Raw genomic sequence first — 72089 nt, 5'->3', positions numbered from 1 at the left:
GCACTGACAGGCGGACCCCCCACCCCTGTAACCTCTACAGTGTGTGGTGTATGGTCTGAGCACTGACAGGCGGACCCCCCACCCCTGTAACCTCTGCAGTGTGTGGTGTATGGCTGAGCACTGACAGGCGGACCCCCCACCCCGTAACCTCTGCAGTGTGTGGTGTATGGTCTGAGCACTGACAGGCGGACCCCCCACCCCGTAACCTCTGCAGTGTGTGGTGTATGGTCTGAGCACTGACAGGCGGACCCTCCACTCCTGTAACCTCTGCAGTGTGTGGTCTATAGTGTGAGCACTGACAGGCGGACCCCCCACCTCTGCAACCTCTGCAGTGTGTGGTGTATGGTCTGAGCACTGACAGGCGGACCCCCCACCCCTGTAACCTCTGCAGTGTGTGGTGTATGGTCTGAGCACTGACAGGCGGACCCTCCACTCCTGTAACCTCTGCAGTGTGTGGTCTATAGTGTGAGCACTGACAGGCGGACCCCCCACCTCTGCAACCTCTGCAGTGTGTGGTGTATGGTCTGAGCACTGACAGGCGGACCCCCCACCCCTGTAACCTCTGCAGTGTGTGGTGTATGGTCTGAGCATTGACAGGAGGACCCCCCACCCCTGTAACCTCTGCAGTGTGCGGTGTATGGTATGAGCACTGACAGGCAGACCCCCACCCCTGTAACCTCTGCAGTGTGCGGTGTATGGTATGAGCACTGACAGGCGGACCCCCCACCCCTGTAACTTCTGCAGTGTGCGGTGTATGGTCTGAGCACTGACAGGCGGACCCCCCACCCCTGTAACCTCTGCAGTGTGCGGTGTATGGTCTGAGCACTGACAGGCGGACCCCCCACCCCTGTAACCTCTGCAGTGTGCGGTGTATGGTCTGAGCACTGACAGGCGGACCCTCTGCAGTGTGTGGTGTATGGTCTGAGCACTGACAGGCGGACCCCCCACCCCGTAACCTCTGCAGTGTGCGGTGTATGGTCTGAGCACTGACAGGCGGACCCCCCACCCCGTAACCTCTGCAGTGTGCGGTGTATGGTCTGAGGACTGACAGGCGGACCCCCCACCCCGTAACCTCTGCAGTGTGTGGTGTATGGTGTGAGCACTGACAGGCGGACCCCCCACCCCTGTAACCTCTGCAGTGTGTGGTGTATGGTCTGAGCACTGACAGGCGGACCCCCCACCCCTGTAACCTCTACAGTGTGTGGTGTATGGTCTGAGCACTGACAGGCGGACCCCCCACCCCTGTAACCTCTGCAGTGTGTGGTGTATGGCTGAGCACTGACAGGCGGACCCCCCACCCCGTAACCTCTGCAGTGTGTGGTGTATGGTCTGAGCACTGACAGGCGGACCCCCCACCCCGTAACCTCTGCAGTGTGTGGTGTATGGTCTGAGCACTGACAGGCGGACCCTCCACCCCTGTAACCTCTGCAGTGTGTGGTCTATAGTGTGAGCACTGACAGGCGGACCCCCCACCCCTGTAACCTCTGTAGTGTGTGGTGTATGGTCTGAGCACTGACAGGCGGACCCCCCACCCCTGTAACCTCTGCAGTGTGCGGTGTATGGTCTGAGCACTGACAGGCGGACCCCCCACCCCTGTAACCTCTGCAGTGTGTGGTGTATGGTCTGAGCATTGACAGGAGGACCCCCCACCCCTGTAACCTCTGCAGTGTGCGGTGTATGGTCTGAGCAATGACAGGCGGACCCTCCACCCCTGTAACCTCTGCAGTGTGTGGTCTATAGTGTGAGCACTGACAGGCGGACTCCCCACCCCTGTAACCTCTGCAGTGTGCGGTGTATGGTCTGAGCACTGACAGGCGGACCCTCTGCAGTGTGTGGTGTATGGTCTGAGCACTGACAGGCGGACCCCCCCACCCCGTAACCTCTGCAGTGTGCGGTGTATGGTCTGAGCACTGACAGGCGGACCCCCCACCTCGTAACCTCTGCAGTGTGCGGTGTATGGTCTGAGCACTGACAGGCGGACCCCCCACCCCGTAACCTCTGCAGTGTGTGGTGTATGGTCTGAGCACTGACAGGCGGACCCTCCACTCCTGTAACCTCTGCAGTGTGTGGTCTATAGTGTGAGCACTAACAGGCGGACCCCCCACCCCTGTAACCTCTGCAGTGTGTGGTGTATGGTCTGAGCACTGACAGGCGGACCCCCCACCCCTGTAACCTCTGCAGTGTGCGGTGTATGGTCTGAGCACTGACAGGCGACCCCCCACCCCTGTAACCTCTGCAGTGTGTGGTGTATGGTCTGAGCACTGACAGGCGACCCCCCACCCCTGTAACCTCTGCAGTGTGTGGTGTATAGTGTGAGCACTGACAGGCGGACCCCCCACCCCGTAACCTCTGCAATGTGCGGTGTATGGTCTGAGGACTGACAGGCGGACCCCCCACCCCGTAACCTCTGCAGTGTGTGGTGTATGGTGTGAGCACTGACAGGCGGACCCCCCACCCCTGTAACCTCTGCAGTGTGTGGTGTATGGTCTGAGCACTGACAGGCGGACCCCCCACCCCTGTAACCTCTACAGTGTGTGGTGTATGGTCTGAGCACTGACAGGCGGACCCCCCACCCCTGTAACCTCTGCAGTGTGTGGTGTATGGCTGAGCACTGACAGGCGGACCCCCCACCCCGTAACCTCTGCAGTGTGTGGTGTATGGTCTGAGCACTGACAGGCGGACCCCCCACCCCGTAACCTCTGCAGTGTGTGGTGTATGGTCTGAGCACTGACAGGCGGACCCTCCACTCCTGTAACCTCTGCAGTGTGTGGTCTATAGTGTGAGCACTGACAGGCGGACCCCCCACCTCTGCAACCTCTGCAGTGTGTGGTGTATGGTCTGAGCACTGACAGGCGGACCCCCCACCCCTGTAACCTCTGCAGTGTGTGGTGTATGGTCTGAGCACTGACAGGCGGACCCTCCACTCCTGTAACCTCTGCAGTGTGTGGTCTATAGTGTGAGCACTGACAGGCGGACCCCCCACCTCTGCAACCTCTGCAGTGTGTGGTGTATGGTCTGAGCACTGACAGGCGGACCCCCCACCCCTGTAACCTCTGCAGTGTGTGGTGTATGGTCTGAGCATTGACAGGAGGACCCCCCACCCCTGTAACCTCTGCAGTGTGCGGTGTATGGTATGAGCACTGACAGGCAGACCCCCACCCCTGTAACCTCTGCAGTGTGCGGTGTATGGTATGAGCACTGACAGGCGGACCCCCCACCCCTGTAACTTCTGCAGTGTGCGGTGTATGGTCTGAGCACTGACAGGCGGACCCCCCACCCCTGTAACCTCTGCAGTGTGCGGTGTATGGTCTGAGCACTGACAGGCGGACCCCCCACCCCTGTAACCTCTGCAGTGTGCGGTGTATGGTCTGAGCACTGACAGGCGGACCCTCTGCAGTGTGTGGTGTATGGTCTGAGCACTGACAGGCGGACCCCCCACCCCGTAACCTCTGCAGTGTGCGGTGTATGGTCTGAGCACTGACAGGCGGACCCCCCACCCCGTAACCTCTGCAGTGTGCGGTGTATGGTCTGAGCACTGACAGGCGGACCCCCCACCCCTGTAACCTCTGCAGTGTGTGGTGTATGGTCTGAGCACTGACAGGCGGACCCCCCACCCCGTAACCTCTGCAGTGTGCGGTGTATGGTCTGAGCACTGACAGGCGGACCCCCCACCCCGTAACCTCTGCAGTGTGTGGTGTATGGTCTGAGCACTGACAGGCGGACCCTCCACTCCTGTAACCTCTGCAGTGTGTGGTCTATAGTGTGAGCACTGACATGCGGACCCCCCACCCCTGTAACCTCTGCAGTGTGTGGTGTATGGTCTGAGCACTGACAGGCGGACCCCCCACCCCTGTAACCTCTACAGTGTATGGTGTATGGTCTGAGCACTGACAGGCGGACCCCCCACCCCTGTAACCTCTGCAGTGTGCGGTGTATGGTCTGAGCACTGACAGGCGGACCCCTCACCCCTGTAACCTCTGCAGTGTGCGGCGTATGGTCTGAGCACTGACAGGCGGTCCCCCCACCCCTGTAACCTCTGCAGTGTGTGGTGTATGGCCTGAGCACTGACAGGCGGACCCCCCACCCCTGTAACCTCTGCAGTGTGTGGTGTATGGTCTGAGCACTGACAGGCGGACCCCCCACCCCGTAACCTCTGCAGTGTGCGGTGTATGGTCTGAGCACTGACAGGAGGACCCCCCACCCCTGTAACCTCTGCAGTGTGTGGTCTATAGTGTGAGCACTGACAGGCGGACCCCCCACCCCTGTAACCTCTGCAGTGTGCGGTGTATGGTCTGAGCACTGACAGGAGGACCCTCCACTCCTGTAACCTCTGCAGTGTGTGGTCTATAGTGTGAGCACTGACAGGCGGACCCCCCACCCCTGTAACCTCTGCAGTGTGCGGCGTATGGTCTGAGCACTGACAGGCGGACCCCCCACCCCTGTAACCTCTGCAGTGTGTGGTGTATGGTCTGAGCACTGACAGGCGGACCCCCCACCCCTGTAACCTCTGCAGTGTGTGGTGTATGGTCTGAGCACTGACAGGAGGACCCCCCACCCCTGTAACCTCTGCAGTGTGTGGTGTATGGTCTGAGGACTGACAGGCGGACCCTCCACCCCTGTAACCTCTGCAGTGTGTGGTGTATGGTCTGAGCACTGACAGGCGTACCCCCCACCCCTGTAACCTCTGCAGTGTGTGGTGTATGGTCTGAGCACTGACAGGAGGACCCCCACCCCTGTAACCTCTGCAGTGTGCGGTGTATGGTCTGAGCACTGACAGGAGGACCCCCCACCCCTGTAACCTCTGCAGTGTGCGGTGTATGGTCTGAGCACTGACAGGAGGACCCCCCACCCCTGTAACCTCTGCAGTGTGCGGTGTATGGTCTGAGCATTGACAGGCGGACCCCCCACCCCTGTAACCTCTGCAGTGTGTGGTGTATGGTCTGAGCACTGACAGGCGGACCCTCCACCCCTGTAACCTCTGCAGTGTGTGGTGTATGGTCTGAGCACTGACAGGCAGACCCCCACCCCTGTAACCTCTGCAGTGTGTGGTGTATGGTCTGAGCACTGACAGGCAGACCCCCCCACCCCTGTAACCTCTGCAGTGTGTGGTGTATGGTCTGAGCACTGACAGGCGGACCCTCCACCCCTGTAACCTCTGCAGTGTGTGGTGTATGGTCTGAGCACTGACAGGAGGACCCCCCACCCCTGTAACCTCTGCAGTGTGTGGTGTATGGTCTGAGGACTGGCAGGTGGACCCCCCACCCCTGTAACCTCTGCAGTGTGCGGTGTATGGTCTGAGCACTGACAGGCGGACCCCCCACCCCTGTAACCTCTGCAGTGTGTGGTGTATGGTCTGAGCACTGACAGGCGGACCCCCCACCCCTGTAACCTCTGCAGTGTGTGGTCTATAGTGTGAGCACTGACAGGCGGACCCCCCACCCCTGTAACCTCTGCAGTGTGCGGCGTATGGTCTGAGCACTGACAGGCGGACCCCCCACCCCTGTAACCTCTGCAGTGTGTGGTGTATGGTCTGAGCACTGACAGGCGGACCCCCCACCCCTGTAACCTCTGCAGTGTGTGGTGTATGGTCTGAGCACTGACAGGAGGACCCCCCACCCCTGTAACCTCTGCAGTGTGTGGTGTATGGTCTGAGGACTGACAGGCGGACCCTCCACCCCTGTAACCTCTGCAGTGTGTGGTGTATGGTCTGAGCACTGACAGGCGTACCCCCCACCCCTGTAACCTCTGCAGTGTGTGGTGTATGGTCTGAGCACTGACAGGAGGACCCCCCACCCCTGTAACCTCTGCAGTGTGCGGTGTATGGTCTGAGCACTGACAGGAGGACCCCCCACCCCTGTAACCTCTGCAGTGTGTGGTGTATGGTCTGAGGACTGGCAGGTGGACCCCCCACCCCTGTAACCTCTGCAGTGTGCGGTGTATGGTCTGAGCACTGACAGGCGGACCCCCCACCCCTGTAACCTCTGCAGTGTGTGGTGTATGGTCTGAACACTGACAGGCAGACCCTCCACCCCTGTAACCTCTGCAGTGTGTGGTGTATGGTCTGAGCACTGACAGGCGGACCCCCACCCCTGTAACCTCTGCAGTGTGCGGTGTATGGTCTGAGCACTGACAGGCGGACCCTCCACCCCTGTAACCTCTGCAGTGTGTGGTCTATAGTGTGAGCACTGACAGGCGGACCCCCCACCCCTGTAACCTCTGCAGTGTGTGGTGTATGGTCTGAGCACTGACAGGCAGACCCCCACCCCTGTAACCTCTGCAGTGTGTGGTGTATGGTCTGAGCACTGACAGGCAGACCCCCCACCCCTGTAACCTCTGCAGTGTGTGGTGTATGGTCTGAGCACTGACAGGCGGACCCTCCACCCCAGTAACCTCTGCAGTGTGTGGTGTATGGTCTGAGGACTGACAGGCGGACCCCCCACCCCTGTAACCTCTGCAGTGTGCGGTGTATGGTCTGAGCACTGACAGGCGGACCCTCCACCCCTGTAACCTCTGCAGTGTGTGGTGTATGGTCTGAGCACTGACAGGCGGACCCCCCACCCCTGTAACCTCTGCAGTGTGCGGTGTATGGTCTGAGCACTGACAGGCGGACCCCCCCACCCCTGTAACCTCTGCAGTGTGCGGTGTATGGTCTGAGCACTGACAGGCGGACCCTCCACCCCTGTAACCTCTGCACTGTGTGGTGTATGGTCTGAGCACTGACAGGCGGACCCCCCACCCCTGTAACCTCTGCAGTGTGTGGTGTATGGTCTGAGCACTGACAGGCAGACCCTCCACCCCTGTAACCTCTGCAGTGTGCGGTGTATGGTCTGAGCACTGACAGGCGGACCCCCCACCCCTGTAACCTCTGCAGTGTGCGGTGTATGGTCTGAGCACTGACAGGCGGACCCCCCCCCCTGTAACCTCTGCAGTGTGTGGTGTATGGTCTGAGCACTGACAGGCGGACCCCCCACCCCTGTAACCTCTGCAGTGTGCGGTGTATGGTCTGAGCACTGACAGGCGGACCCCCCACCCCTGTAACCTCTGCAGTGTGTGGTGTATGGTCTGAGCACTGACAGGCGGACCCTCCACCCCTGTAACCTCTGCAGTGTGTGGTCTATAGTGTGAGCACTGACAGGCGGACCCCCCACCCCTGTAACCTCTGCAGTGTGTGGTGTATGGTCTGAGCACTGACAGGCAGACCCCCACCCCTGTAACCTCTGCAGTGTGTGGTGTATGGTCTGAGCACTGACAGGCAGACCCCCCCCACCCCTGTAACCTCTGCAGTGTGTGGTGTATGGTCTGAGCACTGACAGGCGGACCCTCCACCCCTGTAACCTCTGCAGTGTGTGGTGTATGGTCTGAGGACTGACAGGCGGACGACCCACCCCTGTAACCTCTGCAGTGTGTGGTGTATGGTCTGAGCACTGACAGGCGGACCCCCCACCCCTGTAACCTCTGCAGTGTGTGGTCTATAGTGTGAGCACTGACAGGCGGACCCCCCACCCCTGTAACCTCTGCAGTGTGCGGCGTATGGTCTGAGCACTGACAGGCGGACCCCCACCCCTGTAACCTCTGCAGTGTGTGGTGTATGGTCTGAGCACTGACAGGCGGACCCCCCACCCCTGTAACCTCTGCAGTGTGTGGTGTATGGTCTGAGCACTGACAGGAGGACCCCCCACCCCTGTAACCTCTGCAGTGTGTGGTGTATGGTCTGAGGACTGACAGGCGGACCCTCCACCCCTGTAACCTCTGCAGTGTGTGGTGTATGGTCTGAGCACTGACAGGCGTACCCCCCACCCCTGTAACCTCTGCAGTGTGTGGTGTATGGTCTGAGCACTGACAGGAGGACCCCCCACCCCTGTAACCTCTGCAGTGTGCGGTGTATGGTCTGAGCACTGACAGGAGGACCCCCCACCCCTGTAACCTCTGCAGTGTGCGGTGTATGGTCTGAGCACTGACAGGAGGACCCCCCACCCCTGTAACCTCTGCAGTGTGCGGTGTATGGTCTGAGCACTGACAGGAGGACCCCCCACCCCTGTAACCTCTGCAGTGTGCGGTGTATGGTCTGAGCACTGACAGGCGGACCCCCCACCCCTGTAACCTCTGCAGTGTGTGGTGTATGGTCTGAGCACTGACAGGCGGACCCTCCACCCCTGTAACCTCTGCAGTGTGTGGTCTATAGTGTGAGCACTGACAGGCGGACCCCCCACCCCTGTAACCTCTGCAGTGTGTGGTGTATGGTCTGAGCACTGACAGGCAGACCCCCACCCCTGTAACCTCTGCAGTGTGTGGTGTATGGTCTGAGCACTGACAGGCAGACCCCCACCCCTGTAACCTCTGCAGTGTGTGGTGTATGGTCTGAGCACTGACAGGCGGACCCCCCACCCCTGTAACCTCTGCAGTGTGTGGTGTATGGTCTGAGCACTGACAGGCGGACAGTCCACCCCTGTAACCTCTGCAGTGTGTGGTTTATGGTCTGAGGACTGACAGGCGGACGACCCACCCCTGTAACCTCTGCAGTGTGTGGTGTATGGTCTGAGCACTGACAGGCGGACCCCCCACCCCTGTAACCTCTGCAGTGTGCGGTGTATGGTCTGAGGACTGACAGGTGGACCCCCCACCCCTGTAACCTCTGCAGTGTGTGGTGTATGGTCTGAGGACTGACAGGCGGACGACCCACCCCTGTAACCTCTGCAGTGTGTGGTGTATGGTCTGAGCACTGACAGGCAGACCCCCACCCCTGTAACCTCTGCAGTGTGTGGTGTATGGTCTGAGCACTGACAGGCGGACCCCCCACCCCTGTAACCTCTGCAGTGTGCGGTGTATGGTCTGAGCACTGACAGGCGGACCCCCCACCCCTGTAACCTCTGCAGTGTGCGGTGTATGGTCTGAGCACTGACAGGCGGACCCTCCACCCCTGTAACCTCTGCACTGTGTGGTGTATGGTCTGAGCACTGACAGGCGGACCCCCCACCCCTGTAACCTCTGCAGTGTGTGGTGTATGGTCTGAGCACTGACAGGCGGACCCCCACCCCTATAACCTCTGCAGTGTGTGGTGTATGGTCTGAGCACTGACAGGCGGACCCCCCACCCCTGTAATCTCTGCAGTGTGTGGTGTATAGTCTGAGCACTGACAGTCGGACCCCCCACCCCTGTAATCTCTGCAGTGTGCGGTGTATGGTCTGAGCACTGACAGGAGGACCCCCCACCCCTGTAACCTCTGCAGTGTGTGGTGTATGGTCTGAGCACTGACAGGCGGACCCCCCACCCCTGTAACCTCTGCAGTGTGTGGTGTATGGTCTGAGCACTGACAGGAGGACCCCCCACCCCTGTAACCTCTGCAGTGTGTGGTGTATGGTCTGAGCACTGACAGTCGGACCCCCCACCCCTGTAATCTCTGCAGTGTGCGGTGTATGGTCTGAGCACTGACAGGTGGACCCCCACCCCTGTAACCTCTGCAGTGTGCGGTGTATGGTCTGAGCACTGACAGGAGGACCCCCCACCCCTGTAACCTCTGCAGTGTGTGGTGTATGGTCTGAGCACTGACAGGCGGACCCCCCACCCCTGTAACCTCTGCAGTGTGTGGTGTATGGTCTGAGCACTGACAGGCGGACCCCCACCGCTATAACCTCTGCAGTGTGTGGTGTATGGTCTGAGCACTGACAGGCGGACCCCCCACCCCTGTAACCTCTGCAGTGTGTGGTGTATGGTCTGAGCACTGACAGGCGGACCCCCACCCCTGTATCCTCTGCAGTGTGCGGTGTATGGTCTGAGCACTGACAGGTGGACCCCCCACCCCTGTAACCTCTGCAGTGTGTGGTGTATGGTCTGAGCACTGACAGGCAGACCCTCCACCCCTGTAACCTCTGCAGTGTGTGGTGTATGGTCTGAGCACTGACAGGCGGACCCCCCACCCCTGTAACCTCTGCAGTGTGCGGTGTATGGTCTGAGCACTGACAGGTGGACCCCCCACCCCTGTAACCTCTGCAGTGTGTGGTGTATGGTCTGAGCACTGACAGGCAGACCCTCCACCCCTGTAACCTCTGCAGTGTGCGGTGTATGGTCTGAGCATTGACAGGCGGACCCCCCACCCCTGTAACCTCTGCAGTGTGTGGTGTATGGTCTGAGCACTGACAGGCAGACCCTCCACCCCTGTAACCTCTGCAGTGTGTGGTGTATGGTCTGAGCACTGACAGGAGGACCCCCCACCCCTGTAACCTCTGCAGTGTGTGGTGTATGGTCTGAGCACTGACAGGCGTACCCCCCACCCCTGTAACCTCTGCAGTGTGTGGTGTATGGTCTGAGCACTGACAGGAGGACCCCCCACCCCTGTAACCTCTGCAGTGTGCGGTGTATGGTCTGAGCACTGACAGGAGGACCCCCCACCCCTGTAACCTCTGCAGTGTGCGGTGTATGGTCTGAGCACTGACAGGAGGACCCCCCACCCCTGTAACCTCTGCAGTGTGCGGTGTATGGTCTGAGCACTGACAGGAGGACCCCCCACCCCTGTAACCTCTGCAGTGTGCGGTGTATGGTCTGAGCACTGACAGGCGGACCCCCCACCCCTGTAACCTCTGCAGTGTGTGGTGTATGGTCTGAGCACTGACAGGCGGACCCTCCACCCCTGTAACCTCTGCAGTGTGTGGTCTATAGTGTGAGCACTGACAGGCGGACCCCCCACCCCTGTAACCTCTGCAGTGTGTGGTGTATGGTCTGAGCACTGACAGGCAGACCCCCACCCCTGTAACCTCTGCAGTGTGTGGTGTATGGTCTGAGCACTGACAGGCAGACCCCCACCCCTGTAACCTCTGCAGTGTGTGGTGTATGGTCTGAGCACTGACAGGCGGACCCCCCACCCCTGTAACCTCTGCAGTGTGTGGTGTATGGTCTGAGCACTGACAGGCGGACAGTCCACCCCTGTAACCTCTGCAGTGTGTGGTTTATGGTCTGAGGACTGACAGGCGGACGACCCACCCCTGTAACCTCTGCAGTGTGTGGTGTATGGTCTGAGCACTGACAGGCGGACCCCCCACCCCTGTAACCTCTGCAGTGTGCGGTGTATGGTCTGAGGACTGACAGGTGGACCCCCCACCCCTGTAACCTCTGCAGTGTGTGGTGTATGGTCTGAGGACTGACAGGCGGACGACCCACCCCTGTAACCTCTGCAGTGTGTGGTGTATGGTCTGAGCACTGACAGGCAGACCCCCACCCCTGTAACCTCTGCAGTGTGTGGTGTATGGTCTGAGCACTGACAGGCGGACCCCCCACCCCTGTAACCTCTGCAGTGTGCGGTGTATGGTCTGAGCACTGACAGGCGGACCCCCCACCCCTGTAACCTCTGCAGTGTGCGGTGTATGGTCTGAGCACTGACAGGCGGACCCTCCACCCCTGTAACCTCTGCACTGTGTGGTGTATGGTCTGAGCACTGACAGGCGGACCCCCCACCCCTGTAACCTCTGCAGTGTGTGGTGTATGGTCTGAGCACTGACAGGCGGACCCCCACCCCTATAACCTCTGCAGTGTGTGGTGTATGGTCTGAGCACTGACAGGCGGACCCCCCACCCCTGTAATCTCTGCAGTGTGTGGTGTATAGTCTGAGCACTGACAGTCGGACCCCCCACCCCTGTAATCTCTGCAGTGTGCGGTGTATGGTCTGAGCACTGACAGGAGGACCCCCCACCCCTGTAACCTCTGCAGTGTGTGGTGTATGGTCTGAGCACTGACAGGCGGACCCCCCACCCCTGTAACCTCTGCAGTGTGTGGTGTATGGTCTGAGCACTGACAGGAGGACCCCCCACCCCTGTAACCTCTGCAGTGTGTGGTGTATGGTCTGAGCACTGACAGTCGGACCCCCCACCCCTGTAATCTCTGCAGTGTGCGGTGTATGGTCTGAGCACTGACAGGTGGACCCCCACCCCTGTAACCTCTGCAGTGTGCGGTGTATGGTCTGAGCACTGACAGGAGGACCCCCCACCCCTGTAACCTCTGCAGTGTGTGGTGTATGGTCTGAGCACTGACAGGCGGACCCCCCACCCCTGTAACCTCTGCAGTGTGTGGTGTATGGTCTGAGCACTGACAGGCGGACCCCCACCGCTATAACCTCTGCAGTGTGTGGTGTATGGTCTGAGCACTGACAGGCGGACCCCCCACCCCTGTAACCTCTGCAGTGTGTGGTGTATGGTCTGAGCACTGACAGGCGGACCCCCACCCCTGTATCCTCTGCAGTGTGCGGTGTATGGTCTGAGCACTGACAGGTGGACCCCCCACCCCTGTAACCTCTGCAGTGTGTGGTGTATGGTCTGAGCACTGACAGGCAGACCCTCCACCCCTGTAACCTCTGCAGTGTGCGGTGTATGGTCTGAGCACTGACAGGTGGACCCCCCACCCCTGTAACCTCTGCAGTGTGTGGTGTATGGTCTGAGCACTGACAGGCGGACCCCCCACCCCTGTAACCTCTGCAGTGTGCGGTGTATGGTCTGAGCACTGACAGGTGGACCCCCCACCCCTGTAACCTCTGCAGTGTGTGGTGTATGGTCTGAGCACTGACAGGCAGACCCTCCACCCCTGTAACCTCTGCAGTGTGCGGTGTATGGTCTGAGCATTGACAGGCGGACCCCCCACCCCTGTAACCTCTGCAGTGTGTGGTGTATGGTCTGAGCACTGACAGGCAGACCCTCCACCCCTGTAACCTCTGCAGTGTGTGGTGTATGGTCTGAGCACTGACAGGCGGACCCCCCCACCCCTGTAACCTCTGCAGTGTGTGGTGTATGGTCTGAGCACTGACAGGCGGACCCCTCCACCCCTGTAACCTCTGCAGTGTGCGGTGTATGGTCTGAGCATTGACAGGGCGGACCCCCACCCCTGTAACCTCTGCAGTGTGTGGTGTATGGTCTGAGCACTGACAGGCGGACCCCCCACCCCTTTAACCTCTGTAGTGTGTGGTGTATGGTCTGAGCACTGACAGGCGGACCCCCCACCCCTGTAACCTCTGCAGTGTGTGGTGTATGGTCTGAGCACTGACAGGCGGACCCCCCACCCCTGTAACCTCTGCAGTGTGTGGTGTATGGTCTGAGCACTGACAGGCGGACCCTCCACCCCTGTAACCTCTGCAGTGTGCGGTGTATGGTCTGAGCATTGACAGGCGGACGACCCACCCCTGTAACCTCTGCAGTGTGCGGTGTATGGTCTGAGCATTGACAGGAGGACCCCCCACCCCTGTAACCTCTGCAGTGTGTGGTGTATGGTCTGAGCACTGACAGGCGGACCCCCACCCCTGTAACCTCTGCAGTGTGTGGTGTATGGTCTGAGCACTGACAGGCGGACCCCCCACCCCTGTAACCTCTGCAGTGTGGGGTGTATGGTCTGAGCACTGACAGGCAGACCCTCCACCCCTGTAACCTCTGCAGTGTGTGGTGTATGGTGTGAGCACTGACAGGCGGACCCCCCACCCCTGTAACCTCTGCACTGTATGGTGTATGGTCTGAGCACTGACAGGCGGACCCCCCGCCCCTGTAACGTGTGTAGGGTGTACTGACTTTTGTGGTATACATTGTAACATGTATAGAAAAACTGTGGGTTGGATATAACAATCCACCAAAAATCCCCCCACCCAGGCACAGAATTGGGGAATGTTTGTGTGTGACCTCTGACCTGTGACCTCTGACCTGTGACCTCTGATCTATGAAAATACTGAGGAATATTTTTGAACATGTGAATATAAATAAATAGTAAATGAATAAATGAATGAAATCAAATAAATATCGGCCGATGTGTGAATCTGTACACGAGGAAATTGCCCTTTCCTTCTCTTGGCTGCATTGCCGCTTTAAGTCCTAGGTGGGGACCGAGGTGGTACAGTTACCCCTTTAAGAACGCGCGCACTTATAAAGCCAGGCGCGTGCCCGCCACAGGATCCAAGATGGCGGATCTGCTCGGTTCTATTCTGAGCTCCATGGAGCGGCCGCCGCAGGTCGGAGACCAGGAGAGCCGGCGGAAGGCCAGAGGTGGGTCCGCGCGTTCACGCCGTGATCCGCTCCGGGGCCGTGAGGTGCGCGCCGCCGCCGGAGCCACGACACTTCATATTAGTACCGAGAAATCAAACCGGCGAATGTCTGCTCTCCCATAGGTCAGCCCGTGTCTCACTTATAAGGCTAGTGACCAATCAGCGGAGACATCACGTCGCCGTTGTGTTTTGGTTGGCCGAGCCCCTGTGTGGGCGGGCTCTCGTGCAGCTGTTGTGAGCTCGGACTGAGGTTGGCCACTGGCTGAGCTGCGCTTCTTCCTTATAGGAGTTGATTGGTTGTCCTGCTGTGCAGGCTGTGGCGCAGCTGCTATCTGATTGGTGCATGGAGGTCGTGTCCTTTTATCTGATTTGCAGATATAAATGTCAGTTATTTTCTTTGCCCCCGCCTCTTCGCAGGTTCTGTGTTTTTAGTGGCAGCAGCTTCTGTCAGTCAATCTGATTTAAAGAGACAGAACACATTTCAGGGAGGGCAGTGACTGAGTGACCATTGAGCAGAGCTGTGGATTTGTCACAGTGTGACGCTGGCTGAGCGCCACTGAATGGACATTAGTGATCGTGACTGAAGAGCGAGCGCCAAAATCCTCGTCTAGAGAAAGGGAACAGTGGAAGTCCGTGATACTCCGTAACAATACACCATAGTGTGCGCGAGGAGCATGGTCCTCATCACCTTCTGCTGGACCGCGAAACCAGCAGGGAAATAAAGCTCTACCCGCTCCTCCTGTGTAATGTATGAAGGACGGAACCCCCCAAAGATCGAGGACAATGCAAGGACTGCGAATACATAGAAGAAAGAGGGACTCCCATCCACACTGTATAGAGGGGCTGCAATACCCCTGTATTACACACAGAGGAGGGGCTGCGATACCCCCTGTATTACACACAGAGGAGGGGCTGCGATACCCCCTGTATTACACACAGAGGAGGGGCTGCGATACCCCCTGTATTACACACAGAGGAGGGGCTGCGATACCCCCTGTATTACACACAGAGGAGGGGCTGCGATACCCCCTGTATTACACACAGAGGAGGGGCTGCGATACCCCCTGTATTACACACAGAGGAGGGGCTGCGATACCCCCTGTATTACACACAGAGGAGGGGCTGCGATACCCCCTGTATTACACACAGAGGAGGGGCTGCGATACCCCCTGTATTACACACAGAGGAGGGGCTGCGATACCCCCTGTATTACACACAGAGGAGGGGCTGCGATACCCCCTGTATTACACACAGAGGAGGGGCTGCGATACCCCCTGTATTACACACAGAGGAGGGGCTGCGATACCCCCTGTATTACACACAGAGGAGGGGCTGCGATACCCCCTGTATTACACACAGAGGAGGGGCTGCGATACCCCCTGTATTACACACAGAGGAGGGGCTGCGATACCCCCTGTATTACACACAGAGGAGGGGCTGCGATACCCCCTGTATTACACACAGAGGAGGGGCTGCGATACCCCCTGTATTACACACAGAGGAGGGGCTGCGATACCCCCTGTATTACACACAGAGGAGGGGCTGCGATACCCCCTGTATTACACACAGAGGAGGGGCTGCGATACCCCCTGTATTACACACAGAGGAGGGGCTGCGATACCCCCTGTATTACACACAGAGGAGGGGCTGCGATACCCCCTGTATTACACACAGAGGAGGGGCTGCGATACCCCCTGTATTACACACAGAGGAGGGGCTGCGATACCCCCTGTATTACACACAGAGGAGGGGCTGCGATACCCCCTGTATTACACACAGAGGAGGGGCTGCGATACCCCCTGTATTACACACAGAGGAGGGGCTGCGATACCCCCTGTATTACACACAGAGAGGAGGGGCTGCGATACCCCCTGTATTACACACAGAGGAGGGGCTGCGATACCCCCCGTATTACACACAGAGAGGAGGGGCTGCGATACCCCCCGTATTACACACAGAGAGGAGGGGCTGCGATACCCCCCGTATTACACACAGAGAGGAGGGGCTGCGATACCCCCCGTATTACACACAGAGGAGGGGCTGCGATACCCCCCGTATTACACACAGAGGAGGGGCTGCGATACCCCCCGTATTACACACAGAGGAGGGGCTGCGATACCCCCCGTATTACACACAGCCGAGGGGCTGCGATACCCCCCGTATTACACACAGCCGAGGGGCTGCGATACCCCCCGTATTACACACAGCCGAGGGGCTGCGATACCCCCCGTATTACACACAGCCGAGGGGCTGCGATACCCCCCGTATTACACACAGCCGAGGGGCTGCGATACCCCCCGTATTACACACAGCCGAGGGGCTGCGATACCCCCCGTATTACACACAGCCGAGGGGCTGCGATACCCCCCGTATTACACACAGCCGAGGGGCTGCGATACCCCCCGTATTACACACAGCCGAGGGGCTGCGATACCCCCCGTATTACACACAGCCGAGGGGCTGCGATACCCCCCGTATTACACACAGCCGAGGGGCTGCGATACCCCCTGTATTACACACAGCCGAGGGGCTGCGATACCCCCTGTATTACACACAGCCGAGGGGCTGCGATACCCCCTGTATTACACACAGCCGAGGGGCTGCCATCCACCCCGTATTACACACAGAGAGGAGGGGCTGCGATACCCCCCGTATTACACACAGAGAGGAGGGGCTGCGATACCCCCCGTATTACACACAGAGAGGAGGGGCTGTGTCACAAACCACCGGGGGGGGTCACTCAGAAATCCCCCGCGCTGGCTACCAGTACGTCACAATCGGGGGGTAACAAGTGAGGGTCACCCCTCCTTTATACCTCCCGACCGACAGACAGAGCACGTGACGCGCTCTCTAGCGCCCCTCTTATAGTCAGGCCAATTATGGAATTGCCCGACAATAAGCAAGGAGGCTGCTATACTACTTATGCCGATTATTGAAGGGTCCCCAGTGAGAGTAGGGTATATATTCCCCCGACCTCCGCGGGCGGAATATATAAAACCTCCCCGAATCTCACTGGCCTCCCCACAATAATCCTTGGCACAACTCGCTGCCACCAACCGCTTCACGGTAACTATTAGCCGAACACACAGACGTGGGATTCAAGATCGAGATAACAGAACAGCCCAAGATTAATTATATAATTTAATCAGCCTAAAGCACACTAGAAACTACAATATATACAATAGGGAATCTACAGAATATACATAGGTCAGAGTACAGTTACAGATAAAGCATGGTTTACAAACAGGCATACACAGTTCCAGCAGTTACCTTGTGCGTCTGGCCACAGGGGGGCGCCGTGGACCAGGTTTTCAGGAACTCCCACAGATGTTTCCTACACGTGACCCCCAGCGAAAGAACCCTGGAAAATGGCCGAAGTAGGGTTATCAACCTGGGCAAATCCAGGTCCCCTCCTACCTTCGTGACCTCAGAGGGAGCACTGCTCCACCCCTGGCTGGAGTTATGGACAATCCACAACATGGAATATGGGCCATAACTTTGCCTGGGAGCGTCGTAGGCGGACGCCGACGCTCTCATTGTGACAGCTATGAATTTAGCTACAGAACGAGAGGTTTCATGACTTGTCTACTAGTTCCCCATTGGCTGATATCACGCCTGGGGTATTTCCCAAGCTCCCGCTCCCATAAAAAGGGTGTGCCAGCATCGTCCGCATGCGGAGACACCATTTTTATGGTTGCCATATTTATCGGAAATATAGCTTGCGAGATATGAACCATATTTTACTGGAGTCGTTCTGTCTGGATACTTCCAAGCCTTGCTAATTAGATAGCAGCTCCTACCACAGGGTCACGGCAGGGAGTCATCCTGTGTCCATTGTTCCCACATCACCTAATTTCCATATCATAGGAGATGGCCATGGGATGTGACACCTTCACAGATGCTGGACATTGAGGACAAGAAGGGAGGGGGGCACTGCCAGGGAGTGATGAGCGATTATGACTGGACGTCATAATTCATCTTCATATCCCGGGATTTGCCTCACACCTCCCCCCTTTTGAGGGCGCTAGGGGGCAGCACACTCCGGTGTTCCCCCGTGCGCCCGTCCGCGACCTCTCCTTGTCGGGACAGCCCGTCTGCGTTACCGTGGTCACGGCCCCTTTTGTGGCGAATGGTGAAGTTGTATTGCTGGAGCGCAAGGCTCCATCGCAACAATCGCCCATTCGTCCCAGAGACGGTGTGCAACCAGCTGAGGGGATTGTGGTCCGTCTCCACGATGAAGTGGCGCCCGTATAGATAGGGTTGCAGACGCTGCAGGGCCCACACTATGGCCAGGCACTCCTTCTCCATCGTGGAATAGGCCACTTCCCTTGGTAACAGCTTCCTGCTCAGGTACAAGACTGGGTGCTCTTGGCTCGCAGAGTCCACCTGGCTGAGCACCGCACCGAGGCCGAAGTCACTGGCGTCGGTCTGTACTACAAACGGCCGCGTGAAGTCGGCTGCCTGTAGCACGGGCGGGCTGGACAGGGCGTCCTTTAGGGCCTGGAAGGCTGTCTCGCAGTCCATTGTCCAATCGACTGCAGAGGGCAGCTTCTTCTTGGTGAGGTCCGTCAAGGGCTTTGCCAGGCTACTATAGCGTGGAACAAACCTCCTATAGTACCCGGCGGTCCCTAAGAAGGACATCACCTGCTTCTTGGTCCTGGGGGTGGGCCAGGATGCGATGGCCTCCACTTTCTCAGGCTCGGGCTTCAGGGTTCTCCCGCCTACCCGGTGACCGAGGTACTGGACCTCGCTCATGGCCAGCTGACACTTTCCCGGCTTGATGGTCAAACCTGCCCGGTGGATCCGCCTGAGCACCTGTGCTAGATGCTCTAGGTGGTCCTCCCAGGTGGGACTGAAGACGGCAATGTCATCCAGGTACGCGGCCGCGTACCCTTCAAGTCCCTTGAGCAGGGTGTTGACCATCCGCTGGAAAGTGGCAGGGGCATTCCTCATCCCGAATGGCATCACCGTGGACTCGTATAGTCCAAATGGGGTAATAAAGGCAGAGCGTTCCCTGGCCTTGCGAGTCAGGGGGATCTGCCAATATCCCCGGCTCAGGTCCATGATGGTCAGGTACTGAGCCCCGGCCAACTGATCGAGCAGGTCATCGATGCGTGGCATTGGGTACGCATCGGCGACCGTGACAGCATTGAGCCCCCTGTAGTCCACGCAGAACCGAGTGGTTCGGTCCTTCTTAGGGACGAGGACTACAGGCGAGGCCCAAGCGCTGTTGGATGCCTGGATCACCCCCAGCTTCAGCATCTCGTCAATCTCCTGGCGCATGTGTTGCTGCACCTCCAGGGAGACCCGATATGCTGAACGCCGGATCGGGGGATGATCCCCAGTGTCCACGTGATGGACAGCCAAGTCAGTCCTTCCGGGCTGGTTGGTAAACAACCCCCGGAAGGGGAGGAGGGTGGCCCACAGCTGGGACCGTTGGTCCTCCAAGAGCTGGTGGCCAACCTCCACATCCTCAATGGATCCGCCTGCCCTAACCTGGGCTAGCATATCCAAGAGGGTTTCCGCTTCTCCCTCCTCGGGCAGGTTGCACACGGGGAGCGCACATGCCTCCCGCTCATGATGTGCCTTCATCATGTTCACATGGAAGGGCTTCCGCCTTCCACGGGCAGGGTCCAGGGTGACCAGGTACGTCACAGGGTTGAGCTGCTGGTACACGAGGTATGGGCCTTCCCAGGCTGCCTGAAGCTTGTCCTGTGGTACGGGGACCAGTACCCACACCTTTTGACCCACTTGGTAGGTCCTCTCACAAGCGTTCTGGTCGTACCAACGCTTCTGATCGGCCTGGGCTTGAGCCATATTGTCGTGTACCAGTTGCGTCAAGGCCTGCATTTTGTCCCGGAAGCGCATGACATACTCGATAACCGACACTCCAGGGGTGGCCAAATCCCCTTCCCAAGCCTCTTTCACCAGAGCCAGGGGGCCCCGCACACGTCGCCCGTACAGGAGCTCAAACGGTGAGAATCCTGTTGAGGCCTGTGGAACCTCCCGGTAAGCAAATAACAGGTGTGGGAGATACCGCTCCCAGTCACGCCCATGGGAGTCGACCAACATCTTAAGCATCTGCTTTAAGGTGCCATTGAACCGCTCGCACAGGCCATTAGTCTGTGGATGGTACGGGCTGGCCACCAGATGTCGCACCTGGACTTGCTTACAGAGGGCCTCCATCAGCTGGGACATGAATTGGGTCCCCCGGTCAGTGAGCATTTCCTGGGGAAAACCCACTCGGGAGAAAATCTCCAGCAATGCGGTGGCCACCTTGTCAGCCCGAATGGACGACAAGGCCACTGCTTCTGGGTACCGGGTGGCATAGTCCACTACCGTCAGTATGAAGCGTTTCCCGGAGCTGCTGGGGATGGCCAGCGGGCCGACCAGATCCACAGCCACCCTCCTGAAAGGCTCATCGATGATGGGCAGAGATACCAGTGGGGCTTTGGGGCGTGGCCCCGCCTTCCCCACTCTCTGACAGGTTTCACACGAACGGCAGTAGGCAGCCACATCGGCCCCCATTTTTGGCCAGTAGAAATGCTGGTTTAACCTGGCCTTGGTCTTAGCGATCCCTAGGTGTCCGGCCATCGGAATCTCATGTGCGATCCGCAACAACTCCGTCCGGAACGGATAGGGTACCACCAACTGTCGGTCCCTGGGCCACGCCTCCGGTGAACCCTGCTGGACCGTGGCCCGGTACAGCCGTCCTTGGTCCCAGACCACTCGCTCCGGGTCCGAGTCCGAGGGAGGCTGTGCCGCCTGCTCCTTAAGAGCTTTCAGGCTGTCGTCAGCTTCTAACGCTGCCTGAAACCCCTGACTAGATGTGGCCAGAATCGACGAGACTGTCACATCTTCGGTCAGTACCCCGGGACCTGGGTCCTGGCCTCCACCTGACTCGGCTGCCACTTGGTCAGAAGGGGAAGAGCTATCGGACCTCCGGGAGGCCCCTTGGCTTCCAGCACTCCCACTGCGGGTGACAGCGGCCACAGCCGCTGCGCCCGTGGGTCGTGCCTGCTCCTCCTCCGTTCCTGACCAAGTCGCCGGTTCAGGCAGACCTACCTGGCTTCCTGACACCCCGGTTGTGGGGGAACCATGCACCGAGATCTTACCTGGGAGCACTTCCGCTCCTGGACCGGCCCCAATCTCACCTGCCTGTTCCCCTCCTGCAGCAACAGAACCCCGCTGTGAAATCTCTGGGGACCCCACATTTGCTGTGGTAGCCCCCACCCCACACACTGGTCCTCCCCCTGCAGCACCCTGCTCTCTGCTTATCCCTGCAGAGGGCAACAGATCCCAGCTCACAGGCTGATTACTTGTAGAGGCATTGTCACACCTTTCTCTGACCCCCTCCCCTGTCACAGCTGCAGCTGAGTGTGTGTCTATGCAAGCAGAAATATCAGAGTTCACTCCCTCCTCCCTTACATCATTCATAGATAACACATTAACATTGTTAGGAGTCATGTCAGTACGGGCTGAAGGTTCAGCCCTTGGGGGGGGCCCAAACTGGGAGGTTATCTGCCCCAAATCTGTCCCAAGTAGCACGTTTGCAGGGATCCGATCAGTTACCCCCACCTCCCTCACCCCTCGCCCTGCGCCCCAGTCCACATAAATGTCAGCAACAGGCAGCGCCGGGTCAATGCCTCCAATCCCGGAGACAGCGAGGGTTTTTCCCGGGATCAAGTCTTGGGGGGACACCATGTCAGGCCGCACCAGAGTCACCTCCGAGGCGCTGTCTCGCAGTCCTATGGTCACAGACCGGCCGACGGTGACAGGTTGGAAGCTGTCCAGGGACCTACCACCACCCCCACCCACACAATACACCTTGGGCGGCCCTTGGGACGGAGCCGGGGCCTTGGGACGCTGAGGGCACATGGCCTTGAAGTGTCCAGGTAGGTTGCACTGGTGGCACCGTCTTGGTTCTGCCACGGGCCTGGAGAGGGGAGTTGAGGGGGACACCCCCTGCAGTCTAGGGGCAGGTGGGGCAGTCGTAGAATTCATCTTACCCCCTCTCCAGGTGCTGCTGGTGGCTGCTCTCCTGGCCTCAGGAGCCCGATTGTTGGTGTAGTCATCGGCCAGGGCAGCTGTAGCCGTGGATCCCTTTGGCTTCTGGTCTCGGATGAACTGGCGGAGATCCTCAGGGCAGTTCCACAAGAGTTGCTCCGTGATGAACAAGTCCAGGATCTCCGGTCCGGTGGAAAGCTGCAGGCCTTGGGTCCAGTGGTCGGCAGCTCGGGCAAGTGCCCGCCGGTGGTCAGCCCAGGAGTCCTTTGGCCCCTTTTGCAGGGTCCGGAACTTCTTGCGGTAGGACTCCGGAGTGAGGTTGTACTGTTGGATCAGGGCCCGCTTGATGGCGTCGTAGCCCTGATCTGCCTCAGCAGGCAAGTCCCCAAGGATATCCAGGGCCTTACCCCTTAGACGGGGGGTCAGGTATTTGGCCCACTGATCCTTGTCCAGATGGTGCTGCAAGCAAGTCCGTTCAAAAGCAGTCAGGAAAGAGTCCAAGTCTCCATCCTTCTCCAGCACTGGGAAGTCCTCAACACGGACCTTTGGAAGTTTGGTGTCTTGAAGGTCACGTGTGGCTGATGAGGGCCGGAGCTGAGCTAGCTGCAGCTGGTGGTCACGGTCTGCCTGTTGCCGTCGCTCTTCACGTGCTGCTTGCCGCTCCGCAGCCTCACGCGCTGCTTGCCGCTCCGCAGCCTCAGCGTCACGCGCCGCCTGCCGCTCTGCCCTGCGCTCTGCCAGGAGTTCCTTGTAGCCCTCCTGGTCTCCAGCCTGGAGAAGGGCCATAGCCATTTGAAGAAGGCTATCCGAGCCTCCCAGGCTCGGTGGAATGGCACGTGGTGATCTGCGGCCCGCTGCGGAGCCTGGTGATTCACTGTCCATTGCAGAGCGGAGGGCTGGCATCTGGCTCGTTGAGGACCCTTGGGCGAGCTCCTCCTCATTTTGTCCAGCAGTGCCAGGTTGTGCGATGTCCTCTGCAGAGCTGTTCTCTGGCGTCTGGCTCCTGGAGGACTCGTGGACAACCTCCTCATCGTCTCTGGCCTTAGCATCGGCCATTCCTTTGGCTTTGCTCCTGGTGCTCTCAGCCATTCTTGCAGACTTTTGGTCACTGACACAGAACTGACACCTGATGCCTCCACACACCTTACAGTATCTGCACTCTGACACTCTAGTGTTGAGCTAGTCTGAAGACCCCAGCAGCCACAGCTGCTGCAGGCAGTCTTTAGTGTCTGGGAGTATGGGTCTCACACTCACACACACTATTATCTCGATCCCACCGCTATGCCACCAATATGTCACAAACCACCGGGGGGGGTCACTCAGAAATCCCCCGCGCTGGCTACCAGTACGTCACAATCGGGGGGTAACAAGTGGGGGTCACCCCTCCTTTATACCTCCCGACCTACAGACAGAGCACGTGACGCGCTCTCTAGCGCCCCTCTTATAGTCAGGCCAATTATGGAATTGCCCGACAATAAGCAAGGAGGCCGCTATACTACTTATGCCGATTATTGAAGGGTCCCCAGTGAGAGTAGGGTATATATTCCCCCGACCTCCGCGGGCGGAATATATAAAACCTCCCCGAATCTCACTGGCCTCCCCACAATAATCCTTGGCACAACTCGCTGCCACCAACCGCTTCACGGTAACTATTAGCCGAACACACAGACGTGGGATTCAAGATCGAGATAACAGAACAGCCCAAGATTAATTATATAATTTAATCAGCCTAAAGCACACTAGAAACTACAATATATACAATAGGGAATCTACAGAATATACATAGGTCAGAGTACAGTTACAGATAAAGCATGGTTTACAAACAGGCATACACAGTTCCAGCAGTTACCTTGTGCGTCTGGCCACAGGGGGGCGCCGTGGACCAGGTTTTCAGGAACTCCCACAGATGTTTCCTACACGTGACCCCCAGCGAAAGAACCCTGGAAAATGGCCGAAGTAGGGTTATCAACCTGGGCAAATCCAGGTCCCCTCCTACCTTCGTGACCTCAGAGGGAGCACTGCTCCACCCCTGGCTGGAGTTATGGACAATCCACAACATGGAATATGGGCCATAACTTTGCCTGGGAGCGTCGTAGGCGGACGCCGACGCTCTCATTGTGACAGCTATGAATTTAGCTACAGAACGAGAGGTTTCATGACTTGTCTACTAGTTCCCCATTGGCTGATATCACGCCTGGGGTATTTCCCAAGCTCCCGCTCCCATAAAAAGGGTGTGCCAGCATCGTCCGCATGCGGAGACACCATTTTTATGGTTGCCATATTTATCGGAAATATAGCTTGCGAGATATGAACCATATTTTACTGGAGTCGTTCTGTCTGGATACTTCCAAGCCTTGCTAATTAGATAGCAGCTCCTACCACAGGGTCACGGCAGGGAGTCATCCTGTGTCCATTGTTCCCACATCACCTAATTTCCATATCATAGGAGATGGCCATGGGATGTGACACCTTCACAGATGCTGGACATTGAGGACAAGAAGGGAGGGGGGCACTGCCAGGGAGTGATGAGCGATTATGACTGGAAGTCATAATTCATCTTCATATCCCGGGATTTGCCTCACAGGCTGCGATTCCCCCCGTATTACACACAGAGAGGAGGGGCTGCGATTCCCCCCGTATTACACACAGAGAGGAGGGGCTGCGATTCCCCCCGTATTACACACAGAGAGGAGGGGCTGCGATTCCCCCCGTATTACACACAGAGAGGAGGGGCTGCGATTCCCCCCGTATTACACACAGAGAGGAGGGGCTGCGATTCCCCCCGTATTACACACAGAGAGGAGGGGCTGCGATTCCCCCCGTATTACACACAGAGAGGAGGGGCTGCGATTCCCCCCGTATTACACACAGAGAGGAGGGGCTGCGATTCCCCCCGTATTACACACAGAGAGGAGGGGCTGCGATTCCCCCCGTATTACACACAGAGAGGAGGGGCTGCGATTCCCCCCGTATTACACACAGAGAGGAGGGGCTGCGATTCCCCCCGTATTACACACAGAGAGGAGGGGCTGCGATTCCCCCCGTATTACACACAGAGAGGAGGGGCTGCGATTCCCCCCGTATTACACACAGAGAGGAGGGGCTGCGATTCCCCCCGTATTACACACAGAGAGGAGGGGCTGCGATTCCCCCCGTATTACACACAGAGAGGAGGGGCTGCGATTCCCCCCGTATTACACACAGAGAGGAGGGGCTGCGATTCCCCCCGTATTACACACAGAGAGGAGGGGCTGCGATTCCCCCCGTATTACACACAGAGAGGAGGGGCTGCGATTCCCCCCGTATTACACACAGAGAGGAGGGGCTGCGATTCCCCCCGTATTACACACAGAGAGGAGGGGGCTGCGATTCCCCCCGTATTACACACAGAGAGGAGGGGGCTGCGATTCCCCCCGTATTACACACAGAGAGGAGGGGCTGCGATACCCCCCGTATTACACACAGAGAGGAGGGGCTGCGATACCCCCCGTATTACACACAGAGAGGAGGGGCTGCGATACCCCCCGTATTACACACAGAGAGGAGGGGCTGCGATACCCCCCGTATTACACACAGAGAGGAGGGGCTGCGATACCCCCCGTATTACACACAGAGAGGAGGGGCTGCGATACCCCCTGGAAGACACATAGAGGAGGCCTGTGATTGAATTCTGGTATAATATTACAAAGACCCTGACTCCCAGACCGGCAGAGTCTGTGCACTCGGTGCGAGGCCTGGCTAACGATCCAAAGACGGATGTACACGCAGCAAGAGGCGGAGACTCTGTAAATTCTGTGGTCATTTTTTAAACCTTACCATCCAGCGGACAAGCCGCTGTTACTGTCCGTCCTTCAGGAGTGTTGTCTCTGTGGTGCAGTAAGGGTGGTCTCGAGCATTGCTGTTGTGCTCATGCAGCGGGCACAGTGTCACCTGCCCCACTATCTCTGCCTCTGTGTGGCCGGCAGCAGCCCTTACCCCACGGCCGGCACATGTTACATTAGAGGCAGCAAACAGCGGTATAAATAGGCTCATACACGGAGGCGGGAAAACGTCTATCAGATTTACACTGCAGCAGCAAGGACTGTAAGGAAAGAAAGATTCCCGATCTGCCGGTGATGCTAGCCCCCCTCCTGCAGCTAGCCCCCCTCCTGCAGCTAGCCCCCCTCCTGCAGCTAGCCCCCCTCCTGCAGCTAGCCCCCCTCTTGCAGCTAGCCCTACAGGAATTAAGGCCATATATACACGAATAATATAATATTTATTATTTCTCTGGAGAAAGTGAGCGCTGGGGATCAAGTACTAATGGACGGCCGTCGCCATCAGGGCGCGGAAATCATCCGTGTCCACAAACCTAACGGCCAACATATCCAGGGCAAGCAGTCTGGACACATGGCTGTTTAGTGTTTGGGCCTGTGGGTGAGTGGGCCTCGTATTCACACTTGTGTTCCAGGTCCTGGGTATAGACAGCCGGACAGTGCACTGGGACAAGGAACCGGACAGGGTTACGGATTGTGTTGCGAATGTATGCGCCTGCGTCCCAGACAGGGGACTGACCAGCACAGAGGAAGATGGGGTAATGGGCAATGGGGTCACCCGCAGAGAATTGTTGAGGATCCAAGCATTTGGCCCACCTAGTTGGTGGCTTGGATGTCATGTGCCTGAGCACGCTGGTGGTGGTCTGTCCCCTACTGAACTTGCTATAGCTCAAGTTGCAAAGCACAGTTTTCTTGTCTTTTGAGACTGGAGAGCACCTAACCATTGTCCGCCTTCTCCCTTTGGCCCACTCACTGCCTCGTCCTGCTTGCTGTGGTGCTGCAGACCCCTCCCCCTCTGAGCTGCTGTCCTTGCTCTGCATGGCACCTTCCCAGTTGGGTCAGTGACTTAATCATCCACCACCTCGTCTTCCGCTTCCACACTCTGGTCCTCCTGACTTCTAGATATGACTTTTTGGCCACTGTGTCTCTTCATCATCCACCACCTCGTCTTCCGCTTCCACACTCTGGTCCTCCTGACTTCTAGATATGACTTTTTGGCCACTGTAACTCATAATCATCCACCTCTTCAGACCGTAATTGCTGTTCCCCACCATCACCTTCTTAAGACCTTGGCTGCTCTGAAATTATTGGGCATCACAGCACACCACCTCCTCATGTGCCTCTTGAAATGTGCACAGTGAGGCCAGAAGAAGCCATAAATGGAAAGGTAAAGAGCTCCTCAGTGCCCAAGTGTGGGGTGACTTGTCTCCTGGGACTCTCCATGGTGGGAGGCAGGAGGGTCAGGGTGAGGATTATGTGGAGTCTCTACTAGTCAGACTGGACCGTGTGGAAGACGGGGTGGTGCTGGGAAACAGGCGCGGACCATTATCTGCCATCAGCCCACACCCTGCATAGTGGGAGGAAGCGAGGTCTAGAGAAGTGTTTGGTGTCCTCCCGCAGCAGGCACAGTTTGCCCTGGCGCCCGGCCACGGCCTCTGTATGCACCATCAGTGGGACATCCACTTCCGCTTCCCTTATCACAGGCCTCACGCGTTATGTACGTGGCTATTAGCGGTATTATTAGAGAACAGTGTATTATTTAGCTAGAAGCCGGTCCGGCTGTAAGGCCGCAACCCCTGCCTACATGTGTGTAATGCACGATCCCTACTCCAGAATCTCCAGCATTACATGATTGGCAGGCGGACATACGGGGCGAGTCCGAGCCCATCATTGGTGATCACTAATGTCAATTATTTTATATTCAATTGAATCTTTTTTTTTTTTTTTTTTTTTTTTAAATTTTCTTTTAGAACAAGCGGCTCGTCTGAAGAAAATGCAGGAGCACGAAAAGAGGCAGAAAGTGGAGTTCCGAAAAAAGGTGCGAGATGCCCCGCCCTCCCAGGGTGATGCAGAGAGAAGGGACCTGTGACCCCGCCCCCTGCAGGGTGATGCAGAGAGAAGGGGGCTGTGACCCTTCCCCCTGCAGGGTGATACAGAGAGAAGGGAGCTGTGACCTCGCCTCCTGCGCGGAGATATACAGAGAGAAGGGAGCTGTGACCCCGCCTCCTGCAGGGTGATTCAGAGAGAAGAGAGCTGTGACCCCGCACCTGCAGGGTGATGCAGAGAGAAGGGGGGCTGTGACCCTGCCCCCTGCAGGGTGATACAGAGAGAAGGGGGGCTGTGACCCTGCCCCCTGCAGGGTGATACAGAGAGAAGGGGGGCTGTGACCCTGCCCCCTGCAGGGTGATACATAGAGAAGGGGGGCTGTGACCCTGCCCCCTGCAGGGTGATACAGAGAGAAGGGAGCTGTGACCTCGCCTCCTGCAGGGTGATTCAGAGAGAAGAGAGCTGTGACCCCGCACCTGCAGGGTGATGCAGAGAGAAGGGGGGCTGTGACCCTGCCCCCTGCAGGGTGATGCAGAGAGAAGGGGGGCTGTGACCCCGCCCCCTGCAGGGTGATACAGAGAGAAGGGAGCTGTGACCTCGCCTCCTGCGCGGAGATATACAGAGAGAAGGGAGCTGTGACCCCGCCCCCTGCAGGGTGATACAGAGAGAAGGGAGCTGTGACCCCGCCCCCTCCAGGGTGATACAGAGAGAAGGGAGCGGTGACCCCGCCCCCTGCAGGGTGATACAGAGAGAAGGGAGCTGTGACCCCGCCCCCTGCAGGGTGATACAGAGAGAAGGGAGCTGTGACCCCGCCCCCTGCAGGGTGCTAGACCTAGATTGTTGGGTGTTGTTAGCTCCGCCCCCTGACGGGTGACTCTTGTTCTGTAGATGGAGATGGCGGTGTCGGACTTCATTCAGGACAGCTCTCAGACGAAGAAGAAGTTCCAGCCGATGAGTAAGATTGAGCGCAGTATTCTGTGAGTATCGTCGCCCCTTTCTCGCCCCGGCCCTCGTTTCCCGTCCTGACCGCTGTCTCCTCCCGCACAGACACGACGTGGTGGAGGTGGCCGGCCTGACCTCCTTCTCATTCGGCGAGGATGAGGAGAGCAGATACGTGATGATATTTAAGAAGGTGGGTGGTTTCCTAGTGGGGGGTGTCTCCATTGTGGGGGGGGGGGGCCTGGGGGTAGGGTGGTTGTCTCTCCCTGGTGGAGTGTGGCTCCCCTGGTGTTTGTACCTCACGCTCCTCCATTTTTAGGAGTTTGCCCCCTGTGACGAGGAGCTGGAGTCGTACCGCCGCGGGGAGGAGTGGGACCCAGCAAAGGCTGAAGAGAAGCGGAGGATGAAGGTAGCGTGCACTTCCTGCAGCCACCAGCAGAGGTCACTGCAGTCTGCTGAGTATTCTGAGCCATGTGACCTAGAGGCCAATCAGAATACTGCTTTCATTTTGTAGTCACTATGGTGACCAGTCCGCGTCTGCCATCTGTATATATTATATACTCTGCATTTCGGCAGGAGTTGGCGCAGCAAGAGGCCGAGAATGACGCCATGAAGACTCCGTCAAGTGTCAACCCCAACAGCGACTACAAAGACAAATACAGTCACCTGATCGGGAAGGTGGCCGCTAAGGACGCCGCCCACACCCTGCAGGCCAACAAGGCATACGGCTGCGGTAAAGGACGGGTGATATAGAGGGGGTGGGGGGGGAGGGATTTCAGGGGCTGTGACCACTTTTTTCTTCTTTTTTTTCTCTCCTCAGTTCCGGTCGCCAATAAGCGCGACACGCGATCAATCGAGGAAGCCATGAATGAGATCCGCGCCAAGAAACGCTCAAAACTAGACGACGGCGACTCCGCGCCCCAGAAATCCTGAAGCACCCGCATCTCCTCCGCGTATTTGGGGATTTCTTTTTTTTAACGTTTGTATTAATGGCGCCATCACCCGCAGACTATTACACATATGATGGCGCCATCACCCGCGGACTATTACACATGGTGGCGCCACGGGCTCTTATTTAATCTGGTTTTATTCGCCTTTTGGACTTATTTTATCCTTTGTCATGCTGTTATTCTGCAGAGTTTTTTAAAGTAAAAGATTATAAAAGATGGCGGCCGTGATGCGTGGTGACTTCCTGCAGATGTCATGTTCTTCATGAAGAGACGATGTTGTGCATGATCACCGCCCCTCGATGCAGAGGGGTCCGGAGGCGCCGCAGCCCTCGGGAGACTGGTCCGGAGGCGCCGCAGCCCTTGGCAGACTGGTCCGGAGGCGCCGCAGCCCTCGGTAGACTGGTCCGGAGGCGCCGCAGCCCTCGGTAGACTGGTCCGGAGGCGCCGCAGCCCTCGGTAGACTGGTCTGGAGGCGCCGCAGCCCTCGGTAGACTGGTCTGGAGGCGCCGCAGCCCTCGGTAGACTGGTCTGGAGGCGCCGCAGCCCTCGGTAGACTGGTCTGGAGGCGCCGCAGCCCTCGGGAGACTGGTCTGGAGGCGCCGCAGCCCTCGGGAGACTGGTCTGGAGGCGCCGCAGCCCTCGGGAGACTGGTCTGGAGGCGCCGCAGCCCTCGGGAGACTGGTCTGGAGGCGCCGCAGCCCTCGGGAGACTGGTCTGGAGGCGCCGCAGCCCTCGGGAGACTGGTCTGGAGGCGCCGCAGCCCTCGGGAGACTGGTCTGGAGGCGCCGCAGCCCTCGGGAGACTGGTCTGGAGGCGCCGCAGCCCTCGGGAGACTGGTCTGGAGGCGCCGCAGCCCTCGGGAGACTGGTCTGGAGGCGCCGCAGCCCTCGGGAGACTGGTCTGGAGGCGCCGCAGCCCTCGGGAGACTGGTCTGGAGGCGCCGCAGCCCTCGGGAGACTGGTCTGGAGGCGCCGCAGCCCTCGGGAGACTGGTCTGGAGGCGCCGCAGCCCTCGGGAGACTGGTCTGGAGGCGCCGCAGCCCTCGGGAGACTGGTCTGGAGGCGCCGCAGCCCTCGGGAGACTGGTCTGGAGGCGCCGCAGCCCTCGGGAGACTGGTCTGGAGGCGCCGCAGCCCTCGGGAGACTGGTCTGGAGGCGCCGCAGCCCTCGGGAGACTGGTCCGGAGGTGCCGCAGCCCTCGGGCTCAGTTTTTGGGGGTGTAGGCTGCACACGGTAGTATGAGAAATATGCAGCCTGGAGTTGTCACACCCTGTAATCCCGGGTGTAGGATTGGTGGGAGGTTCTCTGGACAATGATGGCCTTTGTGAACAGTGACATGAGGTCAGGGAGACACTTTCTGAATGTTGTTGTAGATGTTTGATGCTTTGGGCTCAGTATGTGGCAACTAATTTCACTTGCAGCACAAGATGCTTCAATGGAGGCCCCCGTGGTGCAGATACTTCTCCAGTGTGGGACAGGAGGGTTTTTCACATGACAACCACAGGCCACGTGTTACTATTACTACTATGAGCAGCCTGTGTGGTGTAAACAGTCTCCAGTGATGGCGGCCGCCTCTCTGGACTCGTCTCCAGTGGTGGTGGCGGCGGCCTCTCTGGACTCGTCTCCAGTGGTGGTGGCGGCGGCCTCTCTGGACTCGTCTCCAGTGGTGGTGGCGGCGGCCTCTCTGGACTCGTCTCCAGTGGTGGTGGCGGCGGCCTCTCTGGACTCGTCTCCAGTGGTGGTGGCGGTGGCCTCTCTGGACTCGTCTCCAGTGGTGGTGGCGGTGGCCTCTCTGGACTCGTCTCCAGTGGTGGTGGCCTCTCTGGACTCGTCTCCAGTGGTGGTGGCCTCTCTGGACTCGTCTCTGGCGGCGGCCTCTCTGGACTCGTCTCTGGCGGCGGCCTCTCTGGACTCGTCTCTGGCGGCGGCCTCTCTGGACTCGTCTCTGGCGGCGGCCTCTCTGGACTCGTCTCTGGCGGCGGCCTCTCTGGACTCGTCTCCGGCCTCTCTGGACTCGTCTCCGGTGAGCACATCTGGACGTCACTGGTCGGTGATTACACTGGATCTGCCGGCAGCGGATCCTGATGATTTGTACATTCAGCAGCAGAATCTTCCTCAGATGACAATAACCGCAGTGATCACAGCCGAGGCTGCAGGTGCCGGGATCCGTGAGGAGCGAGCACTCCCCTCCCCCAATACTCGGAACAAGCAGTTGGAAGCTTGGATGAACGCAACGTGAGCACCTGAGTATAACAGAAGTCTGTGCAGGTCTCAAGCGTTTTTCCTGAAGATTTCCCGGGAGAATGCTGTAGCCCCACATCTGAATTATTATTATTATTATTATATGCTGTACACGAGTCGCGCCTGTCCGAGCATCCACCCGCTTGTGACTAGCGCCCTGGCATGCTGCCGCTCGCTCATCGGCCAGGATTTCTGCACGAGGCTCAGACTCCTGAGATATCCAGAGGTTGAGAAGATTTCCATTTCCAGATCAGTTCGGTGCCTTTCTGTGACTTCCATCATTCATCGCTCCTTCATCTTGCTGTAATTTCATTGAGGAGTGTAATTTAGACAGCCGCGTGCTAGGAGTCTGCTCCTCCCCCTGCAGGGTCAGACAGAGATGAAGCTGTGATCCCACCCCCTGCAGGGTGATACAGAGATGAAGCTGTGATCCCACCCCCTGCAGGGTGAGACAGAGATGAAGCTGTGATCCCACCCCCTGCAGGGTGAGACAGAGATGAAGCTGTGACCCCGCCCCCTGCAGGGTGATAGACGCGAGTTATTACCCTGCCCCCTGCAGGGTGATACAGAGAGAAGGGAGCTGTGACCCTGCCCCCTGCAGGTAATACAAAGGGAAGTGACCTGTGACCCCACCCCCTGCAGGGTGATACAGAGAAAAAGGAGCTGTGACCCCGCCCACTGCAGGGTGATATAGAGAGAAGGGAGCTGTGACCTCACCCCCTGCAGGGCGATAGAGAGCTGACCCCGCCCCCTGCAGGGGGATACAGATGGGAGGGAGCTGTGACCCCTGCCCCCTGCAGGGTGATACAGGGAGAGGGTAGCTGTGACCCTGCCCCCTGCAGGGCGATACAGGGAGAGGGTAGCTGTGACCCCGCCCCCTGCAGGGTGATACAAATAGGAGGGAGTTTCTCTCCCTCTGCAGCTTCAAAGAAACCTGTTCCTCACAATGTTCCCACCTTTTGTCGGTGATTCTGGGTGACAGTCACCGTCCTCCCAGGGTGGAGCAGCCCCCAATATCTTTGGTTCTGCGGGTGTGGATCCTGCGCTCTATACGATGGTCTTCCTCCTGTGGACATCTGCCTCTCCTTACATTTGTTCTTCGCACGCCCCCCTCCATTGCTGTCCGGTGTGATTATGGCGGCCTTTCTGTGCCCGTATTGTGTATATAAGTGATGAGCGAGCTCTAGAATGTGCGATACTCGAGGGGAGAAGGTCGGACGCTGAAATCGAGTAACGAGTATAATGGGAGTCAATGGAGAACTCCAGCATTGTGTCTGCAGACCGTAACAGGGGGGGAAGGCGGGGGCAAGAAAAACTCTGAAAAGGATGGAAACCACCTGGGGAAGACGCCTGGGGGCATCTCTGACTCGCAGGTCGCTGCTGGGAACTAAATAAATAAAAAAAAATAATGATGTGGGATCCCCCCTTTATTTCTGAAACCGGCCAAGATAAAGCAGACAGCTGGAGGCCGGTATTATCAGACGTTGGTCAGTGGCAGCTCTGATGATTGCCCAGCATCTTTATCTGTTCTTTACTGCAATTCAGTCGCCGGACCTGCGTTCGGGGATCGTGGACTATGGCGAAGTCTCTTGGGAAAATTTTGATAATAAATTGATGAGCGAGGGAGGGGGTGGGGTGGGGTGGGGGGGTCTTTATTCAAATAGACTATTTTTTTTTTCCTGTTTTTTTGGGGGGTGGGGGGGGGGGATTACTGGGTTACTAGTGGAGGTGTCTGATAGACTCCTCTCCATTACAACCACTGGGCTTGGTGCCAGCTGATGCTACACAGCTGACATCGACCCCACAAGTATTACCCCAATTTCCACCGCACCAGGGTAATTGGGAACAGCCAGAACTGATGCATCTAACTCTGGGGCTGCTACAAAGCTGCTATTTCTAGGCCGGAAAGGGCCCAATAATCATGGACCTTCCCAGTCTGATTATACCGGCCCCCAGCTGTCTGCTTTACCTCTGCTTCTTATAAAATATAAGGGGAACCTCTACATCATTTTTTTTTATATTATTATTTACTTAGATAAAACCCACATAAGAGCACACAACGATCATATCAATATTTAAAATTACATCGTATTTATGATATAAAATATTTTAACAGATAGAAATAAGGATTATAGACTGTGACATCACCCGGGCTGGGGGCTCAAAGAAAGTGCATCGATACAATAAAGGTGGATACTGTACGGTCCATATAATTACCACAAACAGTGCACAAGTGGCGAGCCATTATACCACACAGGCTTAGGTCTCATCAATAAATAATGTAAAACTAGAAGAAAAATAATAATAAATATGTACAGTATACAAGCTGACATAGCTTTTCTGTATTTAGGTAATTATATGCACCTGTAATTATACAGTGTCCTCCTTTATTGTATCCATACACTGTCACTCCCATCCAGGGAGATGTCACATTCTGTACTATCCCCCTTATTGTATCCATACACTGTCACTCCCATCCGGGGAGATGTCACATTCTGTACTATCCCCCTTTATTGTATCCATACACTGTCACTCCCATCCGGGGAGATGTCACATTCTGTACTATCCTCCTTTATTGTATCTGTACACTGTCACTCCCATCCGGGGAGATGTCACATTCTGTACTATCCCCCTTTATTGTATCCGTACACTGTCACCCCCATCCGGGGAGATGTCACATTCTGTACTATCCTCCTTTATTGTATCTGTACACTGTCACTCCCATCCAGGGAGATGTCACATTCTGTACTATCCCCCTTTATTGTATCCGTACACTGTCACTCCCATCCAGGGAGATGTCACATTCTGTACTATCCTCCTTTATTGTATCTGTACACTGTCACTCCCATCCGGGGAGATGTCACATTCTGTACTATCCCCCTTTATTGTATCCATACACTGTCACTCCCATCCGGGGAGATGTCACATTCTGTACTATCCCCCTTTATTGTATCCATACACTGTCACTCCCATCTGGGGAGATGTCACATTCTGTACTATCCTCCTTTATTGTATCCATACACTGTCACTCCCATCTGGGGTGATGTCACATTCTGTACTATCCTCCTTTATTGTATCTGTACACTGTCACTCCCATCCAGGGAGATGTCACATTCTGTACTATCCTCCTTTATTGTATCTGTACACTGTCACTCCCATCCAGGGAGATGTCACATTCTGTACTATCCCCCTTTATTGTATCCGTACACTGTCACTCCCATCCGGGGAGATGTCACATTCTGTACTATCCCCCTTTATTGTATCCATACACTGTCACTCCCATCTGGGGAGATGTCACATTCTGTACTATCCCCTTTATTGTATCCATACACTGTCACTCCCATCTGGGGAGATGTCACATTCTGTACTATCCTCCTTTATTGTATCCATACACTGTCACTCCCATCCGGGGAGATGTCACATTCTGTACTATCCTCCTTTATTGTATCTGTACACTGTCACTCCCATCCGGGGAGATGTCACATTCTGTACTATCCCCCTTTATTGTATCCATACACTGTCACTCCCATCTGGGGTGATGTCACATTCTGTACTATCCTCCTTTATTGTATCTGTACACTGTCACTCCCATCCAGGGAGATGTCACATTCTGTACTATCCTCCTTTATTGTATCTGTACACTGTCACTCCCATCCAGGGAGATGTCACATTCTGTACTATCCCCCTTTATTGTATCCGTACACTGTCACTCCCATCCGGGGAGATGTCACATTCTGTACTATCCCCCTTTATTGTATCCATACACTGTCACTCCCATCTGGGGAGATGTCACATTCTGTACTATCCTCCTTTATTGTATCTGTACACTGTCACTCCCATCCAGGGAGATGTCACATTCTTTACTATCCCCCTTTATTGTATCTGTACACTGTCACTCCCATCCGGGGTGATGTCACATTCTGTATGATCCCCTGTTACACCTCGTGGCTCTCCTGTTGCAAAGAATGAGGTGGTCCCCCATTCCTTGTCTGCCACGAGCCCTCCTGCTCAGCAGCACCAAAGGTCTGGGAGACTGCCTGAGTTGCTTCCTCGGAGACACAGCAGAAGGGTGACACCTAGTGGTTCTCCTCTTGTAAGGAATGGAGTGGTCTCCCATCCCTTGTCTGCCACGAGCCCTCCTGCTCAGCAGCACAGAGGGTCTGGGAGGTTGCACAGTGTGCAAAGGATGGATGCTCAGGGAGGCAGCAAGACTTCCCTTATCTCTGCACATTGTGAAACCGAGGATCCCGCCTTTATGACCCGGAGGCACGAAGATGAGTATGTGTCCCACGTGACATCTTCTGATTCGCTCACTGATATCACACGGCCCGATAACGAGGCTGGTGGTGTGCTGAATCCTGACTGGCCGGACCAAGACGTCACGAATCCTGATTGGGTCACGTCCATCTCGCGCCCGCCCTTGGGTGGAGCTACACCTCCTTAAAAGCTCCCCCTGCCATCATGGCGGTGCGTGACCGTCCTTCTATGTTTGGATGTCTGGCAGTGTGCTGCCAAGCCACTGTACAGACGTCATTGTCTTTCGTGGGCTTTGCCCTTGCTGCTCAGGCAGCACCTGGTTTGCAGGCCGTGTTCCTGCCTTGCTGCTCCGGCAGTATCTCCTTCAACAGGCCGTGTTCCTGTCCCAGGTGAGCTCCTCAAGTCTCCACTGGGCTCACCTGGTTATTGAAAGCACACGTGCGTGGGCACCTCTGTGCTACCCTCGTGCCATATCCTGTGACTCCCGCTGGCACGCGTGCGTAGGCACCTCTGTGCGTCCCCGTGCAACAGGTACACCGATCGAGAAGCCCCGAGCCATACAACCCTCACGGGTTAGGGCGGACCGGTGTACATAGATCGTCTGTGACATTCCAGACGATCACTAGTAGCAACCCGCTCACTCTTTCCTGACCATAGCAGCGGTCCCTTACACCGCACAGTGGACCTTGACCGGTGGAAGCTGTCCATTCCCCATCTTGGCACGCTTCCCCGGGTCCCCCTCGTAACATTACGGTCGTGCCAAAGGTCTGGCTATGGCGGAAGAGCAGCAGCAGTTGCTGCGTTATGTGCAGCAGTTGGAGTCACGATTGGCAGCAGTGGAGCGGTCTTCCCCCGATAAGGCTGCTCTAGCAACAGTCGCCACCCAGGTGGCTACTCAGGCTGTGGAATTGTGCGGAAGGTCGCCTCGCCTTGCGCTCCCAGAGCGCTTCAGCGGGGACAGCTCTGAGTGCCGTGGTTTCATAAACCAGGTTACCACCTACTTGGAGTTGTCCACGACTGATTACGCTACTGAGAAGGCGAAGGTAGCCTTCGTCCAGTCCCTGCTCACAGGGAAAGCGCTAAAATGGTCCATGCTGTTGTGGGAGCGCGGAGATCGGGTGGTGAATCACCTTCCAGTTTATCTTGAGGCCATGAGAAAGGTGTTCCTCGGGCCTCAAGTCACCCACGACTCCGCGCTGCGGCTCCTACGCCTTCGGCAAAGGTCCACTTCAGTCGGGGACTTTGCAGTACAATTCAGGACACTCGCCGCAGAGCTGGACTGGCCAGATAAAGTCCTGGTCCCTGTGTTCTGGGAGGGTCTGGCAGGGTTCGTCAAAGACACGCTGGCCACGCGTGACGTGCCGACCACCTTAGAGGCCTTGATTCGGCTTGCCTCTCGCATAGACATCCGCCACGCGGAGCGGAGGCTTGAGGTCTCTTCGGCACCCACGTCTACCTGGTCTACAGAGCCTCTGACTCTCCTTTCCCACCTGACCGGTCTCCCAGCCAGCTCTGTTGATGACTCTGTGGAGCCAATGGAAGTCTCCAAAGTGGTCTCCTCTACCATAGGTTCTCGGCCGTTTGCTTTGCCTGTGGGCAGGGGGGACATGTAGCTACCCGATGTTTGAAACCTTCGGAAGAAAGTCAGTGTCTTGTTTCACCTACGGTCAGCGTGAGGAGGGTCATTTCCACTCCCCAAGACCAGGTGCCACCTGGTAAGACCCTCACTTCCTTTGACTCACGGAACGTTGTGCTGTCATGGGATCATGCCTCCAAAGTTGGGGCCCACTTCAGGGTTGACAGGACCAGAGACCTAGGGGTCAGGCATTATTGGGGGCCGGCGGTAGCCCAGGATGTACAGAAGAATATGGGCGTCCGTACGTCCTGTGCGTATAATAAACCGTTCAGGCGGAGGCCTGCGGGTCTTCCACATCCTGTGCCATCTTTCGCACCTGGTGACCTAGTGTGGCTATCTTCTAAACATATTAACCTTCCGGTACAGACAGCCGAGTTTGCTCCTACGTACCTTGGCCCGTTTACGGTAATAGAGCAGGTAACCCCGGTAGCATATCGACTCCAGCTCCCTCCATGCTGGGCTATTTCCAATACGTTTCATGTATCTCTACTGAAACCCGTACGACCTAAAACCTCGGGGTCCCTGCTGTCCCAGGCCGACTTCTCGTCCGATGACCCAGAAGTAGCAAAGTTAGTAAAAACAAAAATCGTACAGGGCAAGAGGTACTTCCTCGTGGAGTGGGTCGGTCGTGGCCCAAAGCATAGGTCCTGGGAATTGGAGGATCATGTCCACGCCCCAGGTTTGGTGGTGGCCTTCGAGCGCAGGCGGGGGGGCCCTAGACAGGGGGGTAATGTTACACCTCGTGGCTCTCCTGTTGCAAGGAATGAGGTGGTCCCCCATTCCTTGTCTGCCACAAGCCCTCCTGCTCAGCAGCACCAAAGGTCTGGGAGACTGCGCAGTCTGCAGGAGTTGCCTCCTCAGAGACACAGAAGAAGGGTGACACCTAGTGGTTCTCCCCTTGCAAGGAATGGAGTGGTCTCCCATCCCTTGTCTGCCATGAGCCCTCCTGCTCAGCATCACAGAGGGTCTGGGAGGTTGCACAGTGTGCAAAGGATGTATGCTCAGGGAGGCAGTAAGACTTCCCTTATCTCTGCACATTGTGAAACCGAGGATCCCGCCTTTATGACCCAGAGGCAGGAAGATGAGTATGTGCCCCACGTGACGTCTTCTGATTCGCTCACTGATATCACACGGCCCGATAACGAGGCTGGTGGTGTGCTGAATCCTGACTGGCCGGACAAAGGCGTCACGAATCCTGATTGGGTCACGTCCATCTCGCGCCCGCCCTTGGGTGGAGCTACACCTCCTTAAAAGCTCCCCCTGCCATCATGGTGGCGCGTGACTGTCCTATGTTTGGATGTCTGGCAGCGTGCTGCCACGCCACTGTACAGACATCATTGTCTTTCGTGGGCTTTGCCCTTGCAGCTCCGGCAGTATCTCCTTCAACAGGCCGTGTTCCTGTCCCAGGTGAGCTCCTCAAGTCTCCACCGGACTCACCTGGTTACTGAAAGCACACGTGCGTGGGCACCTCTGTGCTACCCTCGTGCCATATCCTGTGACTCCCGCTGGCACGCGTGCGTAGGCACCTCTGTGCGTCCCCGTGCAACAGGTACACCGATCGAGAAGCCCCGAGCCATACAACCCTCACGAGTTAGGGCGGACCGGTGTACATAGATCGTCTGTGACATTCCAGACGATCACTAGTAACAACCCGCTCACTCTTTCCTGACCATAGCAGCGGTCCCTTACACCGCACAGTGGACCTTGACCGGTGGAAGCTGTCCATTTCCCATCTTGGCACGCTTCCCCGGGTCCCCCTCGTAACAATCCCCCTTTATTGTATCCGTACACTGTCACTCCCATCCGGGGTGATGTCACATTCTGTACGATCCCCCTTTATTGTATCCGTACACTGTCACTCCCATCCGGGAAGATGTCACATTCTGTACTATCCCCCATTATTGTATCTGTACACTGTAACTCCCATCCGGGGAGATGTCACATTCTGTACTATCCCCCATTATTGTATCCGTACACTGTCACTCCCATCCGGGGAGATGTCACATTCTGTACTATCCCCCATTATTGTATCCGTACACTGTCACTCCCATCCGGGGAGATGTCACATTCTGTACTATCCTCCTTTATTGTATCCGTACACTGTCACTCCCTTCCGGGGAGATGTCACATTCTGTACTATCCTCCTTTATTGTATCCGTACACTGTCACTCCCATCCGGGGAGATGTCACATTCTGTACTATCCTCCTTTATTGTATCCGTACACTGTCACTCCCATCCGGGGAGATGTCACATTCTGTACTATCCTCCTTTATTATATCCGTACACTGTCACTCCCATCCATAGAGATGTCACATTCTGTACTATCCCCCTTTATTGTATCCGTACACTGTCACTCCCATCCGGGGAGATGTCACATTCTGTACTATCCTCCTTTATTGTATCCGTACACTGTCACTCCCATCCGGGGTGATGTCACATTCTGTACTATCCTCCTTTATTGTATCCGTACACTGTCACTCCCATCCGGGGTGATGTCACATTCTGTACTATCCTCCTTTATTGTATCCGTACACTGTCACTCCCATCCGGGAGATGTCACATTCTGTACTATCCCTTTTTCCTTCTGTTTTTAATCTACTTTGTCATAAATAAAATATAGTTTTTGCTAAGGTTTTCCCATATACGTGATATATTATAATTATGCTGTTTGCTATGGTGCAATATTTAAGGCTAAATATGCCCCTTAGTGCCACATGAGGGAGAACATCTCCCCCCCCCCCCCCCCCAAAAAAAAATAAGTAGAGAAGTCACTTTGTTTTTTGTATTTCTGGTTTATTTGTTCTTTGGGGAACCAGTCGCGCACCTTTAAGAAGGCAGCTGGTGCTATCGGTGACTACCGCCCTCCGTGTGAGGCAGCTGGTGCTATCGGTGACTACCGCCCTCCGTGTGATGTCATCAGTAGACGCTGGTGATGTCATGAGGGCAGTAATATCTCGCTGTCTTGGCCTCTATACGTGGAGGTGCAGTAGGAGGCCCAGACGATCGTGTCTCTTACTGCACCAAATGTTCTATACGTATAATGCGTGGACCTGGCGGATGATGGACGGTGCGTGTACACCCCTCTTCCAGGTGATGACGTGGGGGTCACGGCAGCCATGTTGGATCTGTGGTGTATATATAGAGGACTCTTAGGTGGTCGGTGGAGGGGGCCGGGGGTGACCGATGAGGAAGGAGAATCTGAACATCTTTCTTTACTTGGCTCGGGGGTTTCTGAAGTTACGTCCAGCAAACTTCGCTTTGTCGCCCAGCTCCTCCTCAATTCTGCAGAAGAAATCAGTGGTTAATGGGAGACATGCAGGTCCTTGTATACGTGTATTCCAGCGCTGCTGCGGACACTGACCCTTATTAGCTCATGTTTATGCCCACAAACAATCCACCCATAATATATACATATAATATATATGCAGTCTGGTGTGCAGCGGCACAGGCCTTACCTCATCAGCTGGTTGTATTTAGCCAATCTCTCTGACCTGCAGGGGGCGCCAGTCTTAATCTGGGAAAACAATGACAATATTTACTGTTTCTGGTGGTATTTCTGTGTGTGATGTGCTAATCATATGTAGGGACTTCCACCTGTCCTGTGCACAGTCCTTATCCTTCTCTCCTGTCCTGTGCACACTCCCTGTCCTTGTCCTCCTTGCCTGTCCTGTGCACACTCCCCGTTTTTCCTTCCTCCTCGCCTGTCCTGTGCACACTCCCCGTTTTCCCTTCCTCCTCGCCTGTCCTGTGCACACTCCCTGTCCTTGTCCTCCTTGCCTGTCCTGTGCACACTCCCCGTTTTTCCTTCCTCCTCGCCTGTCCTGTGCACACTCCCTGTCCTTGTCCTCCTCGCCTGTCCTGTGCATGCTCACCGTCTTGTCTTCCTCCTCGCCTGTCCTGTGCACACTCCCCGTTTTCCCTTCCTCCTCGCCTGTCCTGTGCACACTCCCCGTTTTCCCTTCCTCCTCACCTGTCCTGTGCACACTCCCGTCTTGTCTTCCTCCTTGCCTATCCTGTGCACACTCCCCATCTTGTCTTCCTCCTCGCCTGTCCTGTGCACACTCCCCGTCTTGTCTTCCTCCTCGCCTCTCCTGTGCACACTCCCCGTCTTGTCTTCCTCCTCGCCTCTCCTGTGCACACTCCCCGTCTTGTCTTACTCCTCGCCTCTCCTGTGCACACTCCCCGTCTTGTCTTCCTCCTCGCCTATCCTGTGCACACTCCCCGTCTTGTCATCCTCCTCGCCTCTCCTGTGCACGTTCCCCGTCTTCCCTTTCTCCTTGCCTATCCTGTGCACACTCCCCGTCTTGTCTTCCTCCTCGCCTATCCTGTGCACACTCCCCGTCTTGTCATCCTCCTCGCCTCTCCTGTGCACACTCCCCGTCTTCCCTTCCTCCTCGCCTGTCCTGTGCATGTTCCCCCGTCTTCCCTTCCTCCTCGCCTGTCCTGTGCACGTTCCCCCGTCTTCCCTTCCTCCTCGCCTGTCCTGTGCACGTTACCCCGTCTTCCCTTCTTCCTCGCCTGTCCTGTGCACGTTCCCCCGTCTTCCCTTCCTCCTCGCCTGTCCTGTGCACGTTCCCCCGTCTTCCCTTCCTCCTCGCCTGTCCTGTGCACGTTCCCCCGTCTTCCCTTCCTCCTCGCCTCTCCTGTGCACGTTCCCCCGTCTTCCCTTCCTCCTCGCCTCTCCTGTGCACACTCCCCGTCTTCCCTTCCTCCTCGCCTGTCCTGTGCACGTTCCCTGACTTCTTTTTGTCCTTACCTGTCCTGTGCAGAGTCCCACCACAAGGTCGGCAATGAAGGTGTCCTCTGTCTCTCCAGAGCGATGGCTGACCATCACACCCCATCCATTAGTTTGAGCCAACTTACAGCTGTAAAGATAGAATTAGACTGTTACACCAGGGAGACCATCGTCACGTCATGTCAGAGCTGTGCGGCCAGACATCTATGTCCCGTATGATCAGACGAGAACATCACCACGCTAGACCGACAATATAACTACAGTGTACAGAAGAAAGGGTGAAGAGACGATCGTGGAAAAATAAAGTTAAAAACTTCTTTTTTTTAATCTTCATAAGAAAATCATTAATGGAACAAGGTCATAGCAAAGTCATAGCTGACGCGTTTCGATTGTACAACGATCCTAATTGTAACATGTTTATACTCTGAAACCGCTTCCTTTAAAAACAATGAGCCGCACCCATCAATGACGTGAATAATATAAAAAAAAATTCCAAATATTATGGAAAACCAAAAATAACCATGAAAAACTTAGAACTCTGCAAATAAATGAATAAAAGCATCAAATCTCTGCGACGATCCGTGCGTTGTCGGGAATTCACTTTCAGTATCCAGAAGGCTTCTTCGCTCAATGACCACTTACTTCAATCACCGCCTTCTTAGGTTTGTTAACCCTCTCTTCCCCAAATTCGGAAGGCGTCCAGATGACTTTGATGTATCTGCACAAAGTGTTTTGCTTTTTTGCAGATTGAAGGGGCCCAATGAGGTCACAATTTTTGCTTTTTTTTTAGCGGTGCTGTATGTGGCATGATGGGAACAACAATACATTTTTCCTACATATAATCCATTTCATCAATCCATACTATGGTCGATTCATAGACGATCTTCTGATAGTTTGGCATAATATTAAAGGGTTGGATTTAACATTTTCTAATTTATTGATTCCATCAATGACAATACATTTAATCTGACTTCTCACATGGCCTTTTTGGATTTATTTTTATAGGGAGGTACAAAAAAAAAGGCAACATGTGCGACTATACAGAGAAAAGACTTAATTTACGACCTCTGATTCTTCTATACATTGTGACCAGATATGTGGTTCATCTTATGTCTTGCATTTGTCGCAATCTTCCATATGTTGGTTGTACTATCCGCAAATTAAAAACTCATATTTCTGAGCTTGTTGCAGATATCATTAGAGGAAATTGACGTCTGGAGCAGTGAAACACTTTGTCATGTGGACTCCTTCTGATTTTTTGGGCTTGAGAGAGATAACAGAGCTAAGAGAGGCGGTGATTGGAGAAAGCCGTCATTGAACGAAGAAGCCTTCTGGATACTGAAAGCGAATTCTGAAGGCTTCAGAGCATAGACATGTTACGATTAAGACCGTTGTACCATCGAAATGCGTCATCTATGAATTTGCTATGACCCTGCTCAATTAATGATTTTTTTTTTATGAAGATCAAACAAAGGAATATGCTATGATCTGAACCATAAATTGTAGCGCTGCAGGATGTGAGGGTCGTTGTTCTTCTGGAAGGGGAACCTACACCCCGGTCTCACGTCTTCTCTAGCCTCCAACAGGTTTTCCTCTAGCATTGTCTTGTATTTAGCTCCATCCATATTTCCATCATCTCTCAACAGCTTCCCTGCCCCTGCTGAAGAAAAGTCTCCCCACAGCAGGATGTGGCCTCCACCATGTGTGACGGTGGGAAGGGTGTTATCAGGGTGATGTACAGGGTTAGTTTTCCGCCACACATTGTGTTTTGTATTTAGCTCAAACAGGTCTCCTTTGTCTCATCTGATCAGAGCTGGATGTTATACATTTGGGGGTAAAAGAACATAATTCAGAAATCCTTTTCCATCACTACAGATTGCAGCTACGGTCACTTACGCCTGGATGGACTCGGTGACAGAGCCGATCTGGTTGACCTTTAGCAGGAGGCAGTTACAGGCCTTCTGCTCCACAGCTTTCTGGATCCTCTTTGGATTTGTGACGGTCAAATCATCCCCAACGATCTGGATATCAACAGTGGAGAGGAAGTTCTTCCAGTTTTCCCAGTCATCCTGGTCAAAGGGGTCTTCGATGGAGACCACTGCCGGGAAAAGAAGAGAAGATTATCCCTGTTCTGCTCCACCTGTACCACCCTGCAGGGGGCGGGGCTGGCTCACAGCTGCCTTTTATCTGTACCACCCTGAAGGGGGCGGAGTCAGCTCACTGTTTCCCTCTATTAGTATTACCCTGAAACGGGTGGGGCCGGCTCACAGCTCCCCACTATCTGTATCACCCTGCAGGGGGTGGGGCCAGCTCAGAACTCCCTTCAATCTGTATTACCCTGTAGGGGGTGGGGCAGGCTCAGAACTCCCTTCTATCTGTATCACCCCCCAGGGCCTGGTTTCTGCTCCCTTCTCTCTATATCACCCTGCAGGGCCTGGTTTCTGCTCCCTTCTCTCTGTATCACCCCCAGGGCCTGGTTTCTGCTCCTTTCTATCTGTATCATCCCCCCAGGGCCTGGTTTCTGCTCCCTTCTCTTTGTATCACCCCCCCAGGGCCTGGTTTCTGCTCTCTTCTCTCTGTATCGCCCCTTAGGGCCTGGTTTCTGCTCCCTTCTATCTGTATCAACCCGCAGGGCCTGGATTCTGCTCCCGTCTCTCTGTATCACCCCCTAGGGCTTGGTTTCTGCTCCCTTCTATCTGTATCACCCCCCAGGGCCTGGTTTCTGCTCCATTCTATCTGTATCGCCCCCCAGGACCTGGTTTCTGCTCCCTTCTCTCTATATCACCCCCGCAGGGCCTGGTTTCTGCTCCCTTCTCTCTGTATCGCCCCCCAGGACCTGGTTTCTGCTCCCTTCTCTCTATATCACCCCCGCAGGGCCTGGTTTCTGCTCCCTTCTCTTTGTATCACCCCCCAGGGCCTGGTTTCTGCTCCCTTCTCTCTGTATCGCCCCCCAGGACCTGGTTTCTGCTCCCTTCTCTCTATATCACCCCCGCAGGGCCTGGTTTCTGCTCCCTTCTCTTTGTATCACCCCCCAGGGCCTGGTTTCTGCTCTCTTCTCTCTATATCACCCCCGCAGGGCCTGGTTTCTGCTCCCTTCTCTTTGTATCACCCCCCAGGGCCTGGTTTCTGCTCCCTTCTCTCTGTATCACCCCCTAGGGCTTGGTTTCTGCTCCCTTCTATCTGTATCACCCCGCAGGGCCTGGATTCTGCTCCCGTCTCTCTGTATCACCCCCTAGGGCTTGGTTTCTGCTCCCTTCTCTCTGTATCACCCCCTAGGGCCTGGTTTCTGCTCCCTTCTCTCTGTATCACCCCCTAGGGCTTGGTTTCTGCTCCCTTCTCTCTGTATCACCCCGCAGGGCCTGGTTTCTGCTCCCTTCTCTCTGTATCGCCCCCGCAGGGCCTGGTTTCTGCTCCCTTCTATCTGTATCGCCCCCGCAGGGCCTGGTTTCTGCTCCCTTCTCTCTGTATCACCCCCCAGGGCCTGGTTTCTGCTCCCTTCTCTCTGTATCGCCCCCGCAGGGCCTGGATTCTGCTCTCTTCTCTCTGTATCACCCCCCAGGGCCTGGTTTCTGCTCCCTTCTCTCTGTATCGCCCCCCAGGGCCTGGTTTCTGCTCCCTTCTCTCTGTATCGCCCCACAGGGCCTGGTTTCTGCTCCCTTCTCTCTGTATCACCCCCCAGGGCCTGGTTTCTGCTCCCTTCTCTCTGTATCACCCCCCAGGGCCTGGTTTCTGCTCTCTTCTCTCTGTATCACCCCCCAGGGCCTGGTTTCTGCTCCCTTCTCTCTGTATCGCCCCCCAGGGCCTGGTTTCTGCTCCCTTCTCTCTGTATCATACCCCAGGGCCTGGTTTCTGCTCCTTTCTATCTGTATCACCCCCCCAGGGCCTGGTTTCTGCTCCCTTCTCTCTGTATCGCCCCCCCAGGGCCTGGTTTCTGCTCCCTTCTCTCTGTATCGCCCCCCAGGGACTGGTTTCTGCTCCCTTCTCTCTGTATCATACCCCAGGGCCTGGTTTCTGCTCCTTTCTCTCTGTATCGCCCTGCAGGGCCTGGTTTCTGCTCCTTTCTCTCTGTATCGCCCCCCAGGGCCTGGTTTCTGCTCCCTTCTCTCTGTATCGCCCCCCAGGGACTGGTTTCTGCTCCCTTCTCTCTGTATCATACCCCAGGGCCTGGTTTCTGCTCCTTTCTCTCTGTATCGCCTTGCAGGGCCTGGTTTCTGCTCCTTTCTCTCTGTATCACCCCCAGGGCCTGGTTTCTGCTCCTTTCTATCTGTATCACCCCCCAGGGCCTGGTTTCTGCTCCCTTCTCTCTGTATCGCCCCCAGGGCCTGGTTTCTGCTCCTTTCTATCTGTATCACCCCCCAGGGCCTGGTTTCTGCTCCCTTCTCTCTGTATCGCCCTGCAGGGCCTGGTTTCTGCTCCCGTCTCTCTGTATCGCCCCGCAGGGCCTGGTTTCTGCTCCCGTCTCTCTGTATCGCCCCGCAGGGCCTGGTTTCTGCTCCCTTCTCTCTGTATCACACCCAGGGCCTGGTTTCTGCTCCTTTCTATCTGTATCACCCCCAGGGGCTGGTTTCTGCTCTCTTCTTTCTGTATCACACCCCAGGGCCTGGTTTCTGCTCCCTTCTCTCTGTATCACACCCAGGGCCTGGTTTCTGCTCCTTTCTATCTGTATCACCCCCCCAGGGCCTGGTTTCTGCTCCTTTCTATCTGTATCACCCCCAGGGGCTGGTTTCTGCTCTCTTCTTTCTGTATCACACCCCAGGGCCTGGTTTCTGCTCCCTTTCTCTCTGTATCACCCCGCAGGGCCTAGTTTCTCCTCTCTTCTGTACGTGTACATTACGCCGCCTCCCTCACCGGGGTAGTTCTTGATGAAGGACTTGTACAGGTTGCCCAGCTCTTCACCGCTGATGTAGCGGTTTGGGTCGTCTGGTGATTTAAAGTCCAGATCGTATTTTCCTTTGCGGAAAAATTCAGATGCGGCGACGTCCATCCCGATGACGATCTTGTCGGGGTATCCAGCCTTCTCAATGGCAGCTTTCAGGAGCTCCAGGGCTGCAGGGAGACACAGTGTCCTCGGTTATTTTCCGCTAATCTCCAATGAGTGGTGCAGACATCATATAATTACAGTGCAGGGCACCGCAAGACCCCACAGCGCCAGACATTGTTCCACCGGACCTGTCAACGACAGACCTTGCACTGCTGGACCCCGCAGCGCCAGACACCGAACCACTGTACCTCGCAACGCCAGACCCCGCACCGCAAAACCCCGCACCACCAGACACCATACCACCGGACCCCTCAACGACAGACACCACACCACCAGACCCTTCACCACTGCACCCCGCACCAGCAGACTCCGAACAGTCGGACCCCACACTGCTGGACTCTGCATAGTCAGACCCAGCACTGTCAGACCCAGCACCACCAGACCTCGCACCACCAGATCCCTCGCCGACAGACACCACACTGCCGTAACTGCATCGCCATCGCCAGACCCCACAATGCTAGACCCTGCACCGCCAGTGCCCACACTTCCAGAGATATCTGCTCACCCTCATTGTTTTCCAGAATGTTGGGAGCAAATCCACCTTCATCTCCCACGTTGGTGGCATCTTTTCCATACTTGGCCTTAATAACAGCCTTCAGGTTGTGGTAGACCTCTGCCCCGATGCGCATGGCCTCCCGGAAGGTGGATGCTCCCACTGGAAGAATCATGAACTCCTGCATGGCCAACTTGTTACCAGCATGGGAGCCGCCATTAATGACATTGAATGCCTGAAGAAGACAGAAAGAATGATGATATGAGGGACAGAGGAGAGAGAGAAAGAGGAAACAGGGGAACTGAGAGAAGAGGGGGACAGAGAGAGAGTGAGGAGAGGGGGACAGAGAGAGAGTGAGGAGAGGGGGACAGAGAGAGAGTGAGGGGAGGGGGACAGAGAGAGAGTGAGGAGAGGGGGACAGAGAGAGAGTGAGGAGAGGGGGACAGAGAGAGAGTGAGGGGAGGGGGACAGAGAGAATAAGGAGACAGTATAGAGAGATAATGAGGAGAGGGGGACAGAGAGAGAATAAGGAGAGGGGGACAGAGAGAGAATGAGGAGAGGGGGACAGAGAGAGAATGAGGAGAGGGAGACAGAGAGAGAGTGAGGAGAGGGGGACAGAGAGATAGTGAGGAGAGGGGGACAGAGAGAGAATGAGGAGAAGGGGACAGAGAGAGAGTGAGGAGAGGGGGACAGAGAGAGAATAAGGAGACAGTATAGAGAGATAATGAGGAGAGGGGGACAGATAGAGAGTGAGGAGAGGGGGACACAGAGAGAATGAGGAGAGGGGACAGAGAGAGAATGAGGAGAGGGGGACAGAGAGAGAGTGAGGGGAGGGGGACAGAGAGAGAGTGAGGAGAGGGGGACAGAGAGAGAGTGAGGGGAGGGGGACAGAGAGAATAAGGAGACAGTATAGAGAGATAATGAGGAGAGGGGGACAGAGAGAGAATAAGGAGAGGGGGACAGAGAGAGAATGAAGAGACGGGACAGAGAGAGAATGAGGAGAGGGAGACAGAGAGAGAGTGAGGAGAGGGGGACAGAGAGATAGTGAGGAGAGGGGGACAGAGAGAGAGTGAGGAGAGGGGGACAGAGAGAGAATAAGGAGACAGTATAGAGAGATAATGAGGAGAGGGGGACAGATAGAGAGTGAGGAGAGGGGGACAGAGAGAGAATAAGGAGAGGGGGACACAGAGAGAATGAGGAGAGGGGACAGAGAGAGAATGAGGAGAGGGGGACAGAGAGAGAGTGAGGAGAGGGGGACAGAGAGAGAGTGAGGAGAGGGGGACAGAGAGATAGTGAGGAGAGGGAGACAGAGAGAGTGAGGAGAGGGGGACAGAGAGAGAATGAGGAGAGGGAGACAGAGAGAGTGAGGAGAGGGGGACAGAGAGAGAGTGAGGAGAGGGGGACAGAGAGAGAATGAGGAGAGGGAGACAGAGAGAGAATAAGGAGAGGGGGACACAGAGAGAATGAGGAGAGGGGACAGAGAGAGAATGAGGAGAGGGGGACAGAGAGAGAGTGAGGAGAGGGGGACAGAGAGAGAATGAGGAGAGGGAGACAGAGAGAGTGAGGAGAGGGGGACAGAGAGATAGTGAGGAGAGGGGGACAGAGAGAGAGTGAGGAGAGGGGGACAGAGAGAGAATGAGGAGAGGGGGACAGAGAGGGAATGAGGAGAGGGGGACAGAGAGAGAATGAGGAGAGGGGGACAGAGAGAGAATGAGGAGAGGCGACAGAATGAGAATGAGGAGAGGGGGACAGAGAGAGAGTGAGGAGAGAGGGACAGAGAGAGAATGAGGAGAGGGGGACAGAGAGAGAATGAGGAGAGGGGGACAGAGAGAGAATGAGGAGAGGGGGACAGAGAGAATGAGGAGAGGGGGACAGAGAGAGAGTGAGGAGAGGGAGACAGAGAGAGAGTGAGGGGAGGGGGACAGAGAGAGAGTGAGGAGAGGGGGACAGAGAGAGAGTGAGGAGAGGGGGACAGAGAGAGAGAGTGAGGAGAGGGGGACAGAGAGGGAAAGATAATGAGGATATGGGGGACAGAGAGAGAATAAGGAGACAGTATAGAGAGAGAATGAGGTGAGGGGATAGAGAGAGAATGAAGAGACGGGACAGAGAGAGAGTGAGGAGAGGGGGACAGAGAGAGAATGAGGAGAGGGGGACAGAGAGAGAGTGAGGGGAGGGGGACAGAGAGAGAATGAGGAGAGGGGAACAGAGAGAGAGAGTCAGGAGAGGGGGACAGACAGAGAATAAGCAGAGGGGGACAGAGAGAGAATGAGGAGAGGGGGACAGAGAGAAAGTGAGGAGAGGGGGACAAAGAGAGAATGAGGAGAGGGGGACAGAGAGAGAATGAGGAGAGGGGGAGAGAGAGAATGAGGAGAGGGGGACAGAGAGAGAATGAGGAGAGGGGGACAGAGAGAGAATGAGGAGAGGGGGACAGAGAGAGAATGAGGAGAGGGGGACAGAGAGAATGAGGAGAGGGGGACAGAGAGAGAATGAGGAGAGGGGGACAGAGAGGGAATGAGGAGAGGGGGACAGAGAGAGAATGAGGAGAGGGGGACAGATAGAGAGTGAGGAGAGGGGGACAGAGAGAGAATGAGGAGAGGGGGACAGAGAGAGAATGAGGAGAGGGGGACAGAGAGGGAATGAGGAGAGGGGGACAGAGAGTGAGGAGAGGGGGACAGAGAGAGAGTGAGGAGAGGGGGACAGAGAGAGAGTGAGGAGAGGGGGACAGAGAGAGAATGAGGAGAGGAGGACAGAGAGAGAGAGAGTGAGGAGAGGGGGACAGAGAGGGAAAAATAATGAGGATATGGGGGACAGAGAGAGAATAAGGAGACAGTATAGAGAGAGAATGAGGTGAGGGGATAGAGAGAGAATGAAGAGACGGGACAGAGAGAGAGTGAGGAGAGGGAGACAGAGAGAGAGTGAGGAGAGGGGGACAGAGAGCGAGTGAGGAGAGGGGGACAGATAGGGAAAGATAATGAGGATATGGGGGACAGAGAGAGAATAAGGAGACAGTATAGAGAGAGAATGAGGTGAGGGGATAGAGAGAGAATGAAGAGACGGGACAGAGAGAGAATGAGGAGACAGGGAGACAGAGAGAGAATGAGTAGACAGGATAGAGAGAGAATGAGGAGACGGGGACAGAGAGAGAATGAGGAGAGGGGGGATAAAGAGAGAATGAGGAGAGAATGATGAGACAGGAGGACAGTGTGAGAGAATGAGGGGACATGGGAGAAAGAGAAAGAGAATGAGGAGAGGGGGGACAGAGAAGGAGAGAGAGAATGAAAGAGGATGAATTTGAATGAAAAGATGGGGTGACAGAATGAGGATGGGGACAGAGAGAGAGAATAAGGAGACGGGGACAGAGAGAGAGAATGAGGAGACGGGGTCAGAGAGAGAGAGAATAAGGAGACGGGGGATAGAGAGAGAGAGAATGAGGAGACAGGGACAGAGAGAGGAGAGAGAATGAGGAGACAGGGACAGAGAGAGAGAATGAGGAGACAGGGACAGAGAGAGAGAATGAGGAGACGGGGATAGAGAGAGAGAGAGAATAAGGAGACGGGGGATAGAGAGAGAGAATGAGGAGACGGGGACAGAGAGAGGAGCGAGAATGAGGAGACAGGGACAGAGACAGAGAGAGAATGAGGAGACAGGGACAGAGAGAGAGTGAGAATGAGGAGACGGGATAGAGAGAGAGAATGAGGAGACAGGGACAGAGAGAGAGAGTGAGAATGAGGAGACAGGGACAGAGAGAGAGAGAGAATGAGGAGACAGGGACAGAGAGAGAGTGAGAATGAGGAGACGGGGACAGAGAGAGAGAGAGAATGAGGAAACAGGGGATGGAGAGAGAGAAAGAGGAGACAGGGGAACAGAGAGAGAAATGAAGAGACAAGGGATGGAGAGAGAGAATGAAGAGACGGGGACAGAGAGAGAGAGAATGAGGAGACGGGGATACAGAGAGAGAGAGAGAATCAGGAGACAGGGAAAGAGAGAGAGAATGAGGAGACAGGGACAGAGAGAGAGAGAGAATGAGGAGACGGGGACAGAGAGAGAGAGAGAATGAGGAGACAGGGACAGAGAGAGAGAGGGAGAATGAGGAGACGGGGGATAGAGAGAGAATGAGGAGACAGGGACAGAGAGAGAATGAGGAGACGGGGACAGAGATAGAGAGAAGGAAGAGACAGGGAGACAGAGAGAATGAGGAGACGGGGACAGAGAGAGGAGAGAGAATGAGGAGACAGGGACAGAGAGAGAGTGAGAATGAGGAGACGGGGACAGAGAGAGAGAGAATGAGGAGACAGGGACAGAGAGAGAGAAAGAGGAGACAGGGACAGAGAGAGAGAATGAGGAGATGGGGGATAGAAAGAGAGAGAATGAGGAGACAGGGACAGAGAGAGAGAATGAGGAGACAGGGACAGAGAGAGAGAATGAGGAGACGGGGGATAGAGAGAGAATAAGGAGACGGGGGATACGGAGAGAGAGAATGATGAGACAGGGACAGAGAGAGGAGAGAGAATGAGGAGACAGGGACAGAGACAGAGAGAGAATGAGGAGACAGGGACAGAGAGAGAGAATGAGGAGACAGGGACAGAGAGAGAGAATGAGGAGACAGGGACAGAGAGAGAGTGAGAATGAGGAGACGGGGACAGAGAGAGAATAAGGAGACAGGGACAGAGAGAGGAGAGAGAATGAGGAGACGGGGACAGAGAGAGAGAGAATGAGGAGACGGGGGATGGAGAGAGAGAAAGAGGGGACAGGGGAACAGAGAGAGAAATGAAGAGACAAGGGATGGAGAGAGAGAATGAGGAGACGGGGACAGAGAGAGAGAGAGAATGAGGAGACAGGGACAGAGAGAGAGAGAGAGAATGAGGAGACAGGGACAGAGAGAGAGAGAGAGAATGAGGAGACAGGGACAGAGAGAGAGAGAGAGAATGAGGAGACAGGGACAGAGAGAGAGAGAGAGAGAATGAGGAGACAGGGACAGAGAGAGAGAGAATGAGGAGACAGGGACAGAGAGAGAGAGAGAGAATGAGGAGACGGGGGATAGAGAGAGAATGAGGAGACTGAGAGAGAGAGTGAGAATGAGGAGACGGGGGATAGAGAGAGAATGAGGAGACAGGGACAGAGAGAGAATGAGGAGACAAAGACAGAGAGAGAGAGCGAGAATGAGGAGACGGGGGATAGAGAGAATGAGGAGACGGGGACAGAGAGAGAGAGAAGGAAGAGACAGGGAGACGGAGAGAATGAGGAGATGGGGACAGAGAGAGGAGAGAGAATGAGGAGACAGGGACAGAGACAGAGAGAGAATGAGGAGACAGGGGATAGAGAGAGAGAGAGAGAATGAGGAGACAGGGGATAGAGAGAGAATGAGGAGAAAGGGACAGAGAGAGAGAGAATGAGGAGACAGGGACAGAGAGAGAGAGTGAGAATGAGGAGACTGGGGATAGAGAGAGAATGAGGAGACGGGGACAGAGAGAGGAGAGAGAATGAGGAGACAGGGACAGAGAGAGAGAGAATGAGGAGACAGGGACAGAGAGAGAGAGAATGAGGAGACAGGGACAGAGAGAGAGAGTGAGAATGAGGAGACAGGGACAGAGAGAAAGAGAGAATGAGGAGACAGGGGATAGAGAGAGAGAGAATGAGGAGACGGGGACAGAGAGAGGAGACAATGAGGAGACGGGGACAAAGAGAGAAAATGAGGAGACGGGGGATGGAGAGAGAGAGAATGAGGAGACAGGGACAGAGAGAGAGAGAGAATGAGGAGACAGGGACAGAGAGAGAGAGAGAATGAGGAGACAGGGACAGAGAGAGAGAGAATGAGGAGACAGGGACAGAGAGAGAGAGAATGAGGAGACAGGGACAGAGAGAGAGAGTGAGGAGACAGGGGATGGAGAAAGAGAATAAGGAGACAGGGACAGAGAGAGAGAGAGAATGAGGAGACTGGGACAGAGAGAGAGAGAATGAGGAGACGGGGACAGAGAGAGAGAGAGAGAGAGAGAATGAGGAGACGGGGGATGGAGAGAGAGAGAATGAGGAGACGGGGGATGGAGAGAGAGAGAATGAGGAGACGGGGGATGGAGAGAGAGAATGAGGAGACGGGGACAGAGAGAGAGAATGAGGAGACGGGGACAGAGAGAGAGAGAGAATGAGGAGACGGGGGATGGAGAGAGAGAGAATGAGGAGACGGGGGATGGAGAGAGAGAGAATGAGGAGACGGGGGATGGAGAGAGAGAGAATGAGGAGACGGGGGATGGAGAGAGAGAGAATGAGGAGACGGGGGATGGAGAGAGAGAATGAGGAGACGGGGACAGAGAGAGATAGAATGAGGAGACGGGGGATGGAGAGAGAGAGAATGAGGAGACGGGGGATGGAGAGAGAGAGAATGAGGAGACAGGGACAGAGAGAGAGAGAGAGAATGAGGAGACAGGGACAGAGAGAGAGAGAATGAGGAGACAGGGACAGAGAGAGAGAGTGAGGAGACAGGGGATGGAGAAAGAGAATAAGGAGACAGGGACAGAGAGAGAGAGAGAATGAGGAGACTGGGACAGAGAGAGAGAGAATGAGGAGACGGGGACAGAGAGAGAGAGAGAGAGAGAGAGAGAATGAGGAGACGGGGGATGGAGAGAGAGAGAATGAGGAGACGGGGGATGGAGAGAGAGAGAATGAGGAGACGGGGGATGGAGAGAGAGAATGAGGAGACGGGGACAGAGAGAGAGAATGAGGAGACGGGGACAGAGAGAGAGAGAGAGAGAATGAGGAGACGGGGGATGGAGAGAGAGAGAATGAGGAGACGGGGGATGGAGAGAGAGAGAATGAGGAAACGGGGGATGGAGAGAGAGAATGAGGAGACGGGGACAGAGAGAGATAGAATGAGGAGACGGGGGATGGAGAGAGAGAGAATGAGGAGACGGGGGATGGAGAGAGAGAATGAGGAGACGGGGGATGGAGAGAGAGAGAATGAGGAGACGGGGGATGGAGAGAGAGAATGAGGAGACGGGGACAGAGAGAGATAGAATGAGGAGACGGGGGATGGAGAGAGAGAGAATGAGGAGACGGGGGATGGAGAGAGAGAGAATGAGGAGACGGGGGATGGAGAGAGAGAGAATGAGGAGACAGGGGATGGAGAGAGAGAATGAGGAGACTGGGACAGAGAGAGAGAGAATGAGGAGACGGGGACAGAGAGAGAGAGAGAGAGAATGAGGAGACGGGGGATGGAGAGAGAGAGAATGAGGAGACGGGGATGGAGAGAGAGAATGAGGAGACGGGGACAGAGAGAGAGAGAATGAGGAGACGGGGACAGAGAGAGAGAGAATGAGGAGACGGGGGATGGAGAGAGAGAGAATGAGGAGACGGGGGATGGAGAGAGAGAATGAGGAGACGGGGACAGAGAGAGATAGAATGAGGAGACGGGGACAGAGAGAGAGAGAATGAGGAGACGGGGGATGGAGAGAGAGAATGAGGAGACGGGGGACAGAGAGAGAGAGAATGAGGAGACGGGGACAGAGAGAGAGAGAATGAGGAGACGGGGGATGGAGAGAGAGAGAATGAGGAGACGGGGACAGAGAGAGAGAGAATGAGGAGACGGGGACAGAGAGAGAGAGAATGAGGAGACGGGGACAGAGAGAGAGAGAATGAGGAGACGGGGGATGGAGAGAGAGAATGAGGAGACGGGGGATGGAGAGAGAATGAGGAGACGGGGGATGGAGAGAGAATGAGGAGACGGGGACAGAGACAGATAGAATGAGGAGACGGGGGATGGAGAGAGAGAGAATGAGGAGACGGGGGATGGAGAGAGAGAGAATGAGGAGACGGGGGATGGAGAGAGAGAGAATGAGGAGACAGGGAAAGAGAGAGAATGAGGAGACGGGGGATGGAGAGAGAGAGAATGAGGAGACAGGGAAAGAGAGAGAATGAGGAGACGGGGGATGGAGAGAGAGAGAATGAGGAGACGGGGGATGGAGAGAGAGAGAATGAGGAGACGGGAACAGAGAGAGATAGAATGAGGGGACGGGGGATGGAGAGAGAGAGAATGAGGAGACGGGGGATGGAGAGAGAGAATGAGGAGACGGGGGATGGAGAGAGAGAATGAGGAGACGGGGACAGAGAGAGATAGAATGAGGAGACGGGGGATGGAGAGAGAGAGAATGAGGAGACGGGGGATGGAGAGAGAGAATGAGGAGACAGGGGATGGAGAGAGAGAATGAGGAGACAGGGACAGAGAGAGAATGAGGAGACGGGGACAGAGAGAGAGAGAGAATGAGGAGACGGGGACAGAGAGAGAAAATGAGGAGACGGGGACAGAGAGAGAGAGAATGAGGAGACGGGGGATGGAGAGAGAGAGAGAATGAGGAGACTGGGACAGAGAGAGAGAGAGAATGAGGAGACTGGGACAGAGAGAGAGAGAGAATGAGGAGACAGGGGATGGAGAGAGAGAGAATGAGGAGACGGGGGATGGAGAGAGAGAGAGAATGAGGAGACGGGGACAGAGAGAGAGAGAGAGAGAATGAGGAGACAGGGGATGGAGAGAGAGAGAATGAGGAGACGGGGACAGAGAGAGAGAGAGAGAATGAGGAGACGGGGGATGGAGAGAGAGAGAATGAGGAGACGGGGGATGGAGAGAGAGAATGAGGAGACGGGGGATGGAGAGAGAGAGAATGAGGAGACAGGGACAGAGAGAGAGAGAATGAGGAGACAGGGACAGAGAGAGAGAGAGAATGAGGAGATGGGGGATGGAGAGAGAGAGAATGAGGAGACGGGGACAGAGAGAGAGAGAAAGAGGAGACGGGGGATGGAGAGAGAGAATGAGGAGACGGGGGATGGAGAGAGAGAATGAGGAGACGGGGGATGGAGAGAGAGAGAATGAGGAGACGGGGATGGAGAGAGAGAGAGAATGAGGAGACGGGGGATGGAGAGAGAGAGAATGAGGAGACGGGGGATGGAGAGAGAGAATGAGGAGACGGGGGATGGAGAGAGAGAGAATGAGGAGACAGGGACAGAGAGAGAGAGAATGAGGAGACAGGGACAGAGAGAGAGAGAGAATGAGGAGATGGGGGATGGAGAGAGAGAGAATGAGGAGACGGGGACAGAGAGAGAGAGAAAGAGGAGACGGGGGATGGAGAGAGAGAGAGAATGAGGAGACGGGGGATGGAGAGAGAGAATGAGGAGACGGGGGATGGAGAGAGAGAGAATGAGGAGACGGGGATGGAGAGAGAGAGAGAATGAGGAGACGGGGGATGGAGAGAGAGAAAGAGGGGACAGGGGAACAGAGAGAGAAATGAAGAGACCAGGGATGGAGAGAAAGAATGAGGAGACGGGGGTTGGAGAGAGAGGAGGGGTAGGGGGACAGAGAGAATAAAAAACGAGGGACGGAGAGAGAGAATGAGGGAACGGGGACGGAGAGAGAGAGAATGAGGGGACAGGGGTACGAGAGTATTTTGGGGGGAATGTGATACTGAATACTTACAGGGACAGGAAGAATGATATCGGGGTTTCCCGCGAGGTCGGCAATGTGCCTGTAGAGGGGGACTCCCTTCTCCGCTGCTCCAGCCTTACACACGGCCAGGGACACCCCCAGGATGGCATTAGCACCAAACTTAGCTGAAAGAGGAGAAAGGCATGAGATATTCTCTCTGTGGGCTTCTCGTCTCTCCCATTTCTTTTTTTTATACTCACATTTGTTTTCGGTCCCATCCAGTTCCAGCATCAGTTTATCGATCTTCTCCTGCTCCACAACGCTAGGTTTCTACGACAAAGAACCTGAAGATGAAAGATCTCGCCCCATTCTCCAGATCCTCCATATATACTCATCAGTGCAGTCATCCGGAGGTCCAGTGTGAGCTGCATACCAGACCATCAAACCCCTGACCACCGTATACCAGACTATCAGACCTCTGACCACCGTATAACAGACCATGAGACCTCTGACCACCGTATAACAGACCATGAGACCTCTGACCACCGTATACCAGACCATCAGACCTCTGACCACCGTATACCAGACTATCAGACCTCTGACCACCGTATAACAGACCATGAGACCTCTGACCACCGTATACCAGACCATCAGACCTCTGACCACCGCGTACCAGATCATCAGACCCCCGACCACCACAAGCCTGACCATCAGACCTCTGACCACCGTATACCAGACTATCAAATCTCTGACCACTGCTTACCGGACCATCAAACCCCTGACCACTGTATATCAGACCATCAGACCTCTGACCACCGTGTATCAGATCTCTGACCACCATATACCCGACCATCAGACCTCTGACCACCGCGTACCGGATCATCAGACCCCTGACCACCATATACCCAACCATCAGACCCCTGACCACTACAGTATATATTGGACCATCAGACCCCCAACCACCATATACTCAACCATCAACCCCCGACCACCATATACTGGACCATAAGACCCCTGACCACCATATACTTGACCATCAGACCCCTAACTAATAATAATAATAATAATAATAATAATAATAAAGTTTATTTTTATAGCGCCAACATATTCTGCAGCACTTTACAGTCAGGTGGAGCTCGTACAGACAAAAACAAAACAAAGTAGAAGATAGTTCAGCAGCTCCAGTTGGAACGAGGGCCCTGCTCGAAAGCTTACAATCTATGGGGAGATGGGGGGACACAAGAGGTGAAGCACTTGTAGATCTGCCCGGCCATTGTTATGCTAGTTTATTGGTTACATATAAAGATGAATGATCGGGTGTTTAGACAGTGACCTTTCGGGTGCCCTTACGTGCTATTGATTGTATGTAGAATGTGAGGACAGACATAGGAGAGAGGTTACGAGTAGCATTTAGAAGGTGGGACGGGGGAGAGTTAGGTTAGGAAGTTATTATGATAAGCTTGTCTGAAGAGATGTGTTTTTAATGCACGCTTAAAAACTTAGGGGCTGGATATTATTTGCATCCTTTGGGGTAGTGCATTCCAGAAAACTGGCTTGGCACGAGAGAAGTCTTCGTATTATGGAGAATGTTAGTCTAATATCATTGGCGGAATGGAGGGGGTTGGTAGGATGATACACAGAGATGAGGGTTGAGATATATGGTGATGCAGAGCTGTGGAGAGCTTTGTGGGTGAGGAATATGAGTTTGCATTGTATTCTGTAGCTGATAGGCAACCAGTGCAGTGACTGGCACAGAGCAGAAGCATCAGTGAAGCAGCTGGACAGGAATATGACCCTGGCTGATGCATTCAGGATAGATTGGAGAGGAGAAAGTTTGGTCAGAGGGAGACCAATCAGTAAAGAGTTTCAATAGTCCAGACGAGAATGAATAAGAGCGATATACCACCATGTACCGCACCCTCAGACCCCTGATGAACATAAGCCAGACTCTTAGACCCCTGATCATCGTATACCAGGCTCTCAGACCCATGACCACCGTATATCAGACCATCAGATCTCCGACCACCGTATACCGGACCCCCAGACCCCTGACCACCATATACCGGACCCTCATACCCCTGAACCCTATATACCAGGCCCTTAAACCCATGACCATAATATTCTGGACCCTTAGACCCCTGACCACCATATACCAGACCATTAGACCTCCGACCACCATATACTGGACCGTCAGACCCCTTACAGTCGGAGCGTTTGTGGCTCTGTCACTTACCTTCTCTAGGATGGCGGGGACGATGGTCTTGTTGATGTGCTCCACCGCCTTCTGGACACCTGTTGGGAGCAGCAGTGGTTACCGGACATGTGGACCGGATGAGGAGATCATAGCGGCTGATTTATGATGGTCTCACCTTTCCCCAGATACCGTGATTTGTCGCCATCTCTCAGCTCCAGGGCTTCGTAGATTCCTGTGGAGGCTCCACTGGGGACCGCAGCCCGGAACATCCCTGTCATAGTGAGGACATGCGATAAGAATCTGCACAGCTGCCATCAGTCAATCTCCTGAAATACTCTGTGCTGCTCTGCATTCAGCCCCACATCTCGGGACCCCTGACCTTTGTATCTGAGTGGTTGTTATAAAATGATGAACATACGCACCTTTCCCGGTGTACAGGTCAACCTCCACTGTGGGGTTACCCCTGGAGTCCAGGATCTCCCGAGCATGGATCTTCTGGATAGACATGATGCCCTAAGGAGGAGCAGAAGTCAGGAGAAATGAGCGGAGAGGATAATCACACGACTATAATGCCGATATACACTGATCACAGGTCTATAATACCGATATACACTGATCACAGGACTATAACACCGATATACACTGATCACAGGACTATAATAACGATATACACTGATCACAGGACTATAACACCGATATACACTGATCACAGGACTATAATACCGATATACACTGATCACAGGACTATAACACCGATATACACTGATCACAGGACTATAATACCGATATACACTGATCACAGGACTATAATACTGATATACACTGATCACAGGACTATAATACCGATATACACTGATCACAGGACTATAACACCAATATACACTGATCACAGGACTATAATACCGATATACACTGATCACAGGACTATAACACCGATATACACTGATCACAGGACTATAATACCGATATACACTGATCACAGGACTATAATACCGATATACACTGATCACAGGACTATAATACCGATATACACTGATCACAGGACTATAACACCGATATACACTGATCACAGGACTATAAAACCGATTGTGATGGTGGAATATGGGAGGTTGTGTATAATTTTCTGTAGGTTCATATTTTAGGTGTGGTGCTCTGTCCATTCTGTTTATTCCTTGTGTGTACATTGTCCTGTTTGCAGGGTAATCAGCCGTTGCCGGGCTTTTGTACCTAAGGCTGGGGAGGGGAGCCTGGGATCCACTAAACTCTCTGTTTACCTGGGAGATTATGCATTCTGGCTGAGAAAGACAAGAGAGAAGGAGTAAGATTGATCCTCTGAGGGAGAAGCTGACACCCCAGAGAGACTGTGAGAAACCCTGATTTCCCTGGAAAAGAACTGCTGGAGGATTGTGACTGATCCCCGGGACATTTATCCCATTACTGGACTACTTCACCCTCTGTGTAGTGGATTATTTTTATGGACCTTCTGATTTTCATGGAATAAATGCTCTTTGGATTGTTCATCCATCTCTCGCTCTGTTGATTGTGTGATATCGGAGAAGGACCCCGTGACAACTGGTGGCAGCGGTGGGATGAACAGAGCGCAGCCTAATGGAGATCCACCCACAGAGTGAGTACAGAGACTGGACCGCATCTAGTCTACAGGAGAGAGCTAGAGATCTTGTCCTGAGCTACCAGGGACTGAGTAAAGAAGCCTTAATTGCTCTACTGGTGAGTGTGAGCCAGACCCCCTCCTCCCAGATGTCTAATGGACAACCACTGGAGACGGGGATCCCTGCCCCAAAAAGCCAGTGGGTGGTGTGGTTCGAAGAAGAGATGGCAGCTCTTGGCCCTGTTGTATCTCAGGAGTATAAGGAGGAAGCTGCTCGTCGAGCACAGAGGAGACAAGAAGCAATGGAGTCCGACCGAGGGAGTAATGTGAGTTGCAGTGTAAACCCAGCGATCCAGGAGCCTGTACGGATCACCCGGGTGGACTTCAAGTCATTTGATGAGGCTTCCGTAGATGTGGAAGGGTTCTTCAAGGACTTTGAGAAGTAGTGTGCCATGATGGAGGTTCCCCACTCTGGTTGGATGCGTTTGTTGGTGGGACTCCTGAACGGAGCCTGGCAGAGGCTTATCACACCATTGACTCACAGCAGAACCGGGATTACAACATTGTAAAGCGGACCCCAGACTCACATAGGGCACAGTTCTGAGACCTCCCATACACCACGGGGGGATCGTTTAGGGTGTATGCCCATAAAATGTCCCAGGCATGTCGGAGATGGCTGGAAGCGGAAGACGTCTTCACTGTGGAAGACGTTATGCAGGTATTTCTTATAGAACAATTTCTTTCCAAGTGGCCCTCAGAAATACGGGAATGGGTCAGAGAGCGCACGCCGTGCACCTTGGATAGAGCTGCAGCCCTGGCTGATGAGGCCCTTACTATCCGACCACAATGGAGGAGGCTTCTGGACAATAAGCCACAGCCTGATCCTCTGTCACCCAATCCTCTCCAGTTATATCTGCCCGTCCAACCAGCCGCAGGCCTATGACAACCACAGCTCACAATCCTAGGCCCCAACAGTTCCGACCACGCCCTGGGGGAATCACAGAGAAGAGATGCTATGAGTGCGGGCAACCTGGGCACCTGCAATCCAGTTGTCCCGCAAGGACTCGGAGGGACCCCCATGCACCTCCACCTCGTCCGGTGCATTTTGTGCACTCAATACCACCTGAGGAAGAGTTACCACCACCTCCACTGGAGTGTACCGTTGACCCCTGCACCATAGATGCCCCTGTTGGAGTGTATGGACTCCGGCCTTTGTCATCAGGTTCTCCTCCAGCCTTCTCCAGAATGCACACTGGAAGGAGTACGACGCAGAGGAGATGTTATCGATGTGGACAGCCGGGGCATCTGTAAGACACTTGCCCTGCTGGTCGATTGAGGAATGACCTTGCACCAAATCGACCTGTTCATTCTCTACAGCTGAATACAATGGGGGAAGACTTGCCTAATGACTCAGACACTCGTGGTCGGCCACTAGGGGTTTATGGGGTGCAAGCCACAGCCCCGAGTTCCTCTCACCATCAAAGTAAGCACTTACAGGAGGTTGCGCTGGATGGACGGAGAGTCATTGGATTTTGTGACTCCGGGGCATTTCTCACAATAGCTGATCCCCGGGTGGTTCGGCGAGAGGCGATACATCATGCACCAGGGATTGTTATTGAATTGGCTGGAGGACAAAGGAGGAATATCCCAAAGGCGACTGTAGATCTGAACTTTGGCTTTGGGGTCAAGCAATGTGTGGTTGGGGTGATGAGCGGCTGCCTGCAGATATTCTCCTAGGAAATGATGTGGGAGATCTACAATGCCGATTTGTGGGTGCAGGAAACACAGTTTGAGTGAAGGAGGACACAAAGGGACTATTCACAGCTGAGCAACATGGACTTAAGTGAGGTGGCCAGAGGTATGTGTAGACCTCATGGTGCACTCCTTATTAAGAAGGAGGGAGAGGTTGTGATGGTGGAATATGGGGGGTTGTGTATAATTTTGTATAATTTTGTATTTTAGGTGTGGTGCTCTGCCCTTTCTGTGTATTCCTTGTGTGTACATTGTCCTGTTTGCAGGTTAATCACCCCCTGCAGGACTTTTGTTCCTAAGGCTGGGGAGGGGAGCCTGGGATCCACCAAACTCTCTGTTTACCTGGCGGATTATTCAGTCTGGCTGAGAAAGACAAGAGAGAAGGAGTAAGATTGATCCTCTGAGGGAGAAGCTGACACCCCAGAGAGACTGTGAGAAACCCTGATTTCTCTGGAAAAGAACTGCTGGAGGATTGTGACTGATCCCTGGGACATTTATCCCATTACTGGACTACTTTACCCTCTGAGTGGTGGATTATTTGATGGACCTTCTGTTTTGCTTGGAATAAATGTTATTTGAATTGTTCTCTCATTTCTTGCTCTGTTGATTGTGTGATATCAGAGAAGGACCTCGTGACACCGATATACACTGATCACAGGACTATAATACTGATATACACTGATCACAGGACTATAATACTGATATACACTGATCACAGGACTATAATACTGATATACACTGATCACAGGACTATAATAGTGATATACACTGATCACAGGACTATAATACTGATATACACTGATCACAGGACTATAATAGTGATATACACTGATCACAGGAATATAATACTGATATACACTGATCACAGGACTATAATACTGATATACACTGATCACAGGACTATAATAGTGATATACACTGATCACAGGAATATAATACTGATATACTTTGATCACAGGAATATAATACTGATATACTTTGATCACAGGACTATAATAGTGATATACACTGATCACAGGTCTATAATAGTGATATACACTGATCACAGGACTATAATACTGATATTCACTGATCACAGGACTATAATACTGATATACACTGATAACATGACTATAATAGTGATATACACTGATCACACGAATATAATACTGATATACACTGATCACAGGTCTATAATGCCGATATGCACTGATCACAGGACTATAATACCGATATATACACTGATCACAGGTCTATAATACCGATATATACACTGATCACAGGTCTATAATACCGATATACACTGATCACAGGTCTATAATGCGGATATACACTGATCACACGACTATAATACCAATATACACTGATCACAGGACTATAATACCGATATATACACTGATCACAGGTCTATAATACCGATATACACTGATCACAGGTCTATAATGCGGATATACACTGATCACACGACTATAATACCAATATACACTGATCACAGGTCTATAATGCCGATATACACTGATCACACGACTATAATACCGATATACACTGATCACAGGTCTATAATACTGATATACACTGATCACAGGTCTATAATACTGATATACACTGATCACAGGTCTATAATACTGGTATACACTGATCACAGGTCTATAATGCCGATATACACTGATCACAGGTCTATAATACCGATATACACTGATCACACGACTATAATACTGATATACACTGATCACAGGTCTATAATACCGATATACACTAATCACAGGACTATAATACTGATATACACTGATCACAGGTCTATAATGCCGATATACACTGATCACAGGTCTATAATGCCGATATACACTGATCACACGACTATAATACCGATATACACTGATCACAGGTCTCTAATACCGATATACACTGATCACAGGACTATAATACCGATATACACTGATCACAGGTCTATAATGCCGATATACACTGATCACAGGTCTATAATACCGATATACACTGATCACAGGTCTATAATACCGATATACACTGATCACAGGAATATAATACCGATATACTTTGATCACACGACTATAATACTGATATACTTGGATCACAGGTCTATAATACTGATATACACTGATCACAGGACTATAATGCCGATATACACTGATCACAGGTCTATAATACCGATATACACTGATCACAGGTCTATAATACTGATATACACTGATCACAGGTCTATAATACCGGTATACACTGATCACAGGTCTATAATACCGGTATACACTGATCACAGGTCTATAATACCGGTATACACTGATCACAGGTCTATAATACCGGTATACACTGATCACAGGTCTATAATACCGGTATAAATGAAAGAGAGAACTCCGGCACACTTCTAACTTCCCAAAAAAAGTTTCACACTGATTCATGTAATTCTTAATCTGCTTTTCTTTATTAAATGGTGAAGGTGATGCATTAGTCTGCGCTTATCTTTATATCTAATTGGACTGGAAGCCCTCCTTTGGCCAATTCCACTGGTTCTTCCTTAATTTGCCAGACACATTAGAAATTCCTCTAGCAGGACCTGTTCTAACCTCCTGCTGTTACCGGAGTTACCCACGTATTGGATCTTATATAGATGGACACGTGTGTCTGTATCCGCTATTATACAGACAATAGATGACTGCTTACACTCTCTCTAACGTTTGGATTTATGCTTGATATGGTCAGATCGTCCGACCTGATGAAGGCCTAAGGCCGAAACGTCGTGGCGGACTTTCTATTTGTAAAGCATCACCTTCACCATTTAATAAAGAAAAGCAGATTAAGAATTACATGAATCAGTGTGAAACTTTTTTTGGGAAGTTAGAAGTGTGCCGGAGTTCTCTCTTTCATTTGTACTGTCTCTATTACTCCAGAGCACCTACCCTAGGTGACGCTAGGTCTTATCTCTCTTTTTTATAATACCGGTATACACTGATCACAGGTCTATAATACCGGTATACACTGATCACAGGTCTATAATACCGGTATACACTGATCACAGGTCTATAATGCCGATATACACTGATCACAGGTCTATAATACCGGTATACACTGATCACAGGTCTATAATACCGGTATACACTGATCACAGGTCTATAATACCGGTATACACTGATCACACGACTATAATACCGATATACACTGATCACAGGTCTATAATACTGATATACACTGATCACAGGTCTATAATACCGGTATACACTGATCACAGGTCTATAATACTGATATACACTGATCACAGGTCTATAATACTGATATACACTGATCACAGGTCTATAATACCGGTATACACTGATCACAGGTCTATAATACCGGTATACACTGATCACAGGTCTATAATACCGGTATACACTGATCACAGGTCTATAATACTGATATACACTGATCACAGGTCTATAATACCGGTATACACTGATCACAGGTCTATAATACTGATATACACTGATCACAGGTCTATAATACCGGTATACACTGATCACAGGTCTATAATACCGGTATACACTGATCACAGGTCTATAATACCGGTATACACTGATCACAGGTCTATAATACCGGTATACACTGATCACAGGTCTATAATACTGATATACACTGATCACAGGTCTATAATACCGGTATACACTGATCACAGGTCTATAATACTGATATACACTGATCACAGGTCTATAATACCGGTATACACTGATCACAGGTCTATAATACCGGTATACACTGATCACAGGTCTATAATACTGATATACACTGATCACAGGACTATAATACCGATATACACTGATCACAGGTCTATAATACTGATATACACTGATCACAGGTCTATAATACCGGTATACACTGATCACAGGTCTATAATACCGGTATACACTGATCACAGGTCTATAATACTGATATACACTGATCACAGGACTATAATACTGATATACACTGATCACAGGTCTATAATACTGATATACACTGATCACAGGTCTATAATACCGGTATACACTGATCACAGGTCTATAATACCGGTATACACTGATCACAGGTCTATAATACCGGTATACACTGATCACAGGTCTATAATACCGGTATACACTGATCACAGGTCTATAATACCGGTATACACTGATCACAGGTCTATAATACTGATATACACTGATCACAGGTCTATAATACCGGTATACACTGATCACAGGTCTATAATACTGATATACACTGATCACAGGTCTATAATACCGGTATACACTGATCACAGGTCTATAATACCGGTATACACTGATCACAGGTCTATAATACTGATATACACTGATCACAGGACTATAATACCGATATACACTGATCACAGGTCTATAATACTGATATACACTGATCACAGGTCTATAATACCGGTATACACTGATCACAGGTCTATAATACCGGTATACACTGATCACAGGTCTATAATGCCTATATACACTGATCACAGGTCTATAATACTGATATACACTGATCACAGGTCTATAATACCGGTATACACTGATCACAGGTCTATAATACCGATATACACTAATCACAGGACTATAATACCGATATACACTAATCACAGGTCTATAATACCGGTATACACTGATCACAGGTCTATAATACCGGTATACACTGATCACAGGTCTATAATACCGGTATACACTGATCACAGGTCTATAATACCGATATACACTGATCACAGGTCTATAATGCCGATATACACTGATCACAGGTCTATAATGCCTATATACACTGATCACAGGTCTATAATACCGGTATACACTGATCACAGGTCTATAATACCGGTATACACTGATCACAGGTCTATAATACCGGTATACACTGACTCGGCATACCCGCGCAGTGCGGTACGTGCAGCGCTCGCGTTCTGTGAGAGTTATTTACATTTGTCTCTCGATTTATCTTGGGAGGTTTATAAATAACTGACGAAAAAGTCACTGGAGACAGATAAAGGTCAGGACAATTATAGCCGCAGGGAAAGGTCACCAGGACCGTGACTTTGTCCTCAGTGGCCCCATTACATAAGAAAACCTCACAATCTATACACTACTGGCCCTGGCTGTGACAGCATATAAAGTACAGTGCAGGGGTGACAATGTAATATACAGCATATAATGTACAGTGCAGGAGTGACAATGTAATATACAGTATATAATGTGCAGTGCAGGAGTGACAATGTAATATACAGTATATAATGTACAGTGCAGGGGTGACAATGTAATATACAGTATATAATGTACAGTGCAGGGGTGACAATGTAATATACATTATATAATGTACAGTGCAGGGGTGACAATGTAATATACAGTATATAATGTACAGTGCAGGAGTGACAATGTAATATACAGTATATAATGTACAGTGCAGGGGTAATGATGTAATATACAGTATATAATGTACAGTGCAGGGGTGATAATGTAATATACAGCAGATAATGTGCAGTACAGGGGTGACAATGTAATATACAGTATATAATGTACAGTGCAGGGGTGACAATGTAATATACAGTATATAATGTACAGTGCAGGGGTGACAATGTAATATACATTATATAATGTACAGTGCAGGGGTGACAATGTAATATACATTATATATTGTACAGTGCAGGGGTAATGATGTAATATACAGTATATAATGTGCAGTACAGGGGTGACAATGTAATATACATTATATAATGTACAGTGCAGGGGTAATGATGTAATATACAGTATATAATGTACAGTGCAGGGGTGACGATGTAATATACAGTATATAATGTACAGTGCAGGGGTGACAATGTAATATACAGTATATAATGTACAGTGCAGGGGTGACGATGTAATATACAGTATATAATGTACAGTGCAGGGGTGACAATGTAATATACAGTATATAATGTACAGTGCAGGGGTGATGATGTAATATACAGTATATAATGTACAGTGCAGGGGTGACGATGTAATATACAGCATATAATGTACAGTGCAGGGGTGACGATGTTTATACAGTATATAATGTACAGTGCAGGGATGACAATGTAATATACATTATATAATGTACAGTGCAGAGGTGATGAGGTAATATACAGCATATAATGTGCAGTACAGGGGTGATAATGTAATATACATTATATAATGTACAGTGCAGGGGTGAAGATGTAATATACAGCATATAATGTACAGTGCAGGGATGACAATGTAATATACAGCATATAATGTGCAGTACAGGGGTGACAATGTAATATACAGCATATAATGTGCAGTACAGGGGTGACAATGTAATATACAGTGTATAATCTACAGTGCAGGGATGACGATGTAATATACAGTATACAATGTGCAGTACAAGGGTGACGATGTAATATACAGCATATAATGTACAGTGCAGGAGTGACAATGTAATATACAATACAAAATGTACAATGCAGGGGTGACAATGTAATATACAGGATATTATGAACAGTGCAGGGGTCACAATGTAATAAACACCATATAATGTGCAGTACAGGGGTGACAATGTAATATACAATATATAATGTACAGTGCAGGGTGATGATGTAATATACATCATATAATGTACAGTGCAGGGGTGACAATGTAATATACAATATATAATGTACAGTGCAGGGTGATGATGTAATATATAGTATATAATGGGCAGTGCAGGTGTGAAAATGTAATATACAGTATATAATGTGCAGTACAGGGGTGACAATGTAATATACAGCATATAATCTACAGTACAAGGGTGATGATGTAATATATAGTATATAATGTGCAGTACAGGGGTGACAATGTAATATACAGTATATAATGTACAGTGCAAGGACAATGATGTAATATACAGCATATAATGTGCAGTGTAGGGCTGACAATGCAATATACAGTATATACGGTACAGTGCAGGGGTGGCAAAGTAATATACAGTATATAATGTACAGTGCAGGGGTGACAATATAATATACAGTATACAATATGCAGTACAGGGGTGACAATATAATATACAGTATATAATATGCAGTGCAGGGGTGACAATATAATATATAGCATATAATGTACAGTGCCGGAGTGACGATGTAATATACAGTATATAATGTGCAGTGCTGGGGTGACAATATAATATACAGTATATAATGTGCAGTACAAGGTTGACGATGTAATATACAATATATAATATACAGTACAGGGGTGATGATGTAATATACAGCAGATAATGTGCAGTGCAGGGGTGACAATGTAATATATAGTATATAATGTACAGTGCAGGGGTGACAATGTAATATACAGTATATAATGTACATTGCAGGGGTGACAATGTAATATACAGTATATAATGTGCAGTGCAGGGGTGACAATGTAATATATAGTATATAATGTACAGTGCAGGGGTGACAATGTAATATACAGTATATAATGTACAGTGCAGGGGTGACAATGTAATATACAGTATGTAATGTGCAGTGCATGGGTGACAATGTAATATACAGTATGTAATGTGCAGTGCAGGGGTGACAATATAATTTACAGTATATAATGTGCAGTGCATGGGTGACAATATAATTTACAGTATATAATGATGTACAAGGTGTGGAGTCTATATATTACACAGTATATAGTGTGCAGGCGGTAAGTCTCTGTCCTATATATAGCAGATGACGGTGTGTGGTGGCTCTTACCCGGTGTGCGGTGCCACTGGCCGGCCGGTAATGTGACAGCTCAGTGCAGTGCCTGCCTTATATACAGGGAGGGACACCAGGGTCACACCGAGCGCCCAGCAGGGAGGGGGCAGACACACACAGACACATGATCACAGTGCAGGGGGAAAGTATGTGCCCCCTCAGATGAACCTATTATTGTATATTACTACAATGACTACTTCAACCCCTCCTGCTGCATTATATCCCCCTCCTGCTGCATTATACCCCCTCCTGCTGCATTATATCCCCCTCCTGCTGCATTATATCCCCTCCTGCTGCATTATATCCCCCTCCTGCTGCATTATATCCCCCTCCTGCTGCATTATATCCCCCTCCTGCTGCATTATATTCACTCCTGCTGTATTATATCCCCCTCCTGCTGCATTATATCCCCCTCCTGCTGCATTATATCCCCCTCCTGCTGCATTATATCCCCCTCCTGCTGCATTATATCCCCCTCCTGCTGCATTATATATCCCCTCCTGCTGCATTATATTCACTCCTGCTGCATTATATACCCCTCCTGCTGCATTATATCCCCTCCTGCTGCATTATATCCCTCTCCTGCTGTATTATATCCCCCTCCTGCTGCATTATATCCCCCTCCTGCTGCATTATATCCCCCTCCTGCTGCATTATATCCCTCTCCTGCTGTATTATATCCCCCTCCTGCTGTATTATATCCCCCTCCTGCTGCATTATATCCCCTCCTGCTGCATTATATCCCTCTCCTGCTGCATTATATCCTCCTCCTGCTGCATTATATTCCCCTCCTGCTGTAATATATACCCTCCTGCTGCATTATATTCACTCCTGCTGCATTATATCCCCCTCCTGCTGCATTATATCCCCTCCTGCTGCATTATATCCCCTCCTGCTGCATTATATCCCCCTCCTGCTGCATTATATCCCCCTCCTGCTGTATTATATCCCCCTCCTGCTGCATTATATCCCCCTCCTGCTGCATTATATCCTCCTCCTGCTGCATTATATCCCCTCCTGCTGCATTATATCCCCCTCCTGCTGCATTATATCCCCTCCTGCTGCATTATATCCCCCTCCTGCTGCATTATATCCTCCTCCTGCTGCATTATATCCCCCTCCTGCTGTAATATATACCCTCCTGCTGCATTATATTCACTCCTGCTGCATTATATCCCCCTCCTGCTGCATTATATCCCCTCCTGCTGCATTATATCCCCTCCTGCTGCATTATATCCCCCTCCTGCTGCATTATATCCCCCTCCTGCTGCATTATATCCCCTCCTGCTGCATTATATCCCCC

The 72089-nt window shown here is 53.4% G+C and overlaps 2 protein-coding genes across 2 annotated transcripts; one reads left to right on the top strand and one right to left on the bottom strand.

Moving 5' to 3' along the window:
- The first annotated feature begins 13899 nt into the window (after positions 1 to 13899).
- SPAG7 (sperm associated antigen 7) lies at positions 13900 to 29972 on the top strand. Its single transcript, XM_075343271.1, has 7 exons — positions 13900 to 14003; positions 27792 to 27859; positions 28756 to 28844; positions 28915 to 28999; positions 29126 to 29215; positions 29383 to 29539; positions 29627 to 29972. Exons 1-7 carry the CDS (start codon positions 13919 to 13921, stop codon positions 29737 to 29739), a joined length of 687 nt encoding a protein of 228 aa, XP_075199386.1. The 5' UTR covers positions 13900 to 13918; the 3' UTR covers positions 29740 to 29972.
- Positions 29973 to 40999: 11027 nt separating this feature from the next.
- Positions 41000 to 70851, bottom strand: ENO3 (enolase 3). Its single transcript, XM_075346734.1, has 12 exons — positions 70784 to 70851; positions 60182 to 60272; positions 59935 to 60030; positions 59799 to 59857; positions 57826 to 57895; positions 57617 to 57750; positions 48172 to 48394; positions 47474 to 47671; positions 44522 to 44723; positions 42647 to 42755; positions 41346 to 41404; positions 41000 to 41172 (listed from the first exon to the last, which is right to left on the bottom strand). The coding sequence occupies exons 2-12, from the start codon at positions 60264 to 60266 to the stop codon at positions 41103 to 41105; spliced, it is 1305 nt and encodes a 434-aa protein (XP_075202849.1). The 5' UTR covers positions 60267 to 60272; positions 70784 to 70851; the 3' UTR covers positions 41000 to 41102.
- Positions 70852 to 72089: the final 1238 nt, after the last annotated feature.

Source organism: Anomaloglossus baeobatrachus, chromosome 4 (assembly GCF_048569485.1).
Source record: "Anomaloglossus baeobatrachus isolate aAnoBae1 chromosome 4, aAnoBae1.hap1, whole genome shotgun sequence".
Lineage (NCBI taxonomy): Eukaryota > Metazoa > Chordata > Amphibia > Anura > Aromobatidae > Anomaloglossus > Anomaloglossus baeobatrachus.
Note: the sequence above shows the minus strand (reverse complement) of the source record. Positions and strands in the feature narration are given on the sequence as shown.

Coding starts and splice junctions, on each gene's coding strand:
- SPAG7 (XM_075343271.1), top strand. CDS start 13,919: ATGGCGGATCTGCTCGGTTCTATTCTGAGCTCCATGGAGCGGCCGCCG. Junction 28,845..28,914: donor AAGATTGAGCGCAGTATTCT/GTGAGTATCGTC, acceptor CCTCCCGCACAG/ACACGACGTGGTGGAGGTGG. Junction 29,000..29,125: donor ACGTGATGATATTTAAGAAG/GTGGGTGGTTTC, acceptor CTCCATTTTTAG/GAGTTTGCCCCCTGTGACGA.
- ENO3 (XM_075346734.1), bottom strand. CDS start 60,266: ATGTCTATCCAGAAGATCCATGCTCGGGAGATCCTGGACTCCAGGGGT. Junction 47,672..48,171: donor CATTCTGGAAAACAATGAGG/GTGAGCAGATAT, acceptor GTCTCCCTGCAG/CCCTGGAGCTCCTGAAAGCT. Junction 42,756..44,521: donor GTCACCGAGTCCATCCAGGC/GTAAGTGACCGT, acceptor CTATCTTTACAG/CTGTAAGTTGGCTCAAACTA.